This window comes from Triturus cristatus, chromosome 6, assembly GCF_964204655.1.
Source record: "Triturus cristatus chromosome 6, aTriCri1.1, whole genome shotgun sequence".
NCBI classification, from domain to species: Eukaryota; Metazoa; Chordata; class Amphibia; order Caudata; family Salamandridae; genus Triturus; species Triturus cristatus.
Genome location: NC_140589.1, coordinates 305,984,926 through 306,057,014, shown reverse-complemented (window position 1 = coordinate 306,057,014; position 72,089 = coordinate 305,984,926).

The window sequence follows — 72,089 nt, the reverse complement described above, 5'->3', positions numbered from 1 at the left end:
AAACCAGCCCAGCTATGCGGAAACACACAGGCCGGAAACCCTCCCAGTCCCTCACTGAGCACACTCAAGGCAAAACCTAGGCCCTGAATCTGGGGGCCACTGTGGAATCCTCTAACAATCCAATAAATGAGGATTCACCCCGCAAAATGGAACTAATGTTATCCTTTCTTCTTGATCCCATAATCCAAAAACTGACCCATATTGAAGCCAGGCTAGCTAACCTGGAAACAATTTTATCAAACCCCTTGCAATTACCAGTAGCGAATCCGGGGATGAGGAGTGAGATTATTTTATCCAGCAATCACCCAGGGCGTGATAGCCCTGATCAGGGTCAAACAGCCAAGGGTCAATTAAAATCCATTCAAGGCCCGCTGCTAGGTCCAAGACAGGCCCCAGTAATAAGGAGAGTGGAAGTGTAGCGCCCTTTATTTCTACGGGGGCACTTTACAAGGGCATGTCCTACCCTTACAGGGACCACCTAGTAACACAGGGACCACCTAGTAACAACATAAGTAGGGATAATGGTACACAATCAGGGAGTGGCCTCCCCCCAAATCCGATGAGAAGAAAGTCCCCTGTTCGCAAGGCTAATCTGAGTCCAGTTATAAATTTACATCTTCCCCCAGAAGTGACGCCATATACTGTGGTGCTGGCAAACGTTCCCATGCTGCCAGATAGGAACAATGAGCATTGGACTGCTCTGCGGAATAAATCCCTCCATTTCCTTAGTGCTAGGACTGGGATCAATATACATTTTCTGTACTCGGAATATAAGATGGCACACAAAATCGGCTGGGTGGGCCATTCTAGGAAGCTACTTAAAGGGGATTCTATTGTTACATCATTTAGATCCCCGGACCTCGTTCATTGAATCCTGGAAGGGCGGATAATGGGCCAGTTAGATCAGATGAGCCAACCATCCTACCCCTGGGGTACTTCTACCCGCCACCTTCTTATCCACTATCCACTAATTCATGGCATATCCCTAGGGCGAAGGAGTACACCTATGGTAACCACCCAAGATTTACCGTTCCAACTAGTAATCGCTTCGACATCTTTAACACCCTGGATGATATTGATTGACAATCACATACGAGGAACCAGTGTAGTTTGACTGGTGGGCAAGTAAGGCAGTTGGGAGATAGGGGGACAATGCATGCAAACAGGCCATATATCTTAGCAGAGGAGAAAAACCCTACAATCCCTGGGAAATATAAACTGGCTGTAACCAACGATAAGGTGTCCCTTTCAGGAGTAGTGTTTCTAACTACGGATTCTTTAAGTGTGCATTCTATCAGGGATGAGGTCAAACTTAATGGACCCACGTCTTGGGAGCAAACGTCCTCACAACCCACTCTTAACTTAAGAGCGGCAGCAGAGAAATTATGAAGCTGGCTGCTTGCCTGACACGGGTGTAGCCAGTTCCTCCTCTGCCAACATGAATATTGGGTGTAGCCTCATGTCCTGGAATATAGCTGGTTTGCGCGCCAAGATTAATAATCCCCTATGGTATGAATATATACTAAAATATGAAATTATCTGCCTACAGGAAACATGGCTGAAAGGTCCCATCCATTTGAATGACAATAGAACATTTCATACCCAAGCGAAAGGAGGATTTCATGGTAGAGCCAAAGGTGGTCTTTGTTTTTATGTATACAACAAGTTAAACTTTGTTAAAAACGAGTCTCACCTTGTGTCCCACTATTATCAATTACTAACTTTGCACTCAACTGTCTCTTATTCAATGACATAGGTTAATTTTTAATAATATTCCTCCTGACACTGCCCCCAAGGTGGTTAACACACTTTTTAAAGAGTTAAGAATTTCGTGTAATGTAAAGAGCTCTGAAAACATGCTTATTTTCTATGGGGATTTTAATTGTGCCCTGTGTCCCTTTGAGGGCGACAGGATATGTGGCTTTAACGTGGAATAAGGCTTACCTAAAACTCATTTTTGTCATCAAAGTATGGGGGAACTTTTTAATGAACTGGTGTTTAACCTAGATCTAGGTTTTGCTAATGATCTCTGTACTAGACCTGTTATGATGCCGCAGACTTTTAATGGTAGAGGTCTTAGCTCCACAATAGATTATATTTTGTTATCAAACATGTCTGCCCCTAGACTACTTACTTTTTCAGTCGACACAAACTCAGTGAGCGACCACTTTCCCTCATGCATTACAATGATTCTACCTGAGAGTAGTCAGGGAAGAAGTAAACAGGTGGCAGACGAGGCTTTGGCTAATTTAAAACTTGCCAAAACCAATGGATACACGCTTCGCTGGAACATGCTGGATCCTGAGGCAGTAAACAAATCACTTATTATAAGGTGTGGATCGGCCTTTGATACCTGTTTGAACGAACTAGCATCTCCGGAAAGTATATTGACCTCCTTCCAAGATGTAGCAGCTGCTGTACGGCAAATAATGTTTAAACAAGGGGGCAAAAAGTCTCCCCCCAGCGGTGGTTTGATTTAATTTGCACCCGCGCCCACTCACACCTGATACAGGAGCTGCACAGCACTCCAAGGAGCATCACCAATATTAGACAGGCTAGAAAGAACTATAGATCTGCTCTCAAGGAAAGGAAGAATGCCTTTAGAAAAGAAGCATGGGAGACGCTTTCAGAGGCTGCACATTCCAAAGATATTGCAGCCTTTTGGAAAGCGGTTAAGACACCATTCCTGACACTGGCTGGGGTCCAACCATCGAAGTAGCCATATCAGAGGGTCAATGGGTTGATCACTTTTCTAATATATTCAATGGTACAAGCACCGGCAACAGAAAGGATAGTGAAATCCCAGGAATTTGTACCCAGCCATTAGATCTACACTTTGATATTGATGAAGTGAGCAGGGCCCTCTCCTTAAGTGCAGGTAGGAAGGCCTCCGGCCCCGATGGGATTTCCGTGGACCTGTATAAGTCTAATGTCACTCTGTGGGTACCAATAATCACACAAATAATAAATGCAAGTTGTGAGATTGCCTTCCCACCAACCCGGGTGGAATCTACCATCGTCCCCATATTTAACAAGCATTTGCAATGCAATAGGACTCGCATTTGCAAAAGTTAGAGCTATTGGTGTTGTAAATGACAATGTCTTTTACCCATGTGTTTTGTTTTGGAGTGGAGTGTATATCTGTGGTGTGGAGTGGAATTATGTAGGTTGGATTGGAATTATGTGGGGTGGAATTGAGTGGTGTGTAGCATATTTGTGTAGTGGAGTTATGTGGTATGGTGAATAGATAGGCGTGGGAACTGCACAGAATAGAACGGAAGCTAGAGAGGGATAGGTAGTTTGTGCACTTAGTGGTGAATAGACTCCATACCAAGGAGTAGAAGGAGTGTGCGAGAAGGAAAGGGAGAGCAGGACACAAACGCATAAAGAGAGAGCGCCTGTGTACACAGAAGACACCCCAAGAAGAGGAGGAGAGAGTGGGTTTGAAGAATGCACACCTTGAAAAGGCACAGGAAAGAAATTTTGCTGGAACACATGAAGTTAACCACATGAGAGAGACAGGAAGAGTGTGAGATTGAGAGAGAGATAGAGAGAGAGCTAGAGAGAGAGAGAGAGAGAGAGAGAGAGAGAGAGAGAGAGTGGGATGGGCACTCAGAGGTGGGGAGAGGCTAGAGGTGGACCAGTACACAGAGCGAGGAGGTACAAAAAGGTAGCCTGTGTGAGCAGGCAGCATAGAGAGAAGAGAGGGAGTGTGAGGGAGGGATGAGAGGGGGCAATGGGATTATAAGAGGAGAGGGGGTAGTGGCAGTGAGAGGGGCAGTGGTTGTGTAGTAGAGAGATGACAGGGTCGGTGGAAGTGAGTGGGAAAGATGGGTTGTATTGGAATGTTTGTTGTGCAATTGTGTGTCTTGGAATTGTGTGGTATGGTGTGGCATTGTGTAGTTGAAAAATGTGGCATGGTGTGCTGTCGCATTATGTGGATAGTAATTAAATGGTATTAAGTTTTCTGGATTTATGTAGAGTCAAATTGTGTGTTATGGAGTTTATTATGTGGAATGGTATTGTGGAGAAGCATCTTGTAGAGTTGATCTATGTGGTGTGCTTTTAATTTTTTGTGGCATGATGTGGAAATTTGTGGTGTGGATTATGGGTATATGGTGTGTTGTGGAATTGTATTGTGTTTTTGAAATATGTTGTTTGGTGTGGAATTATATGGTGTGTATTGGAAATGTTTGGAGTTGAATTGTGTGGCCTGGTAATCTGTGGGGTTGAGTGAAAGTATGCTTATTAGACGTTTGTGTCATGGTGTGGAGAGCATTTATGTGGATTGTTGGAATGTGCATAGAGTGCATTTATGAGGGGTGCATTTATGAGTAGGTTTTAATTATGTGGGGTTTGATTATGCTGCAATGAGTGGTATTATGTGGAATGTAATTGTGTTGTATAGTGTAGAATTATGTGGCATTGAATTGTTGGCATTGTGTGAAATTATGTGGGATGGTTTGGAGTGGTATTATGTGGCATGGTGTGGAGTAGTAGTAGTCGTGTGGAGTAGTATTATATGGTGTGGAGTTATGTGGCATGTTGAGAAGCTGAATTTAATTTGTGCAATGCCAATAGGTCTTGCTTTTGCGAGAATTAGAGCTATTGGCGTTGTAAATGAAAATGTCTTTTACCCACGTGTCATGGAGTAAGGTGGATGTATGTGGTGAGGAGTGGAATTATGAGGGTTGGATTGGAATTGTTTGTTGGGGAATTGTGTGGTGTAGAGTGGATGTGTGTAATGGAATTATGTGGCATTGTGTGCAGTGGAATTATGTGGATAGTAATTATGTAGTTTTGAGTGGACTGGGATTATGTGTTGGAAAGACTGAAAGGGCTGGGGCATTGTTAGTAGAACGGCAAATCCAGCTTGACGTGCAACTCACTGCCACTGTAAAAGGTGAAAACTGTGGTGCCTCTTATACAAAGTAATAAAATCCATGTTACTGCGTTAGATGTACTGGAGGGGCTGGGACTGTGTCAGTGGCTTGCTTAAAGCGCAGGTCACTACCACTGTAAAATGCAAAAAATATTGTGGCTTTTAAAACTAAATATACTATACGTCTGTGCCTGCACACAGCCCACACATAAGGAGGCTTGCATAATTTGTAATCAGTAGTTGTACATAATATATTATTTAATGCAAACAGTAAATCTCTTAACACAGCTGTTTGCTACCATTCATGAACCTCAAACTGTCACAAGGCCAAGTGACACTCATAGCATGCATTGTTGAAAGCAAACGATATGACTTTAATGGACTAACACTTTGAAATTGCATTTGTACCCGACTTGATTTGTGTGTATTAGCTCCATACCTCAAAAAATGAACTCAAGCACTCGTCAAAAATACTTTCTTATCATTAGCAAGTCATGTTGTGGGCGCAGTTCTGAAAGTACTGCCATTTGTAATCAAGCCTTCCTGCTTGACACAGGCACTCTTGAAAATGAATTCCAAAATGTGCTTTTATCCTTAACGAAAAGAAACTGTTTATCTGGGGCATACAGGCACGCCTCTTTCTTCAATGACTTCAGTCAGAGATGCAATCAGGTATCCTTGTTTTCATGCTCAGTAAACATACAGTCTGAGATTGAAACTCCTTGATGCTGAGCATTCTAAGAGCGGCTGACAGAAGACAAAAGTGATATTTTTACATATCAAACCCTTTCACCAAACACCAGGGGGAAATTATGCTGTCAAACCTCACACACCATTGGAGTATTTTGTTATTTAATTGTTTATTAACTCGTTCCGTGCTCATGACGGAACCACACCGTCATGAGCCACGGTTGCCGTGTGCTCATGACGGAGTGGTTCCGTCATGCTGCGGCCGTTGGCGGCCGCGCCGCACACGCGGCGCTAATTCCCCGCCTGTGCGGGCGATTAGCGCTGTGGGCGGAGTCATGACGGAACCACTCCGTCATGAGCATAGCCCAACCGTGGCTCATGACGGAGTGGCTCCGTCATGAGCACCGTGCCACCGCGCTGCCCCCCCGCACCCCCCAGCGCTGCGGTGGAATTTCCGCCGCAGCGAATGGGTTAAGGAGTTTTGCACTGGACTACATATACCCTGCAAGAGATGTTCATACCGTAACAACTGAAGTATTTTTGTTATATTTAGCATGTACCTACCAATATCATAAAAATGCTGAAAGGAACTACGAAGGAACAATACTTCAAACTTGGGAAGTGGGGAAGTGAGTTCGGGTCCAGGCTTCGGCTCTCCCGTGATTCTGTTGTTGTTGTTATTATTTCCATTGTTATTGGCATCATCATCATCATCTATGCAGCAAGTCATGAAATAGGTGACCCCGGTGCCTTCTTTAGCGTTGGCACTCCTTTTATCTTCCTTGGTATCTGCTCTACAACAGGTTTATCTATGAGGAGCGCGGAGAGGGTGATGCAGGACTTTTGACGCCTTTATTGCGTGCAGCCGGCTGAGCTGGGTGAACTGACGTCATACCGTCACTGTGGGCCTTTAACAGATTCAGACCACATCTGTGCGCTTTACAAATACGTATCATATGAGACACCTCTGCACGCTGAGATACAGGCACTACTGGGTCCGGCTACCTTCACACCTTGGCCATCACCGCTTATGTCCATCTGTGTGTAATATTTGTAAACAGATGGAATCAGGTAAAAGGCCGGCAGCCCATGAGTCTAGGCTGGAGGCTTTTCTTTAACCTGTTAGCCAGTGCCACAGGTCCTGGGAGGCTGCACTTGACCCCTTTGCTTCAAGTCTGAGGGGCTCCTCTGACAGGGCTACAGTGGGCGCCAGTGCCAGACCCATGATGCCCCAGATATGTGGTGAACAGTCTTCTGCAAAAGAGTCCTGACATGGAGCAGTAAAAAATGCAACTTCTATAGCTAGTAACCCTCTCAGATGTGCGTGAGGAGTGTGACTTTAATTCCAAGGCAGAAAGAGATAAAACAGAGTGAAGAACTCTAAGTCAGTCAGTCAGTCAAAGAGGCTTTATTTCGATATAAATATATCTTAAAAAGCATAGCAACAGCATTTGTACAATAAAAAGATAAAAGGGAAGCAGTGCAAAGAAAGATATTTATACAGTTCATGCTACTACTAAAGCCGATGCAGAAAGAGATAAAACAGAGTGAAGAACTCTAAGTCAGTCAGTCAGTCAAAGAGGCTTTATTTCGATATAAATATATCTTAAAAAGCATAGCAACAGCATTTGTACAATAAAAAGATAAAAGGGAAGCAGTGCAAAGAAAGATATTTATACAGTTCATGCTACTACTAAAGCCGATAAATTAACTAAAAGCAGAGATTAAAAAACAGATTAAACAACAAGCAAAAGCCTAGATGACCTAATACGCCAAGCCCAGCCTAAGAACTTGGCTAAACCACAAGCAAAGAGGGGCCTTGAATCATTTTTTAATATTCGTAAGGCTTCTATGCAATGTCTGGTACCAAGTTCTCTGCAAAGCGGTTTTAACCACCTACTCCGAGGGGCTGCATAGGCGGGACATTCAAACAAGAAGTGCGGGACAGACTCAGGCCGCTTGTCACAAAACGGACAGAGGGAATTTGTTTGGAGTGGGACTTTCCACCTGGATGTTAATTCTCCTACAAGGAGTAAACCTATTCTAAATTGAAAATATAGGGCCCTGTCGTTACGATTAGAGATAACATCCAGGTAAGGTTCACAAAAATAAATTTCTTTAACCAAAAGAAAATCCAGAGTGGACCTGCACAGATTGGCATTACTGCTTCTGGTACCCGCCACCCAGCTCCAATAAATCTTTTTTAGCACAGACTTAGGTGGTGCAGTTCTATTGGACCAGGCCTCGCCAAGACCAAGGCAAACAAGGAGACGCTTAACCTCCCTCAGCCAAAAGATCTTGGACCAGCCTGTTAACCCCAGCACCTCATTAAGGCCCTCCGCATAGCTAGATAGTTCAGGTGTTCTCCATATGCGCGCCCATAAGAGGAGAGGGCAGAGCCTAGCCTGATCGCTAATTGGTTGGGTGCCCAGGTCCAAGAGCAGTGGAAGAGTTGGGGTACTATATGGAAGCCCCATAAGATCTTTATGGAATTTATTTTCTGAGCGGGACAAATGGTCGACCTTATGGACGCCCCAGAGTTCCGCCCCATAAAGAGCTGCGCTAACCCCCCTTGCCCTATATATATCAAGGACAGGAGCAATGGGTTTCAATGATGAAGCACGATGTTCCTTAAGCAAGGCACCCACCACCCTCTTGTGGGTCAGCAACATTTTTTGGTGGTGGCACCTCATGGAGTCGCAGAGGCGGATACCAAGATAGTCAAATTCTGACACTCTATCGAGGGGAACAGAGTCCAAAGATGGAGGTTTAGCCAGCCTTTTCGGGGGGTTAAGGACCAAATACTTGGTTTTAGCTGTATTAATAACTAACCCTCTGACATCACAAAAAGACTTAAAGTTGGTTAATAGACTCTGCAAACCCACCGGGGTTTTGGAAATCAGAAGGGTGTCATCCGCAAATAGAAGGGTAGGGATTCTTCTGCCAGCCAGGGTTGGTGCATCTGCAGGATATTGTAGCAGGTGCTCCACCACTCCGTTGACATACAATGAAAACAGAGTGGGGGCAAGAACACAACCCTGGCGTACCCCTCTATTTACTGGGATGCGGGGTGTTTTTTGTCCCTGATTTCCCCACCTGACCTGGGCAAAATTTTCCGAATGGAGGTTTATCAACAAGCTCAGCAAATAAGGTGGGATACCCTGTTCGCTGAGCACACTCCATAATTGGCTACGGGGAACTAGGTCAAAGGCAGTCCGTAAGTCAATAAAAGCAAGGTACAGGCTGCCTTTGCCCAGTAGAACCACCTTCCAGTATAACATTAAGAGGCGAAAAGATTGCTCTATTGTCCCTGTGCCTGATCTAAAACCAGCCTGAAAGTCCGAAAGAATGCCCTTTTCCTCTACCCATTGTAATATCCTTGCCAAAACCACTTTTCCTGCCACTTTTTGTGAGGTATCTAGCAGGCTTATTGGGCGATAATTAGCTGGGTCGTTACGACATCCTTTTTTGAAAATAGGAACGACCTCAGCGCCCTTCCAGGAGGTCGGCAGGGCGGCCCCACTGAGGCTGGCATTCAATAGTGCGGAGATGAGTTTTCCCCATTCCTCAGGATTGATGCGTAGCAAATCTCCTGGGATCCCATCCGGACCAGCAGCTTTGTTGGGCGTAAGGGAAATAATCGCCTCCACCACTTCCTTGGGTGTAAACATAATCTCATCCATAGATTGAGAATGAGCGGAAGGGTGGCGTATTCTCAAGCTTTCAACCTGATCCGGGGTCATTGAATAGAGTTGGGAAAAATGGGAGACCCACGCACTCTCGGGAACATTTCAGGTAATCAGAGTATCCACAGGTCTTTCTCTATTTCTAAGTAAATCCCAGAAACCCTTAGCATCCTTCCTAAGACTTGCAGCCTTCAGGTCACACCAAAACTGTTCTTCCCAATCTGACTTTGCCTTTAATAGTACCCTCCTATAGTTACCCCTCGCAGCACAAATTCGCACTCTAGTCTTGGATTTAACTGCCATTAAGAGATCCCGTTTGGCCATGCGGCATGCAATCGAAAACCACCCAGCAGAACCCTTCCTGTCGCCACTCTTGTTGGCCCTCTTTCCAACATTTGGGGCTATAAATAGTTCGCCAATAGCCTTTGTGGTTTGTTCAAAGATTGAAGGTACCTCTTGGACACTGAATGCGGGGGAATCTAAATAAAGTATAGTATTAGCCATCACAGATTGCACCTCCGACATCTTGGCCTCATTGTCAACAATATTTTTCCATTTCAGGCGCCTCCCGCAATTGGAGGGGCGCACTTCATGGGTTGATTTCCATACATGAGGGGTTTGGGGAGGAGACCAGCCCTTCCAAGGTTGGGACAGAGACAAGATTAGGGGATTATGGTCACTATCAATAGAAGGCCAAACCTCCATGTCCACCAGAAAAGACCACAACCGAAAATTCAACATAATGTAGTCAATTCTAGAGGAATGCCCTATTCTATTAAACGTGTGTGCCCCCCTTTGGTCCGATTTGGATCTGCCATTTGTTGCTCTAAGACCATGCTCCAGGCAAAGAGCATTGAGGTCTATTGCATTTTGGGTCCATTTTCTAATAGGCGAGATAGACAATGGAGGAATGCCTCTCCTTGCATCATCCTCACCAATGCCCAACACATCTTCCAGAGCAAGAGGTTCGAATGTGCAATTAAAATCCCCAGCTAGTAGGACATGGGAATCTGGACCACAGCGCTTTAGTTCCTCGTCGATACCAGATGGAGCTAAAATAGATAGACCACCTCTAGTACTCCTAACATAAATATTGAATATTTCAAGCAATCTTCCACCAGACGGGCATCTTACAGATAGTCTCAAGAGGTCTGGGGAATTGGTGGCTATACTTTTAATAGAGTACCGCAAGGAAGTGCTTACCCAAATTAACAGTCCTCCGGAGGGGCGCCCTTTACCTCCAATCGGTCGGACGGCTGGTGCAAAATAGGTAGTGTATCCCAGCTTATATTGTGGGTCCATGCACCAGGTTTCCTGGAACAAACAGATCGAAAAGGATTCGATGAATGTGTTCCAGTCTGGGATACTTATATTTCGGGTTAAGCCGGCAATATTCCAGCTTACGACCTTCAGGGGGTTGTTGGGAATCCCTCCATGCTCAGAAACCAAGTCTCCTATAGAGGGAGTGCAATCCGTGAAAATAACCTTATGGTCAATAGATGGTACCACAGTAGAGTAAGTTGGGAGATTTTCAACAGGCGTCTCCCCACTAAGTTGGGACAACGCCTGTGGGTAACCCCTAAGCAAAGGGGTGGGAGAAGGAAGGATAGTAATTGAAGAGTTCACCTGCAGCTCTCCAAGGGGTAAACTTTCCAATAAAAGTTCCCCAGATGGTTCAGCGTGTAACTCACATATGGGGGAAATTACCTGTCAATTACCCTTCCATAATCGACCCTGCAGGTGACCAGGGCCATTATTAACTATACTGGATTGAGAACTACAGCCACCAATATGTCTATGAACCCAACCATCCCTCATATCATGATCAGTCTGCCCTGGCAAAATTAGGGGATAAAAATAGCTGAGGTCACACGTGCCAATTGAACCCAGGCTTCCTACTAGACTATGTTCCTTTGTAGCGCCACTACATATAAAACTGGCAATCCTTGGATCTTCGAAATTCACTATAATACAAACACCAGAAATAACTTTTTCCCTGGAGCCAATCCAGCCAACTCTACGTATGTGTAGTATCCTGCCCCCCCAAAACTCGGGCAGAGGTCTATTCTCTTTGAGCCAAAATAGGGTCTTGTTAAACAGTTCATCATATGACTCATTCTTGCCGGGTCTAAGGGCGGGAACCCCAGTCAAAATGACTACATAGGGCTTACACTCAGGAGGAAGATTAATAATAGCGTTTCTCCCGCCAGGAGGGGCCTGGGCTTTTGCATTTTCTGATGGTTCCATGGTCGAAGATGTAGCAGGGCTAGTAGAATTACTCTCGCCTACGCTAGCCAGTGCCGGGGGACAAGCAGTTTTTTTGCCCAGAGTGTTGGATGTAGCTTTGGGGGATTTGGACTTCTCAGCCGGCTTAACGGAAGACAAGCCGATGACACTGGAAGTGCCATCGGCAGACGCCGTAGAGAACAAATTGTGATCACTCACCTCCAAAACTACTGGTTTATCAACTGTAGGAGCTAGATTATGTCGGACAGTAGACGTCGCCTTTTTGTCAGAGCCCCTACCCAAGCTATCATCCCTAGATTTTAACTGCATTTTTATAAAAGATTTTAATGAGAAAAAATTGTCTAGGGTTGTCTGCTCCATTTTATCCAAACGCTCGGATATCCCTCTAATTTTGTCTAATACCGGCAGAAGTAGGGCTTTCATTGTTTCCTCCATTTGATTTGCCAGGGGTGAATCTGAGGGAGGGGGCTCTAAGCTACCGACATTTTGGGTATAACAGCAAAAGTTACATTCCCCTCAACGGTGCCCTCTTCTCTATCTGCCTGCAATAAACTGGATTCCCCTCCTGTAACCTTAGTGGGGCAGCCCCTCCTAACAGCCACCCGCCTTTTGTTTTTGCCAGTTCTAGGAAATCTATTTTTCTGTAAGGTGGTAAGTTTTCTAGATTTAAGGGGGGCAGGGTGGATATCCGCCTGTACCATGATAGATTTCGGGTTTGGTATAGTTGAGGGAATGATGGGGACAGTCAAATGGGAAATAGCAGTAGCAGACTTGTTTAATACTACAACTGGTGTTACTAGGCTTTGGGCATTAAGAGCCGTATCTGACAGGTTTTCAAGCCCTTCTAAATTGGCTCTCAAAGCCGCCACCCGAGGGTGGTCCGGAGGGGAGGGGTCAAGAGGGTGCGAAGGTGGAACCATAGCATGTACTGGTGAAGATAGCTGGGCTATCGGGCCAATCGAAGATCGTCTGTCGCCAAATGGGCTTCCAGATAGCCGCCGCTCAGCCATAGATATTTCTCTGTCAATGACATTGGCCACACGGGTAATGAACTGGTCCATGGTTCCAGCCATGCCCCCCACGTTCCCCCTCAGACTTTTACCTGAGCGTGTCGACATTAGTAATAATACAGAGCCGGGCCGTGAGGCAGGACAACACAAACCCCGGTCGGGTATACAATAAGCGGCAAATATATAAATCAGGAACCAACAAGTAAGTAGAATGGGGGTTCTAGACACAAAAACGCCTTACGTAAGAAAGGCGGCTACAATAGGAAGTAATCAGTCAAACGGCACTACCCAGTCCAAAACCACCGCAGGTGGTGGGTGACGGTGCTACTCGGGCACAGTACCTGTTTAGTGTTCAGCACATCAGATCCAGCGATTTAGTGGGGTGGCCCAGCCCGGCCTCCTTCGGCCCCTGACGGCCACAGACGGTCCCGCCCTTGTCCCGGGCTTCTCCCGGTGCCGACCCGCACGCGATCCCGCGACGCGGAGGGAGCGACTGTCTTTTAAACGCCTCCGGGCGCTTTGGTGACGTCTGGGGCGCTAAGGCGCCTGGGAGCAGTAGTCTCCCCACACCGGGCCGCGAGGTGGTCTAGCGGCGGCGGTGGCGGGGAAACGCACCAGCGGAGCACCAGCAGTGCTTGAGAGAGGCAGAAAAGAGCAGGACACCAGCGACTCCCTTCACAGGTGAATGTCAGGTCTCGATGGACACACCCCCCGCTCCACCGAGGGAGCGACTGTCTTTTAAACGCCTCCGGGTGCTTTGGTGACGTCTGGGGCGCTAAGGCGCCTGGGAGCAGTAGTCTCCCCACACCGGGCCACGAGGTGGTCTAGCGGCGGCGGCGGCGGGGAAACGCACCAGCGGAGCACCAGCGGTGCTTGAGAGAGGCAGAAAAGAGCAGGACACCAGCGACTCCCTTCACAGGTGAATGTCAGGTCTCGATGGACACACCCCCCTCTAAGTAAGGGCAGCTTCCAGACTGAAAACACTGCGGAATGGATGTGAGAGCCCCCCTTCTGTCTTTCAGAATCAGGGCCCTGTTGGGGCACCAACACGCCAGGACATTCCCCACTGTGCTTCTCCAGGGGGCATACTTTTCTGTACCGTGCAGGCGCACCCCGTGAATATGCAGTGCTTTCTGGTACTGTGACAGAAACACTCCTGCAATAATGCGGTGCTATACAGTGAAGTGGATAAGAAACATTTCTGGAATAATGCGATGCATTCTAGTACCGTAGCAGAGATACTCCTAAAAAAATGTGGTGCCTTAAGGTGAAGTGGAAGAGACATTCCTGGAATAATGCGGTGCATTCTAGTACCGTGACAGAGACACTCCTAGGATAATATGGTGCTCTAAGGTGAAGTGGCAGAGAAATTCCTGGAATAGTGTGGTGCTTTCCAGTATCATGATAAAAACACCCCAGGAATAATGTGGTGCTACCCATAGCGTTGCAAATGCACTTGTGGAATAATGTGGTGCTGCCCGTAGCGTGGCAAACGCACTTGTGGAATAATGCGGTGCTACCCATAGCGTGGCAAACGCACTTGTGGAATAATGCGGTGCTACCCATAGCATGGCAGGGGCAATCCTGTAATAATGCGGTGCTACCCATAGAGTGGCAAATGCACTTGTGGAATAATGCGGTGCTATCCATAGCGTGGCAGGCACAATCCTGTAATAATGCGGTGCTTTCGGTACTGTGACAGACTCATATATACCTGATTTAAGTTACATTTTGCCATGGGAAAAAAAGGATCACTATTGGTGTTTCCGCCAAAGAACTTGGGGGCATATTATCAAGGACGGGGTTAAAAATTATCGCCAGTTTAGAGACAGAAAACTGCCGCTAAAGCGGCGATAATTGGCTTGGTAATATGCCCTTGAGAATTCCAATAGAAGTCCATATTGGAATTAAAGACGGCCATGACTTCCCACAAATAGGTAATCGCCCAGGTAATCGCCCCATTCCAGCTCTGCTATACGCGGACGATGCCATGATAATGTCTCGCACTCAGATCGGCCTACAAAAGTCCCTAAACAATTTTTATAATTTTATGAAGGATTTGGATCTTAGAATTAATATTTCAAAAACCTATATAATGAGATGTGGCTGTGGGATTCAGAAAAGTAGAAACATTTTTGTGGAGGGAAATCCGATTGCCACTACTAACAACTTGTCATATTTAGGCATTTTATTTAATCATAATGACGCCTGGGCCCAAGCAGTTGCGGCAAAAAAGCTAGCTCTAATTAGAACGACGTCTGCTTTAGCCAGTTTTGAAAAAAACTGGGACGCAAACCACCTCTGGAACTTAAAAAAATTTATAAAGCAAAATGCGTTTCTACTGTTACCTATGGGGCTGGGATTTAGGGCTTTGCAAACACAAACTCAATTCAATTAGTTGAAAATTAATTCTTAAAATATGTTCTGTCAGCATCTTCTAGTACCTCCACCTATGATACTCATGCTGAATTGGCTTTTCCTTATATATCTGACCTCATAAAAGTAAAGCCAATCCTTCTCTGGCATAGGATCTGGTCATGTGACGCGACTGCACTTAACAGGGACCTATTACAGGATAGTCTCAGGTTAGATATCCTGGGTTAAGTTTATTCAAGATTTTACAAAGATATGGGTAACCCGGTATACTTTACTAATCCTAACTCCATCACCAAGATCTCCAGGAAAAATCTCAGATAAGAGGCCCTTTCATTCCTGGAATGCCTAAGGTTATCGGGAGAAATGACTAAGCCCAGCGTTTTGCAGCACCAGATGGTTCTTACAACTTTTAGTTTGCAGCCATACTTAGTTTTTGTACTGGGTGTCTATGACAGGTTTTTATTACCAAGATTCAGATTGGGGACAATACATAGACTTGTCTCTTTCCCCACCTTTAATGACTGGGCAAGCGAGTTACAACCATGTCCATGTGACAACTCGTCGCCTCAATCGTCTTTACATATTGTTCTATTTTGTAAATTTTATCTGGAGGTTAGAAAGATCTGGATCCTACCAATTTGACAGAAATGGGGACTGAGACAATGCCGTCCTGCTTTTGTGAGGCTTCTGTTTCTAGAAAACGAACATGTTGCCTGGAGGTTATCTATGTTTTTTTTAAAAATCCTCCATCAGAGAAAGAGTATTGTTTTTTAGGACTAAGTTAACGGTCCTCTTTATGTACACTCCTTATTAATTGTAATTCGTTTTTAAATATATGATATATTTTTTATGTAACATCTATTATATGGATAATGTGTTTTTAACTCCCTGATGAAATTCCCCTGTATTATCTATGTATTTTATTTGTGCATTTTATGATTGCTGTAATTCAATAGAAATAAAGCTATGTTCTGATTCTGATTCTGACTAAAGTTCTGACCAGAAGGAACTTTTCTCTCTTGTTTCCGCACCCCACTCCATTGTAATCAGCCTGAAATCTCATAGAGGCTCTGGTCAAATACTAGTATTTCAATTAGGCTTTACTTTTTGTAGGCACTTTTTTTTGCCTCAAATCCTGAAAAATTCACATCCTCATATCTTAAGTTCTCCTTAACATATTTTTATGATCTTGGTGCCTTTTCAGTGATTATTTGTTTTTGGTTTATTCTAAATCAGAGTGAAATGAAAGCGGCTTTTCTATAGCGCATGGCTACCCGGGAGCATCCCAGCGCTGCGGGTGTATGTTTTATTGTGTTGTTTCTACTGCTTCAACTTAACCCACGCATCTCAGGGGAATTGACTGTTGCTTGTGCTATAGCTACCAGGAGGGGTAAGTTAGGTAGGCTCACCAACTCCCTAATCAATAACCCAATGTCTGACAGCAGCCATCAGAATCAGCTGGCTGCTATAAAGTGAAAAGCTGCATCTCTAAAGAATCCTTTATAGAAACTACTTATACAGCTTTCTGTCCATCGTAAAACATTTTAAATGCAGTGTTAAGCTAAGTACATGTCTACCTTGGCATATTGTGAGAAGGGTTTCCTATGCACACTATCAATGTGATCAGACTTAGAACAGTTTGCTCTTTACATAATCTTATTTGGGCTGTCTAACTCTACTTCACAAGAATTGAATTTTCTTTTACTAAGGAATCTCTGGCAATAAAGGTTACATTTCTCTGGATGTGGCATTGAGTCATAACTGCAGAGAAAGAATTAAAATCATTGCTCTACTTTGAGCTGCTAGGTTAAATGGCTTCACTAACACTAAATTAGGTTATTTTCTTAATGCAAGACTTAAAATCCCAAGACATACAGGAGGCTTAGAGTCAGGCGTCTTTCACAGTGTGATTAAAAGAGTGCAAATGTTAAGTCTCTTAGATCAGATCAGACCTAAGGGTCTTTTCCAGAATGAAACATACAGACTTAGGTGCCGATCACGATCCGGCAAAAACCGGGTACGAACCGTCGGACGGAGCATATTCTCCGTCCGACGCGTACCCGGTCGTCAAAATATACAAACATGGAATTACGATTCGCACGGGTACACCATTACCGTACGAATCGTAAAAAAGACCGACCGAACAAAAAACACCTACCAATGCGATCCGGGAAAGCGCCGACCTGACGTCGGGACGCACGCAGCCAGCCATTCACGACCCAGGAATCACGATTCGCACCGACGTCACCCCGCACGGTGAATATTTTGCGGCAGCCAAAAACTGCCGGGAAATCAGGACGACGCGAACAAGGACCACCAGTACGCGACGGACAGACGGCGACGCGAACAAGGAGGACCAGTACGTGACGGACACACAGGACGACGCCACCAAGGAGGACCCGTACGCGACAGGACGACGCGATCAAGGAGGACCCGTACGCGACAGGACGACGCGAGCAAGGAGTACCAGTACGCGACGGACAGACATGGACCCGAACCTACGAGTCATCCCTGCCCTCATAGCAGTACACCTCCTCTACAGGTTACGACGCAGACGCCGCAGAAGGTCAGAATAACTAAGGGAGGGGGGAAAGTGGGGTGGGGTGGGGGTGGCACGACCAGGGCAGGCCACAAAACAACCACATGAGTGACACACTACACATGGCCTGGACATACCTGACTCCCATGCCCTGGTCACCACGAGGGGGTGGGGGCGTGTCCTGATAAGCCAGCGACCGCCACAACGGAAGTCCGTCACCACGCGAACCGGCAACACAACCAGACAGGTACGTCCCGTACCCACGCCTGAAGAGCGTGGGTACGAGTCGGACCACGCCCACACACGTCACCCCAACAATGGCGGGACGGATCGCACCCACGTGGCAAAGGCCTGGGTACGGGCCGCACAAACATCACATAGCATGGGGACGGATATGTACGGACCCTACCCCCACCCCGTATGCAAGGAGCGTACCCCCCAGCCCAACAGTGCAAGTACGACCCGTACCCCCACCCGCGGACGTACGGAGCGTACCCCCAGCCCAACAGTGTAAGTACGACCCGTACCCCCACCCGCGGACGCACGGAGCGTACCCCCAGCCCAACAGTGTAAGTACGACCCGTACCCCCACCCGCGGACGTACGGAGCGTACCCCCAGCCCAACAGTGTAAGTACGACCCGTACCCCCACCCGCGGACGCACGGAGCGTACCCCCAGCCCAACAGTGTAAGTACGACCCGTACCCCCACCCGCGGACGTACGGAGCGTACCCCCAGCCCAACAGTGTAAGTACGACCCGTACCCCCACCCGCGGACGCACGGAGCGTACCCCCAGCCCAACAGTGTAACTACGACCCGTACCCCCACCCGCGGACGCACGGAGCGTACCCCCAGCCCAACAGTGGAAGTACGACCCGTACCCCCACCCGCGGACGCACGGAGCGTACCCCCAGCCCAACAGTGTAAGTACGACCCGTACCCCCACCCGCGGACGCACGGAGCGTACCCCCAGCCCAACAGTGTAAGTACGACCCGTACCCCCACCCGCGGACGCACGGAGCGTACCCCCAGCCCAACAGTGTAAGTACGACCCGTACCCCCACCCGCGGACGTACGGAGCGTACCCCCAGCCCAACAGTGTAAGTACGACCCGTACCCCCACCCGCGGACGCACGGAGCGTACCCCCAGCCCAACAGTGTAAGTACGACCCGTACCCCCACCCGCGGACGCACGGAGCGTACCCCCAGCCCAACAGTGTAAGTACGACCCGTACCCCCACCCGCGGACGCACGGAGCGTACCCCCAGCCCAACAGTGTAAGTACGACCCGTACCCCCACCCGCGGACGCACGGAGCGTACCCCCAGCCCAACAGTGTAAGTACGACCCGTACCCCCACCCGCGGACGTACGGAGCGTACCCCCAGCCCAACAGTGTAAGTACGACCCGTACCCCCACCCGCGGACGTACGGAGCGTACCCCCAGCCCAACAGTGTAAGTACGACCCGTACCCCCACCCGCGGACGCACGGAGCGTACCCCCAGCCCAACAGTGTAAGTACGACCCGTACCCCCACCCGCGGACGCACGGAGCGTACCCCCAGCCCAACAGTGTAAGTACGACCCGTACCCCCACCCGCGGACGTACGGAGCGTACCCCCACCACACCAGTGTCAGTAGACTCGTACCCTCACCTCTAATGCAGTGTGCGTAACCCCACCGTGTATGTGCCAAGCGCACATATCCAGAAATCGGAGGTGTGTGTGCAGACTCCACCCAGCAGTGCCCTGAGACAGGAGGGGTGGGTGCCCATCACTCCCAGCAGTGCCCAGAGACAGGAGGGGTGGGTGCCCATCACTCCCAGCAGTGCCCAGAGACAGGAGGGGTGTGTGCAGAGTCCTCCCAGCAGTGCCCTGAGACAGGAGGGGTGGGTGTGGAGTCCTCCCAGCAGTGCCCTGAGACAGGAGGGGTGGGTGCTGAGTCCTCCCAGCAGTGCCCAGAGACAGGAGGGGTGGGTGCCCATCACTCCCAGCAGTGCCCAGAGACAGGAGGGGTGTGTGCAGAGTCCTCCCAGCAGTGCCCTGAGACAGGAGGGGTGGGTGTGGAGTCCTCCCAGCAGTGCCCTGAGACAGGAGGGGTGGGTGCTGAGTCCTCCCAGCAGTGCCCTGACACAGGAGGGGTGGGTGCAGAGACCTCCCAGCAGTGCCCTGAGACAGGAGGGGTGGGTGGTGAGTCCTCCCAGCAGTGCCCAGAGACAGGAGGGGTGGGTGCAGAGTCCTCCCAGCAGTGCCCTGACACAGGAGGGGTGGGTGCCTAACACTCCCAGCAGTGCCCTGAGACAGGAGGGGTGTGTGCCTAACACTCCCAGCAGTGCCCTGAGACAGGAGGGGTGTGTGCAGAGTCCTCCCAGCAGTGCCCTGAGACAGGAGGGGTGTGTGCAGAGTCCCCCCAGCAGTGCCCTGAGACAGGAGGGGTGTGTGCAGAGTCCTCCCAGCAGTGGCCAGACACAGGAGGGGTGTGTGCAGAGTCCTCCCAGCAGTGTCCACACCCAGGAGGGGTGTAACACATGTGTGTGATGCCACAATTACCCACATCCATACTGCCTACAAGGGAACATGTCCCCATGAACTCATGTCAACTGACTCCACACACAAGTACAGTGATCACCAAGGATGCCACGATTGTTGCAGGTGGAGACATGGCCATGCATGCATGGCCAAAGTAGAAGGGCTCCGTCACACACACAGCTCATGTAGACACAGCTCTGCGCTAAACATTGGGAACACCCTGCAGGGAAGAAACTGGGTACACAGAGGAAGGAATACACCCTGGGACAATTGAACCATGCAGTAACTGCTGACATGACCTAAGGAAGTTAGCCAACACCTTGTGATGGCACACAGATCCTAGGGTGGCCCCAAAGAGCAGAACACTACTACAAATCCCACACACCCAAAGCCTTAAACACCACCCAAAACAATGTAGCAGCCCCACCAACACCAATACCACCATAGCAGGAGTGTGATAATGAAAAAAAAAATAAAGCTTTAATCAGCATGAGCACAATGTCCGTGGATCAACGGCAGTTCAAAGTCAACAAAGGCCATAGGGCAGTCAATTATTCCCAGCTGCATGGGGGACACAGTGGGATGTGTGTCCCCTACCTTGCCTGCACAGTCAAATGCCATCGTCTTCCATACTGGTGAGGGCATCAGGGGGGGGGGAAGCAACAGGCACCGCAGGGACATCAGGGCAAAGGGGCGGCGTTGTGGGTGCAGGGATGGAGGACTCAACCACAGGGGGTGTGTCATGGCCAAAGGCGGAGGCCAGGATGGCACTACACACCTTAGCAAGGTCCTCCAGGGAGTCCCCTGCACCCGAAGTGACCTCAGGCCCCAAGGAGGGGGGGGGTTCAGAGGGATGGGTTGCAGCGCCACCGGGGGAGGGTGGAGACAGGGGGGGAGACTCAACCACCCTGACCGAGGACTTCCTTGACCGCTTGCGTGGTGGCGTAACTGTGGGGCTCAGGGACAGAGCGGCCATGAAGGAGTCCTTGGGGGAGATGTGGCCAGGAGAGCTGAGGGGAGGGGATTTGGAGGGAGTGGATTGTGTGGAATGCGGACTCCCACTCTGGCTGCGTGTCACACGTTTGCCCCCCGACCCAGTGGGTGTGCCTATCTCACCCTGTGTGTGCGTGTCAGGAGGAGTGCGGTGGACCTTCCCTGCTGGTGTGGTGCCTGTGTCTGTTGTGGTGGGTGCATGCCGACGTCTGGGTGTACGTGGGACAGGCATGGAAGTGGGAAGTGTGGATGGGGCAGGGGTAGGTGGGGGGAGGTCGCGCTGCAGGAGACCCACTGCTGCAGTCAGTGTGGAGTCTAGGGACCTCAGCAAGTTGCGTTGGTCAGCCTGCAAAGAATGAATGCCCTCCAAGAATGCCTCGATGTTGCTGAGGGTTTTCCCGTGGGAATGGAGGACATTCAGGATCGCAGCCTGACCAACCTGCATTTGCCGCTGGATGTCCATAGACTCAGCATTGGCGGCAGCAGTGGAGACAGGGGCAGGGGGTGCGGTGCCTGGCAGGAAGGAGACATGCGGTGACCGGGCACGCTGGGAAGGGACACGAGCAAGTGGGAGGCGGTTGGTGGGAACTGAGGGGGCGGTGGCAGGTGTCGTTCCACTGTCAGCTGCTGGTGCAGCCTCCGCCAACCCTGAGACATCCTCCTCGGACCTGTCAGCTTCGTAGTCTGATGTGCCAGTCGACAGGTCCTCGGCCACACTATCCTCCGCCTCTGTCCCACTCGATGTGCCAGCCCCGATGTCACGGCTGCCACTGGTGCTCGGTCCCTCCGCCTGGTCCGTGTCCATGTCTCCCTCTGTGTCCCCCGACGATGCTGTGGGCAGGGTGGAGAGACAGAAATTAATCAGACACCTGTACACATCTGTCACATGAGTCCAATCTACATAGTCAACATTGCATAGCCTGAAGAGGCAGATCCCTAACATCTGCAAAACAAGGTACCGATGTAGGGCATGATACACACTTGTTTGAGCCACCATGCCACTGAAATACCATGGAGAGCATGAGACAATAGCTGATGACAGGAAACGGAGTCTGACATAGCACCCAGGCCCTGGGGACAATCCTGCACTGCCTCTGCACCACACAGCGTTTGTGTAAATACCTATGACCAGGGACAATATCCATGAACTTGAGACACATGCTGCATAGGTAATGCTGCTAACATGCCCAACATAACTCGGTCACTGCACCTTGCGTGTGTGTCCAGTAACATCACACACTGTCCAGACCCAGCAATTAGGAATCAGGATTTGACACATAGGCATTGCCCGCCCCAAGTAACCCCCACACGATGCTAATTGCTGAGACACAGGTGGCACCAACATCTCATAGTCTGGGTGATAAACACAGTGGCAGGCAAAAGGCAAGATTGGACGCAAATTAGCAAAGGTGCGGCTGTACAAATAATGAGGTACCAGTGCCCATCCTCAGATGAGTATAACAAGACACACAGGCACTGGCAACTGTGAGTATGAAGAGGGACAATCAGGTCAGGCTGCACAGTGGACACCTGTACATAATAGCACGTCTATATACATGGTGACAGGGGACAATGGCACAGAGCACAACCTACGCTGTAGACACTGAGAGTGTCCACGTTGATGATGACACAAACAACACTGAGGATAAGGTGCCCCAGGGGACAGTATTGGGCACGCAACTACATGCTACTGAATGGCTGAATGGGAATGACTGCTACACACGTCACCATCCCTGCACTATGCGTAGCGCACACTCATGCACATCATGTCACAGGCCACTACATAGGACATGCGCGCTGTAAGGCATGACACATGAGAGACCAACTCCCATGTCTGGAGCCAGCATCAGTGCCAACTGACATGGAACCCACATGCAGTGAACTTGACAGTTCACAGGCAAGGTCCCACAACCTGTTACCCACCACTACCACCCATGATGCTACAGTCATTGTTCTCGTGGACAAAGCGCCAGCCTACATTACCTTGTGAAGGAGTGACTACACACAGACCAGGGAACACATTGCAAGGAGGGGAAGGGTGGCAGGGGCGCAGCGCCACACTTGGGCAAACTGGATGGGCACAGCACCTTTAAACCCTGCCAGTGAATTAATGCCACTGTGCCCTTACAAATGCCGGTGACACACAACAAACGCACATGTACCTACCCCCTTCCGCCTGCTGCATCGCCTGTAAGCGCCTCTCCAGGTCTGGAAAGACCACCGGCAGCACACGCCTGTGGAGGTGGGTCAGACGGCGGCGGCCGCGGTTCTTGTGGCTCTCAGGTGAGTCCCCCAGCAGGAGCCGTGCAATCCTCCGCGTCCAGCACCGGATATCCTGCCAGCGTTTCCTCACCTGGGACAGGCTCCGCCTCCGACCATCCACACGCCTCACGGCACTGACGGCGGTCAGCCAGATCTGCTCCTTGGCAGAGGCGCCTACCTGTGAGGAAGTACAAGTGACACCACATCAATACACCAGCCACATGTCACAGAGAGACATATGTGAACATAATAGCTGGTTACTACATGGCATGTAATGCAGCCAACGCATTGCACCTCTGTCATAGGGACATCATCCTCTGGTGAGGGAAAAGGCAGTACGTGCCATAGTGGGTACTCAGGTGGAATGATGGCAATGTCACAATCAATGATCAAGGCTCACACTGTGCATCACACCCACCCCTCCTGTCTCAGGGCACTGCTGGGAGGACTCCACACCCACCCCTCCTGTCTCAGGGCACTGCTGTTAGTGATAGGTCCCCACCCCTCCTGTCTCAGGGCACTGCTGGGTGGACTCTGCACACACACCTCCTGTCTCAGGGCACTGCTGGGAGGACTCTGCACACACCCCTCCTGTCTCAGGGCACTGCTGGGAGACATCAGGCACCCCCCCCCTGGTACCCCCCCGACAGTACATGGCATGTGTGTCACACCGGGTCACAATGCCTGAAGACACAGTCACAACATAGGGACAGTCTGTGGCAGTGGCCTATGCACTCACCTGATACCCTGGTCGCCCATACAGCATGGGGTACTGTGGGAGGATCACATCCAGCAGAGCCATGTTCTCCTCCAGGGTGAATGGCTGTGTCCTCTCCACAGCCCTTGACATGTTTCCAGGGAATCAGTAGCAGCAGCTTGGTCGACAAATGCAAAGATGTGCAGGCAAGTAATCCCTCATGGGACCTGGCTGCCTTATATGTGGCCTTCTGCCCAGTCTCATGCACAGGAGTACAGAGTGATTGGTCACTCACATTTGCATCCTATGTTTCCACCAATCCCTTCAAACCTAGCAGTCTGTGGGTTCTCTATCGGTTTCATTCTCCTGCATGATGTCAGCCCCACAAACACATTGCAACAAAGTAGAAGAATTCCAACTGACTTCTGCTGTGCACCTTCCAGAACAAAATCGAAATTTGAACCTGGTCGCCATGACAACCAGCATGCATGTAGGCCTTAATACTTGTCCCCTATGTAATTAGGAGAATCACACACAGGTACGGTGCGTTTCCGGGCCCTAGGGCACCCCAAAAGCATGGCAACGGCCCGTACATGCATGCCTACGTTCAAAATCACTATGGGTCTGCACGCGTATGCGTACACGTAGTGGTACGGACCGTACACACGCATGTACGCTCACTATCACTATGGGTCTGCACGCGTATGCGTACACGTAGTGGTACGGACCGTACACACGCATGTACGCTCACTATCACTATGGGTCTGCACGCGTATGCGTACACGTAGTGGTACGGACCGTACAAATGCCTGTACGCTCACTATCACTATGGGTCTGTGTACCCGTAGTGATAGTGAGCGTACATGCGAGTGTACGGTCCGTACCACTACGTGTACGCATACGCGTGCAGAACCATAGTGATAGTGAGCGTACAGGCATTTGTACGGTCCGTACCACTACGTGTACGCATACGCGTGCAGAACCATAGTGATAGTGAGCGTACAGGCATTTGTACGGTCCGTACCACAACGAGTACGCATACGCGTGCAGAACCATAGTGATAGTGAGCGTACAGGCATTTGTACGGTCCGTACCACTACGTGTGCGCATACGCGTGCAGAACCATAGTGATAGTGAGCGTACAGGCATTTGTACGGTCCGTACCACAACGAGTACGCATACGCGTGCAGAACCATAGTGATAGTGAGCGTACAGGCATTTGTACGGTCCGTACCACAACGAGTACGCATACGCGTGCAGAACCATAGTGATAGTGAGCGTACAGGCATTTGTACGGTCCGTACCACAACGAGTACGCATACGCGTGCAGAACCATAGTGATAGTGAGCGTACAGGCATTTGTACGGTCCGTACCACTACGTGTGCGCATACGCGTGCAGAACCATAGTGATAGTGAGCGTACAGGCATTTGTACGGTCCGTACCACAACGAGTACGCATACGCGTGCAGACCCATAGTGAGAGGGCCGTACACTCGCATGTACGCTCACTATCACTATGGGTCTGCACGCGTATGCGTACTCGTTGTGGTACGGACCGTACAAATGCCTGTACACTCGCCATCACGATGGGTACACATACGGCAGCACTCCCACAGTGATTGGGGAACATACACAGGCCCTCTTAGCAGCAGTACGCCGGTTTGTACACATCACTGTGGTGATAGTCGACACACAGGTAGGAATAGGGCGGACATACTTGTCCATGGATGGACATACTTGTCCAGGAATGGACATCTAGGCATCGTCTGTGCATTACTACATGTGTGGGGCACAGGTGTGACAGGCTGTGATGTGGAACATGCCTCCTGAGTGGAGAAGGCACCAGATGTATGATGAGATGTGTACAGGTGTACTGTGTGAGGGTGCAATGTGTGCCAGGCATGCCCTTGACTCCTTTGACATGTGTGCATGTCGTACTGCGCACTTGGGGTGAGCGTCACTGGCATGGCACGGACACCAACACACGGAAGTGTCCCATGATGGCCGGTACAGGGGTCATGAAACCTGACTTGTCACTACCCACAGTGCACAATGTGACTATGTCATTTATGTGTCCGGGATTTACATCAGGTTGATGTTGTAGCACCCTCAAAAGCTGCAGCCGTTGCAGCAACCAACATGTGTCTGTGTGTAGATTATCATTGCACACTGTTCCGCACACCATGCCACATGTGGTATCTGATGTGAGGTGCACATGTATGCATGGGACACGGAGTAGCGTGACAAGGCCATGTCAGCAAACTCACAAGGAATGTGTGGTGAGTCATGACATGTGCACCTTCATGGCAAGGTGTGTGGGCTGGACTAGTGTAATGTCATGTGACCTGTGGCTCCAGTGTTCCGCTACCAGTCTCTGCAATCGGCATCCTACTTCTGCTGATGTGTGGGTGTATGTCACTTCTGTCTTGCGTCGGGCTGTTCACTTGCACTGGGACACAGCTATTCCCATGGCGTGGCATGGGGAGGTTCTCAATCACCGTGTGTGGCTGGGTCTTGGAAGGAGTGTCACCTTGCATCCATACGTGTCCTGGGCATGTAGCACATGCCTGACTCCCTATGTGGCATGTGTGTATTGGCAGATTTACATGTGCTCAGTAGACATGAGTTGTTCTCGTAGTGCACTCACTCTTCCTTGTCACTTCCAAATTACTGCAGAGCGCCTCCTGTTGCCCGAAGAATTCCAGACTTGGCCACCATGCAGGAGAATGACAGCATCCGGCTCTACCGCTTCACCCAACCGTTGATTCTGGAGCTGACGGCGAGACTGGCACCACACCTGCAACCGCAGCACAGGTATCCTACGGCACTGACACCCCAGCTGAAGGTAATGGCTGCCCTACATTTCCTTGCCACGGGTACCTTCCAATATACCATAGCTCATGTTGGTGGCATGTCCCAGAGCATGTTCAGCGGTGTGCTGCATGATTTCTTGGAGGCCATGTTGATTCACCTGGATGACTTCATCAAGTTCCCAACCCCTGAACAGATGACTGAGGTCAAGCGTGGATTCTATGCCCTGGGAGGGATGCCCCATGTCATTGGGTCCATAGATGGGACACATGTAGGTTTGGTACCACCACACGCACGGGAGGTGGCGTACCGCAATCGGAAGCACTACCACTCCATCAATGCCCTTGTGGTGTGTCTGTCCAACATGGTGATTTCACATGTCTGTGCTCGTTTTCCAGGATCAGCACACGATGCCTACATCATGAGGCGTAGCGGGATGCCTGATATGATGATGCAGCTGCGCAACGAACGTGCATGTGTTGTTGGTGGGTACAGTCTGTCTGTCCTGTATTCTGTTTGGCCGAGCAGCACTACCGCTTCGCCTGTTCTAACGATATCCATGTGCTTTCCATTTAGGGGACGCTGGCTATCCCAACATGCCTTGGCTGCTGACACCTCTCCGCAACCCCATCACGCCGGCCCAGCTCCGCTACAACACCGCCCATGGCCGGACAAGGCGAGTGATAGAGAGGACGTTTGGCATGCTGAAGAGCCGATTCCGGTGCCTCCACAAGACCGGCGGCGCACTCCCATATGCCCCGGCGAAGGTCTGCAAGATCTTCATGGTCTGCTGCATGCTGCACAACATGGCAGTTGAAAGAGCTGTGCCCCTCATCCTGGATCAAGATGACGAGGACCATCCACCCGTGGAGGACGAAGGGCTTGGCAATGGGGCTAGTGATGTGGAGGATGTGGAGCCGCAAGAGGACATCCGGACTCGGCTCATACGCGACTTCTTTGCTTAGTGGTGAGTACCAGGGTCTGAGTGTGCACGCATTGATCCCCGTGTGGCATCCGTTGTGATGTGTGTCTCCACCTGCATGTATGGCACGTGGGTCAGAGGTGTGTGTGGGTGTGTCACTGGAGTGATGGTGGCAGTGATGGTAGTATTTCCCCAGACATAATTGTGACATAGCATGTTGTCATACATACATGTGTCGAGTACATGCACATGCAAGTGGCTGTGCTTCTTGTGGCTGAGTTCTTGTGTGTCTCTCTTCCCCAGGTACCTGCGCATGCCGTTTGCTGGTTGCATTGTTGTGGCACTGCTATTCCTCATGGACATGGCATCGTGGGCTGACTCAGCGTTACAGGCACGGACACGTTTGGAAGTCTCCATGGGGTAAGGGATGCATCTGGGGTGTATTGGGTGTGGCAGTTGTTCACGATGTGTGCACACTGCCCCGGTCGGGGTTTGGGTCCTCTGCAGACATGTGGCATCCCCATGGGACACGACATGCAGCTGGGTACACCTGAATAGATGGGCTGCCTGGTTGTCAGTCATCAGTGATGGGATGGTGGATTGTGATGAAGGCATCAATGTGTGTGACACTGCCCTCGGACACATCCGGTTAACATTGTCTTGACATGGCGTGGGACTTCCACATCAGCGGATGTATGGTGTATGGCAGGCTCTCCGTGAGCAGCTGTGGGTATTTAGCTATTATCCGACACTTGTGTGCCAGTTCCATGGCTATCACGCATTTGTGCTGCAGAAGGGGGGTGCCAGTGTTGGAGCCACATGGTACTCCACATGATGTGTTCATGTGTACTTCAAGTTGCCTCTGCAATCCCAAACACATGACTATTAAAGGTGTCCCTATGCCTCCAAGGTGCCTCTTCTCAGTCAATGCTGGTGTGTTGGCACGGTGCATCCTGCATGTCTGGCATGGTATTCCCTGATTGTGGCTATGTGTCAATGTGTCGAGTGGCAAGATGCAAGCTGTGTGTGTGTGCTGAGACTGTGTAATGGGCATGATGTCCATGACTGTGTGGGTATTGTGACATGTGCCATCCCCATGCATCCAACGTTATCCATGACCCCATTCTCTGCATCCACCGGACTCAAGCTTGCAGGACATGGTTCTGCCACCTGTCTACACGTACCTGGGTGCCCCCTAGGACACGGGCCAGGATCCCTGACCTCTGCGCATGACTGTTGCTGTACTCAATGTGTCTGTCAGCACGGTTGTTCGGCCACCCCCTCAGCTGGTTCTGACCATCACGGGTGTGTATGGTGCTCCATGTCTGTCTTGCCTAGAAAACTGTGACCCATGTGTCCTGTGCCAGACTCAGGCCCCAGGGTGTGGATGGTTGAAGTGAACAGATGACTCAGGCATGTTTAGACTGTACAAGACACATGTTAGGTAATAATGCTACCAGCAGGCATCTACTCTTAATAGTGTGATTTATTATTGGGGGGGGGGGGCCAAGTGAGGGCCTTTCCGGGATTTGGGAATCCAAAGTTCAGTAGGGGAGTTGGTGTCCTTGCCATTGGAAATCCTCAGAGTCCATGCCACAGTCTTTGTCAACATTGGTCAGCCAGTGACCAGCAGGGCCATGTGGCAGAGAATGTCTCTTGATGCTGTGATGCTGTTGCTCCAGTGGGCCAGGTGCCAGGCCAGGTGTCCTGGGAGATGGTGATGTAGCAGCCACCCTCACGGTCCTTTCCGTGGACGACCCGGCTTCCTGCGGGGAACCTCAGCAGCAGGCCGTGACGACGTCTGGGATGCTCCGTCGGATGTTTCCTCCTCCTCCTCATGATCCCTCCCTGTGGGTGGTGATGTTCTCCGCCTTCTGGCACAGGGAGGGTCGGCCATGGTGTCGGCCATCCGACGGAGTTCAGCGTGAATCCCCTGGGACGCCGTCACTTGCTCAGCCTGTCTGTCCTCCATCCTCCGTTGGTGTAGCTGTAGACAGGCTATTAGCTCCGCATGTTGCTGGGCCTGCTGGACCTTGATCCCCTCGAGGACGGACACAACCTGGGCCATGCCCGTGGTGTCCTGCCGGTATGAGTCCAGGATGTTACGGACATGTGAAAATACCGGATCCCCAGCCAACTGGTCAGGCTCGCGCCTCCGCCGCTCTCCACTCCCACCACCCCTGCCCACTTGCGTCTGGCCTGCACTTGTGGGCACATGGGGTCTCCGGGACCCCTGAGGGGTGGCATTGGCGTTGTCGCCTGCCTCCTCCTGGGTGCCCGGGACACCGTGTCCCTCCTGGCGAGCCTGGCTGCATTGTGGTGTTGGGGCAGGGATCCTGGGTGTCTCCTGGGATGTGGCAGGAGTGGGGGTGGTGGTTGGCACGGTTGTACCTGACGCAGGTGCTGCAGGTGGTTGGACACCAGAGGGGCCAGGTCGGTCGGGGTCGTCCGCAGAGTGGTGAGAGTGGTCGCTGCCGGTGGGATCGGTCTCCTGCAGATCCGGGTCCTGTGAGTGTTCCCCCCCAGTGTTGGGGGGTGCAGCACGACGTTGACCTGTGTGTGAGAGAGACAATGTTACTTTTGATCCATGCAACATCCATGTTGCATCCGTTACAAAGTTGGCACATTTCCTCTTGGAATTAGGATCTGTCTTGCATTCCACTCACAGTGCACTTGTGCATGTGTGTGTCCCTTGGGCACCAATTTGGCCCCTTTAACTATGTGTGGCACAGTCTTACTGGCTGCGTCAAGTGTGACTGCAGTCAGCAGTGGAGTGTGCATGTGTGGCGAGCCATGCACTTGCGCCTTCCTTGTAGCACTGTACATGTGCACATGGAGTGGATCCACACACTCATATGATGCAGGTGGCTGTCCTTGTGCTCGTGTACAGGTTGTAACATGGCCCTGCGTTTTGCCATGATGAAGAGGGGGGGTTCTGGCACTGGGCACCCTTGTCTACATGCACGCAGTCCACCTGCTGACGAGCAGACATTCCCACACACCAAAGGACTGATTTGCTCTCCCTGTGTCTCCCTCCTTCTCTGTCCCCCTCTCCCTCCCTTTCTGTCCCCCTCTCCCTCCCTCTGTGTCCCCCTCTCCCTCCCTCTGTGTCCCCCTCTCCCTCCCTCTGTGTCCCCCTCTCCCTCCCTCTGTGTGTCAGCCTCCTCCCTCTGTCCATCTTCCTGTGTCTCCCTCCCTCTCTGTCCCCCTCTCCCTCCCTCTGTGTGTCAGCCTCCTCCCTCTGTCCATCTTCCTGTGTCTCCCTCCCTCTGTGTCCCCCTCTCCCTCCCTCTGTGTGTCAGCCTCCTCCCTCTGTCCATCTTCCTGTGTCTCCCTCCCTCTCTGTCCCCCTCTCCCTCCCTCTCTGTCCCCCTCTCCCTCCCTCTCTGTCCCCCTCTCCCTCCCTCTGTGTCCCCCTCTCCCTCCCTCTGTGTGTCAGCCTCCTCCCTCTGTCCATCTTCCTGCGTCTCCCTCCCTCTGTGTCCCCCTCTCCCTCCCTCTGTGTGTCAGCCTCCTCCCTCTGTCCATCTTCCTGTGTCTCCCTCCCTCTCAGTCCCCCTCTCCCTCCCTCTGTGTCCCCCTCTCCCTCCCTCCGTGTGTCACCCTCTGTCACCTTGGCCCAGCTTCCTGGGCACACACTGTTAGCAGATCTTTGAGTGGCCCTTGGCCTGTTGATGTGAGTTTGTTTCTGATCTCCAGGCACCCATTTTGTCTGCTGTGTGTCTGTGCGCTGCTGCTGTGGTGGTGTGTGCTGCCACTCTTTCACACTGTTGGCTGTTCATTAGCTGCTGGCATGTGCAAAACAGTGCCTTCACCCCCATGTGTTGATGCAAGGCATCCGCCATTTGCTGGCAAGTCATTCCTGTGTTGGGACACAGTGTTTGTCTGGCTGTGACCTAGGCCATATGGGCAGAGGGCATTGTTGTCTGCTTTGGAGTCGCACTATGTGATTCTTGGTGCCCACACTCCCGCCATCCGGGTTACCGTGTCATGTGTTGTTGTCTTCTGTGGCCTGTGACTTGACATTGTCCAGCTGGGTGCATGGGGCATGGTGGCAGCAGTGGCATGTGCCTGCTCATGGAGTGTGGTTGAGTAATGCGATGGCTTGTGGTGGTTGCGTGCCTGTTAGTAATTTTGTTTGTGGTTGCAGTTCCCCCCATGTGAGGTGCGTTGTTTGTGTACTCACCCGGGTCTCGGAGTCCTTCTACTCCTTCAACTGCCTCCACCGGCAGTATGGCCATCACCCTCTCCTCCCAGGGATGGTACTGTACGGGTCTGCGGGAGGGCCCTCCTCCGGTGGCGTTGGCCTGGTCGTGTTCCTCCTGTCTCTTGGCTCTGACCCTCCTCCGCAGATCGTACCACCTGTTCTGGCAATCCTGCTTGGTCCTCCTGGTGTCCGCAACAGCATTCACAGCATCGACGATGGTCTGCCACATGGCTGTTTTGGCTGCCTGGCTGGTGCTTCTGACCAATGTTCCAAAGATCTGTGGCTCGACTCTGAGGATTTGATCAACAAGGACCTCCAACTCTCGGTGACTGAACTTTGGATTCTTGGTAGTGGGCATGGTGAGGGGTGTGGGTGGGGATGGTGTGGGTGTGGGGGTGTGTGGATGTTGGGGGGGGGTGTGGATGGTTGTGTGTGTGTGTGAATGTGATGAGAGGGTGTTTGTGAGGGTGGTCGTGTGAAGGTGTGCAAGTGTAAGATGTGGTGTCGCTTGTAGTCTGGTTCTGTGGTGTCTGGCAGCAGTGGGTCTGTTACAAAGGCTCATGGTTTGTGTGTGTGGGCCCTTTTTATTGGTCCATGGGTGGGTGTGGCAGTGTTTGAATTTTGGGTGGGTGTGTTATAAGGAGTGGTGGTGTATTGGGCCTCTGTTTGTTTTTGACAGTTGCAGGTCAGTGATTGTGTTATTTTAGTGGTTGTTGGCCATGTTTAGTGGCTGTGTGCCTTTCGAATGGTGTATTGTTGAGTTTTTTTGTTTTGTCCTTGTTGTGTACGTGCGTTTTGAGCGTGTGTACGGTGTGTACATGGGCCATTTGGTTGTACGATTTGGTCCTTGTGTGTGGCTTTGCACGACTCGTACATGCGGTTGTGATGTTGGGGCATGGGGTGCGCTCCGTACTTAGGAGGTTGTGTTGGGGGTGCGCCAGGAACGTACTGGGGTGGGGGTACGACTGGAACGTACTAGGGTGTACATGGACGGTGGTACGACACGTACAGGGGTGGGGGGGTGTACATTGACGGTGGTACGACACGTACTGGGGTGGGGGTACGACTGGAACGTACTGGGGTGTACATGGACGGTGGTACGACACGTACAGGGGTGGGGGGGTGTACATTGACGGTGGTACGACACGTACTGGGGTGGGGGTACGACTGGAACGTACTGGGGTGTACATGGACGGTGGTACGACACGTACAGGGGTGGGGGGGTGTACATTGACGGTGGTACGACACGTACAGGGGTGGGGGGGTGTACATAGACGGTGGTACGACACGTACAGGGGTGGGGGGGTGTACATTGACGGTGGTACGACACGTACAGGGGTGGGGGGGTGTACATTGACGGTGGTACGACACGTACTGGGGTGGGGGTACGACTGGAACGTACTGGGGTGTAGGTAGACGGGGCTGTGACACGTACTGGGGTGGGGGTGTGGCTCGAACGTACTGGGGTGTAGGTACACGGGGGGTACGACACGTACTGGGGTGGGGGTGCAACTGGAACGTACTGGGGTGTACATAGACGGTGGTACGACACGTACAGGGGTGGGGGGGTGTACATGGACGGTGGTACGACACGTACTGGGGTGGGGGTACGACTGGAACGTACTGGGGTGTACATGGACGGTGGTACGACACGTACAGGGGTGGGGGGGTGTACATTGACGGTGGTACGACACGTACTGGGGTGGGGGTACGACTGGAACGTACTGGGGTGTACATGGACGGTGGTACGACACGTACAGGGGTGGGGGGGTGTACATTGACGGTGGTACGACACGTACAGGGGTGGGGGGGTGTACATTGACGGTGGTACGACACGTACAGGGGTGGGGGGGTGTACATTGACGGTGGTACGACACGTACTGGGGTGGGGGTACGACTGGAACGTACTGGGGTGTACATGGACGGTGGTACGACACGTACAGGGGTGGGGGGGTGTACATTGACGGTGGTACGACACGTACTGGGGTGGGGGTACGACTGGAACGTACTGGGGTGTACATGGACGGTGGTACGACACGTACAGGGGTGGGGGGGTGTACATTGACGGTGGTACGACACGTACAGGGGTGGGGGGGTTTACATTGACGGTGGTACGACACGTACAGGGGTGGGGGGGTGTACATTGACGGTGGTACGACACGTACAGGGGTGGGGGGTGTACATTGACGGTGGTACGACACGTACTGGGGTGGGGGTACGACTGGAACGTACTGGGGTGTACATGGGCGGTGGTACGACACGTACAGGGGTGGGGGGGTGTACATAGACGGTGGTACGACACGTACAGGGGTGGGGGGGTGTACATTGACGGTGGTACGACACGTACTGGGGTGGGGGGGTGTACATTGATGGTGGTACGACACGTACTGGGGTGGGGGTACGACTGGAACGTACTGGGGTGTACATGGACGGTGGTACGACACGTACAGGGGTGGGGGGGTGTACATTGACGGTGGTACGACACGTACAGGGGTGGGGGGGTGTACATAGACGGTGGTACGACACGTACAGGGGTGGGGGGGTGTACATTGACGGTGGTACGACACGTACAGGGGTGGGGGGGTGTACATTGACGGTGGTACGACACGTACTGGGGTGGGGGTACGACTGGAACGTACTGGGGTGTAGGTAGACGGGGCTGTGACACGTACTGGGGTGGGGGTGTGGCTCGTACGTACTGGGGTGTAGGTAGACGGGGGGTACGACACGTACTGGGGTGGGGGTGCAACTGGAACGTACTGGGGTGTACATAGACGGTGGTACGACACGTACAGGGGTGGGGGGGTTTACATGGACGGTGGTACGACACGTACTGGGGTGGGGGTACGACTGGAACGTACTGGGGTGTACATAGACGGGTGGGGGTATACATATACGGGGGGTACGTGTCGGACGTACGGGGGCTGGGGGGAGTGTTGGGCGCGTATGCGGGCACATGTCTCCATGGTTGCTATTGGTGTTCGGTGCGGACGGTGTTTTTTCCATACGGTTGTAGGCTCGGACGCACGGGATGGATCGTGATTCCTCGGTCGGACTTGGATTTTTACGTTTGTAAGGTAAATCGTCCGAGGACGTGTCGGACACGTTTTCCGACCCGAGGACGTGTGGGGAATGATTCCCGGTGCGGGTCGTATGGACTTTTTACCATGCGAATCGTGATTGCCAGTTCGTACGGCATTTGTACGATTCGTACGGTAAAAAGACCCGATACGAGTCGCACGGGGGAATTTTTTGCCGGATCGTGATCGGCACCTTAGTGATAGTCTCCTACTCCCAGAGTACTTTGCAAACATATTTGCTGGATCTTCTGTCTATTGCATGCTAAATAAAATAGCTTAGATAACGTTTTTAGTTATTCTCTTTAGGGGAACTTTGGGAATCTTGATTACCTCTATTTATCACAGCATACTGCAGTTTCTGTCACAGTCGTAAAGAGTCAGTCATGCACGTTGCTTGCTGATTTCCTGCACTACCAAATGACTGTAGACTGTTTTTGAATCCTTCCTGTGTTAGATCATGGATACAAAATTGTAATTACATGTTTGAATGGCCAGAATGACCAACCAGTAGCCTGTTTTATGAAATCTTTATCTGTTAACCAAAGAAAGTATGCAGTGGAAAATACTTTTTTTTGGACTGATGATGCTGTTTGACTCTGTTCACTGGGACCCTGCTAACACAGCTCCAATTTGTGTGCTCTGACCCCTAAAACATGTTGAATTTGGCTATAATTGCCATATTTAACTTACCTATAACTCCCTAGTATATGGTACTAAGTGTACACAGAGCTTATAAGTTAAATGTCGCTAGTGGACAGCAGCACATATTGTGCCACCACTAAAGTGACAAGGCAAAGCATAACTCCAACTGCCATCATCAGCCTGTGCAGTTTAAATTGCAAATTCAACCTATTCAAAAATAATCACGAATGACCCTCCTAAATCCTCCTTTCAAATATTAATTAGTCACCCCTAAGTTAGCCTTAAATGCTCATAAGTCAGGGTGCAAGGTATTTAAGAGTTAGACACGTAAACGTATGAAGTATAACATGTTCTTACAGTGAAAAGGCCTAAAAAGCTATTTTCTCTGCAGCTGTTCCTTTGGAAATCATTGGGAGTTATTGTTAAAATGGATTAATATTATCTCTCGCTAGGAACTTGATAAAAAGTTACTTCTTGGACTTTATATTTATTACAAATACAGTTCATTGGTAAAATTGGATTTGTAATATATATTTCACAAAAGGTGCTTTTTAAAAAGTTACCTTTAGCCTGCCTAAAGCCCTCATAAGCCAATTTGCCTGAGCTTCCAACTGTCACCCAGTAGCTGACTAGTTTCTTGATTAGATGTGAATTGGCTTTCAGATCTGAGACAAAGGGCTTATGGGGAAGTGGGTTTAGGTAGAGGGAGCCACTGTGGGATTGTTTGAGGTGGGGCACACAGGAACTGCTGCAAAAATGGGTTGGGTTACCCAGAGGAACATTTTCCCTATTGGTCAGGGAGGGGTCAGGACCCACAGACATCAATGTGGAATCCCTTGGCACCCTCTTCAGAACACCTCTGGACCTGTGGAAGACAGAAGAAAGACTGCACCTGCTATTGTGACCTGTGAGGAGAATGCAAAGGACTGGACTGGCTCCCACTTGTACACAGGTTTGGACTCCAAGGGTCAGTTGGCTGACCTCCTTTTAAGCTACAGCGATATAAAAGCAACAGAAAGCACACTTTCCTGAGAATGCCGAGCTAACCAGTCATAACTGAACCTACCCTTGACCCTGCTGGTGGCTTCTCTGGTGTGAGTCCTGCCCCCAACTGCTGTGCCTGCAGTCCTGTAACTCTTGGGTGGTTTTAGAGTGTACTACTCCTGTCTAATCCTAAAAAGCTAGTGGTAGAAATGTGATTTCTAGCTGACTGAGGTATGCTCCCAGAAAAGGCAGGAACCACCACTCAAGCCAGGGTAAGCTAGATACACACTAAAAGATAACCAGGCTTAGCTAAAGAGGCAATGTGTAAAGTATTTGTGCAACACACACACATATACAGTAACACAATGAATATACCACAAAAAGACTCTACAGATGTTAAGAAAACACAATTATTATTTGCTGAACAAAACAAGACGAAAACAACAGAAATCCAATGTATATAAGTTGAGATATTGAATTTTAAAGGAATAAATGCAGTAAAGCGCTTAGAAGCAAGTAGTGCTAAAAAAAGGTTACATTAGGTCAAGCTGGACCGGGGCAAAGTCAAAGTTTGGGCTGAACACAATGGAGCGCCAGCCCCCTACAAGACCCACGCAAGCCCCCATGAACGAAGTACCTTTCCTGATAGCAAACAGCGAGATGTGCAATCTTTTCCACCCAGTGAAGGCGGGTGCTGGAGTCGAGAGGCGTTGAACGATGCGCTGAATTCTGCTATGCAGTCCAGAGGATGCGTCGATCTTACTAAGCTGCAGTGGCAATGATACACTGTCCGATGCATCGATCTCTGGAGACAAAGTGAGGTTCCGATGCAATGTGCAAATTTTACTCCCACAACCGGATTGATGCACCGATTCTGCTAAACTCAGACAGGAGATGCGCCAAAATCAGAGTTGCAAGTATCTGGGCCACTTCCAGTGAGCCAAGTACAGGAGCAGGGGTAGAGGCTTTGATGTCCCTGAGTCTTAAGCAACAGGAGGAAAGTCAACAAGCTGTTGGAGATCACTTGGAATGAAGGCAGAGGGCAGCTAGCTCTCCTTCAGCAGAGTCAGAGAGCATCAAGCAGCAGGGTAACAAACACAAAAGCAGGCCTTCCAGATCAGCTGTCCAGCTGAGTCCTGTAAGAAGCATTGTTGCCATTTCGGTCATGCTGTACAATTCCGATCCAGTCTGGAGTCGGTCTTCAATGACAGTTAGGGCATTAGAGAGGGAACAGGGAAAGAGCTGTAGGCGAAACTCTCACGCTGTTTTCTCTTTTTTTTTCACCCAGCAAATCTTCCTGCGGGTCTCAGGCCTGCACACATCTGAGAAACAGTGATCATTTCACAGTGCCAGCTCATCCCTAGCTGGACGCCAGCATCAGGCTTCTGTCGGGGAGTGGCCGAATGCTACGCCCACCATCTTGCACACCGTCAGATCCAGCAACAGCCTCAACCACTAAGCATGACAGATGCTCTATGTGGTCTCTCCCTAAAACTAATGACAATGGGAAATCCAACATTATGGTGGATTTTTACGTCTAAGTTGTAGGACTGGGGGTGGGAATTGAGCGCAGCCAACAAGAAGTCATAACTTTGTTGCTACAGATCTTTCCAACTGGTTTTTTCATCCAAATCCTGCCCTTAAATAAATGCAAGTATTTAATATAAGTGGTTATTTTTCCCCATTCACAACGCCCCCATATTTTCAGGATAGTTGGAGAAGTCTGTTTCTCCACAATTAAAACATGTTTTGCATGTAGAGAAAAAAACTAATATTTAGAATATTAAACATAAAATTACACCATTCTGCAATATCTACACCCGCAGATTGTCTTTGCCAGCCATCATACAGGAGATAGTATACTTTGTGGAAATTTATGATTGGTGTAGATTTTCAAGGTGTACTTATCAGGAATGTATGAATGATGTTAAATGCGGGAAATTATGCACCGGTGGACCCGTACATAGAGTGGATATATACATATTTTGTTATGTATGGCTCTCACAGAGAACCTCTATTGTTTATTTCTCTTTCTAAATGCCATAAATCGCTTGCAACAGTTGATTACAAAAGTGATTGCCCACTGTTGTGATATTATAAAAGCTTTCCAGACCAGGCTGACATGCCTCCCTGAGCGCTTGTCAGCTCAGCTCTGCTTGTCTTCTTTGAATGAAATTAGAAAGCACAGCTGCATCAGACGGAAGGAAGGCAGAGAAGGTGGTGGAGGATAGTCATGGATGTGAAGTAAGGATTTTTTTTTTACTTTTGGGACAGGGATACATAACAGAAGCTATCTTATGTATGCCTCCCCTTACTCCTCTGCCACTGTATAGCAGTTTGAAGCAGGGGCAGATGATTTTGGGAGCTGTACATAACATAAAATTATAGCTGGGTAAAAAGTGAATTACTGGGATATTTTTCACCTCTGTGTTCTCATTGTCTATTTGATGTCACTCAGAATCCCTCGGTGAAAAATATATTATGGTAAACCCAACTATAATTCAAAATGTGATTGGTCAATCTGAGTAATTTTACAACTCTCAATGACAGATATCCCCCCACCAATTACATGTGCCAGTTACTAATAGCGTTCAAGAAAAATTGATTAAATGAACTATATGTTCCCACTCATGGAATAAACATTTGGGATTCATGTCGTCTAGTGTTTAAAGTTTACGCCTTTATTCAGCTTTCTGCCCCCCGCCCCCCTGATATTTGCAGACATACTCTGTGATATTTTCCTTGGTTCCATTTATGAACATGTACACTTGCCTCAACTCTTTACTCGCCATGTGTGGGTGTAGGTTCCTAGATTAACACAGTAAGCAGTTTTTCTTGTAGCTTTACCTTCACACAGTGTCAACACTGTAATCTTTCATTAGCAGATGCAGGTACCTACTTGGAAGTGTGGTAATGACTTTCAATTATGCTTGGTGTGCTATAAATTAAACAGTATGGCACTAATGAATAATAAATGAAATTCAAAAGAGTTGATAATACATTTTATGTATCATTAAAGAAATTAAAGGTTAAAGTTGGTCCAATTCATTTCAGTTTTCTGGCTACTATTCAGGGAATGGCTACAATTTATGCAGAGATCTCCCTCTTTTTTTGAGCGGAGTAAATCATGAGTTTGAGCAATCATAGAAGTGAAAGACAGCTATACAATGCATGTCACAGCAACATGATTAATGTAAGACTTGGATACATGACTAATAGACTGTTTAAATGTCACTGTTTATGCGGGTAATATGTTAATCACTTCTAGGTCGGATTTGTAAAGAAAAACAAAGCAAAGCAGTCTTTGCCAGATAGCATCCAGGACAAAAAGATATTTCTGGTGTGCAAAGTGTGAAACTGCAGTTAGCATCAGGGTAATCAGGAGTTTGCAGGGAGAAAGTGACATATAATTCATTCCTGAAGGAATGAAGTACAACCCCTTAACACAGGCTTGATTTGTTTTTGTTCTTTCTAGAGATAGTTGCAAGAGGACGAGTCCCTTGTTCTGATGCTACTTGGTATTGTTGAGCAATATAAGAATGTATATAATTTAAATAAATAAATAGTCTATCAGTGCAGGTATGTTTTTTAAAGTGAGGGCATGGCAGCAGGGCGCTCAAGCACAAGGCAGACTGAATGCTGGCCTAGAACAGCATGAGTAAGGGGGTGGGGCAGGATATTCATTACCTGAAGTAAAATCCAGGGGAGCCAACCCCCTGGCCCATCCATGCTCACAGTCAGGTGAGGTAGAATCATGTTGTTTCAGTAACAAGCCAGCTTATCTGGCCCAGTTCTCCAGGATCTGGTAGGAGGTGGTACTGAGCAGGACAAGCAAGGGAGAGTGACATACGGAGATGTAAGGGTTCAGGAAAGTTGCTGGGGGTGACGAAGGTGCGAAAGGAGGCCTGAGTAAAATGTAAATTAAACCAGTATGATTTGGGAAATTTCGTGAATTTCACATTACTTTTATGTCAAATATTCGAAATTCACCATCACACCACAATGCGTAATTACACACTATTCATGCAAAAAATGTAATGCAAATTAAGGAATTTGAGTTAAAAATGTACGGCAAACACACTGGAACAACAGTTGTTTTGTTTAAATACACCCTCGCACCAGAATTTGAGGTGAGGATTTAATTCCTGCTAAAATACAGAGTAAAATGCCGGGTTTGCATTTCATGTTTTTACACGTAATTTCGTGTAATTTTGCTGTAATCACATGAAAGCAAATTATGCAAATTTTGCACACCCCTTAGTAAGGGGTAGTTGGAGGTGGAGAGAGTCACCAATTCAACAGAATTTAAGATGTAGACAGAAGAGCGGAGGGTGAAGGGGCGATTTCCGTACACACAGGAATGTAGGCACCAAGATGGGAGAAGAATGAGAAAAAGGAACTACAGAGAGACATGTAAAAGGGGGAGGTAGAGCTAGATGGGGAAGATGGTGGGAGAATGGGCGCTGCAGAAAGAAAAGTGAATAGGGGAAGAAGTGATGCAGTGGCAGATAGAAATTGTGCTGTAGATAGAGAAGAGAGGTGGTGGGAAAGCCGCAGGCATGCACATAAAATTGAAAACTGAAGCAGACGGGTCAGTTGGATTTAGTGTCGATGAGAGAATGAATATGGCACTGCTGACGTGGAGGTGGAAAAAGAAGAGAAGCTTCATTGAAGAGACAGGCAGATTACACAGCTGAAAGACAAATATCAGAGCTGTAGGGACAGAGAAAAAAGGTAGAGGTGGGAGCTGCAGGATTAGAGGTGAGAGGTAGAAGAAAGAATTGGAAAGAATGAGATCTACCTGCATTAAGAAAAGTTCTACTCTGAAACCCAAAATGGATTAGTGCTGGATTAGTATAGTGAAATTTGAGTTAATTCGAAATCGACATGTGAGTCTGTTAGTTGGATTGAAAAGGATAATTGGGATAGAAGAGGGAAGAGTCTAGAGAGTGTTTATCGGGAGATCATGGTAGTAACATGAGATTTGGGATGAGTATTAGGAGAGATGGAGGAGGGAAAAATCTCTAGAAATGGATTAGGGTGATCATAGTAGTAAAATTAGTTTAGGGATGAGTCAAAGGAGGCATAGATGAGGGAAGAATTTAGAAGGGTTGTTTGGGAGATCATTGTACTAAAATGACATTTGGGGTGAACCAAGGAGGGATAGAGGAGGGAAGAGTCTAGAAAGGGATAGTTTGGAGATCATAGTGGGAGAATGAGGTACGGAATGAGTCAGAGAGTGGAAGCAGACAATATATTGAGAGAGGTATAGGGTGAAATATAGGGTAGTAGTAGAGTCCAAGTTTTTTGTTTTTTTACAGTAAGAGTAAAGTAATACAAATTTGAAGCCACATGCATCTAGCATTTTTAAGGTCACAATTGGCCCGATTCACAGAATCAGGCAGTTTGCGATCAGAAAAAAGATTTTTCCTATGTACCAAACCCTATTTGTGATTCGGTAACCTTTTACTGAATCGCAAATTGGGGTTTGCAATTCAGTGTTAGGAAAGGGCATCTTTAGGGCGTCCCTTCATAAGACCGAATCGCAGCATTATGTAAGAATGTTTTGTGACCGAAATGTGGTCGCAAATCATTCCCATTTTACCATCAACTTCAAGTAGGTGGTAACCCTTCGCAAATGGGAAGGGGTCCTAAAAGGCCCTTCCTTTTTGTGAATAGTTGTACAAACATTTTTTCCGAGAAGTCAGTGGTTCCACGGACCACTGCCTGTTCTTAAAAAATGAAAAGAAAACTTTTTTTTTTTTTTTTTAAATTAACTGCAACCCATTTTATGTTAAGGCAAAGGGCCTGTATTTGAAAAACATATTTTCTTTATTTAAAAGCGATCACAGAGATGGTGGTCTGCTGACCCCAGCCAGTCAACATCCCCTTGATTTTTGTGATTTCTTATAGGTCGCAAATACAGACCTACCTCATTATTATTCATGAGTTAGGTCAATTTGTGACCCCGTAGGAATTGCTAAATGAAACTCATGGAGTTGCATACATCATGAATAGCGATTACCTAATTGCTATTTGCATAGAATTAAAATTAGGTAATCACTATTCCTTGTAATGATGCATGTGGCCCATAGAAACATAAGTATATATTATTATACATATTATCAAGAAATTCACATATCTAGATACATACATATAATCAAATCAAATGTTTATATACACAGGGATATGCTGTACATTTGTGTTTGAGTATGGTGGTTATGTAGGAATGAATCAACTCTTGAGTAGACTTCCGAAGACAAGATAGTTCTCTGTGGATCTTTTGTTTGGGGTAGGGAATAAATGCCATAGTTAGTCTGCTTGAACAAAGAAATATTTGCCACCTATGTGTTTTTCTTGTATGGTGGGATTTTTAGGCAAGGTGCCGACATGGAGCGCAGGTTCCTTTATTGAATGCGTTTGGTGATTTTATTCCTGATGAAAATCGGTCCGGTTCAATCTATTGCTTTGTGGGTGATAACAAGCAGCTTGCATGTGGATCATCTGGCATCTGGTAACCAATTTAGGGCACTCAAGTCAGGGGAGATGTGGGCTTTTGGCTTTACATGTAGGAGTAGTCTAGCAGCAGAGTTCTGAATCTGTTGTAGTCTTTCCATAGTTGATAAAGATGATCCGTGGTAGAGACCATTGGTGTAATCAAGTTTAGACAGCACAAGAGAAATAGTGGCTTGGACCTTGTGTGGAAATCCCAGGTGGGGGAAGATACGTCGCAGAGTTTTCATAGTAATGATGCTTAGTCTTGCTAATTTGTCGACTTGGCCATTCATTGATAACTTGGAGTCCAATGTAATTCCAAGGTTTCTTACTTCCTTAGATATTTTAGGAGGTGGTCCCTAATCGTCTCTGTGAGCCCATCGGAACAGGAATGGAATACTAATCCCTTAAAATGACGGCGGAGTGAGGCTCTGCTCCGTCATAGGGATTATGATGTCGGTTTCGTCATAGGGATTATGATGTCGGTTTCCAACAGCCAATCCATGTCTGCCTTTCCGACATGAATTGGCTGTTGAAACTGACTTTGAGGGCCACTAGCAGGGCCTTCTTTCCCCCTAGCCCTCTGCCTATGGGCACCCCTCAACATTCCTGCATCATATGGCAGGCACCATGAGGTGCCTGCCACATGGTACAGGGATGTTTACAAACATTCATTTTCCAATGGGAGCTTCTGCTGCTGGCGTTTTCTGCCCACTGAACAAGCTGCCATTGGAAAATGGCTGTTTCTGACTGCGCTATGTGCGGTCGCATCAAAATTAGTGTGTCGGAACCGCCGACCTATGGTCGGGCAGTTCCTTCCCCGCAACGGTGTCTCCACCGCCAATGGTAATGAGGGCCCATATTGTTTACTTTTTCATTTTAATTAGTCGTTTCCTTTTCAAATATTTTCTGCTATTGGTATATATATTACCTACTGGGAGTCGCCAGTAGGTAGTTATAGTTAGGACCTATTTTCCATAGGAAATCCACAACATTCTATTTGGAATAACGTTGGCGCTGATTGACGAATCTTTGCGAAATTTTCCAAACTTTTGTCCAGCTCCGGTCCGCTCCTATCCGGAAAATTTCACAGTGATTCGTCAAGTGGGGGCTGAGAAAAAAGGGGAGTCCCAAAACACGTTTTCCCCATGCATTTTCCCATAGGACCTGTTGACCCAGCTACAGCCCGAACTGTTGAACGGAATTACACCAAATTTGGCAAAGAGGTAGTCCTCAGTTCAGACTCGTGCCTTTTGCTTAAATGGTGTACATCCGTTCAGTAGTTCCTGAGAAAATTGGAGTTAAAAAGATTGATATATCTCTGCGGAGCCTAACCACACATCTCATCGTGAGATCTGATCATCTGTCAGTACTTCATCCAAGAAGTGTTGGCAGCTATCTTGGGACCACTATACATGATAGCACCTCATTAAAAAGCATTGCAGTTAATAGAAGGTTTTAAGACTTTAGTTACATTATAAATCATTTGTTGATGGTACCATACTCATTTTAGGAATAGTGGTGTGTTCTAAGGTGATTTTACCATGTGAAAAAGCCTTCTGCTGTGATATCATGAATCATGTTTGAGAGAAAACAATTTTTTCATGCTTTTCCCACAGAGGTTTGTAAGGTGATCTAGAAGCTAAACTGAGATCATATTTTATGTAAATTCACATTATCTTTCTTAGTCATGTGAGAATGAAGTCTGACATTCTCAGTAAATCATGTATATCCAACAAGGGCAGAGACTGTCAGTTGATTCCTTTGTGTTCTACTGCAGCTTCCCAGAGTGTTCTAAAGAACAACTAGAGCGCTAACAGTCCTACTTATGACAAACGTATTGCACAGCTGAAGCCATCTTGATTGGAATAAAGTGGTAACTCTTAAAACATTTAATTTAAAAAGGAACAAAATGAGGGAGTTCATTTTGCTATAGAAGGTATGGTTAGTGCTGCAGAATGAAAAAAATGGTCACATTTTAAGTGACTTCTCAAATCCTCTTCTATTTCATTAAAAAAGTCAGACATGCAGACTGAAACATGCACTTTCAATACCAGCAGCAGACTTCCCTGGTGAGCAGTAGCTTTATTACAGTGATCTAATAAGCAACTAGAGTGCTAACATTCTGAATTTATGGCAAATGTGTGACACATCTGAATGCCATCTTGATGGAATCAAAGTAAAAAACTGAAAGTATTTCCTACTGAGGAGACTGTAGTAAATGAGGAAATTAAGAAACTTCATAACAAATAAGTCTCCCAAAATGGCCACCAGAGACAAAAGAGCCCAAATGCAGCACAAATATCTCCCAGATGTAGCCCACATGTAGCCCAATGACAGAAGTGTGCAAAACACTTATTTCTTTGTGTGTTTGCAGTTTTATATAGTGCAGACTTGTCAGGTATTGGAGTGCTTTACATGAGCATTGGTTACATCACACAAGATCAAATTAATTTTGGTTTTAAACATGGGGAGATTAAGTGATTTGACCAGAATCACAAAATGTTGAGCTGAAGCAGAAACTCCAACCTGGTTCCCCAGTTGCAAAGTCTGCAGCTCTGGAAGTAACCCCACATTCTCTCCCCTAGGTGCAACATTTAATCAAGTGGTCAACTGGATAAAAAAACATAAAGATTACAAATAATTTAAAAGTTCTCTGTCGCTATTTGAAAACTAAAAATATGTCCTCATTTTAGTTTTTTAGAGCACTAACCATAATTTTGATGCAAATAAGACCCTCTCATATATGTCATTTCTAAAGGAAATGATCTAGGTATTACAGTTTTGATTACATCAAGATGACGTCGGGGCGTTCCACACTTTTGTAATAAATATAGAATGTTAGCAATCTAGTTGTTCATTGGGATACTGTTGAGAGGCCGAGGCCAGGGGCACGGACTCTGAAAATTGAAGGCAGGTAGGAGAGTGCAGAGGCAACAATTTGACCACACTGGGCAGGCAGGAATGGCAGTGGCAGCACAACAGACTATGGACGGCAGTGGAAAGGGGGGCAGGGGCAACAAACCAACAATACAGGACTTGCAAGAGAGGCTGTGGCAATGTAATAGACCATTGTGGGCAGAAGGAAGAGGCAATGGTAGTACAACCATACATGCCAACAGACCCGATTCAGCCCGGAAACGTCCAATGTTTTAAAGCTCAAATGGGCTTTATTTTATCTGTCTCCTGTCTACAATCTCCTCTTTTTCAATGTAACTCAAAGGGGAAAATCAATACCCCAGTTTTTTTTCAAAATCTCCCTCTTACGAAGTATTCAAAATGTTCGCAAGTATGGTACATTGGATCATGGTAGGCAGGAGGAATTGGCGTAGGGACATGGACTCAGATAACAGAGGACAGGAGGGACATGGAGAGGTGCACCAAACTGACCCTACAGGGCAGGCATCAGGGTTTGCAGCAGCACAATACACCACACAGGGCATGCGGGACGGGAGTGCAGCACAACAATCCATAGAAAGCAATAGGGAGGGGACAGGAACATGCACATGGACAACAGAGAACAGAGGGGAAAGAGGCAATTGTAGCTAGCTGACCATAATGGACAGACAGGAGAGAAAGCTGCAGCATAACAGACCATAAAGGGCAGGAGGGTCGGATCAGGGGCATTACAATGGAACAGACAAGCCAGGAGGGAGGGAATAGGGGTCTGCACATGGAAACAGAGGGCTGAGGGCAAGGGGTCAGGGCAGGAGCAGCAAGATGACCAAGGAGGTCAGGCAGGATGTGCACTAGAAACAAGACACACCATGGAGAGCAACAATGAGACTATGATGGCATACACACAGACCATGGAGGGAAGGTGGGAGGGGGTCAGGGGCAGCAAGCTGACAACACAGGGAAGGTGGGAGGGGCCATGGCAGCACAGAAGACCATGCATGGCAAGTGGGAGGGTTAGTGGCAGCACAATGTCTATGATGGGCAAGAAGGAGGGTGCAGGGGCATGCACAAATGACCATTGAGGATAGAAGGGAGGGTCAAGACCTGGGCACAGACAAGAGAGTTCAGGGGAAGGGGCCTCACAACAGACCGCGCGGGGCAGGCAGGAGGAGCAGTTGCAGCACAACAGACCAGGGAGGGAAGAAGGGTGTGGCAGTAAAATGGACCATGGAGGACAGGAGGAAGGGGATAGGGGCATGGCATGTGGACAGGCAGGGTGGAGGTGGCAGGGACAGGTTTCAGTCATCTGACAATGCTAGGCAGATGGGAGTGGAGTGGCAGCTCAACAGAACACTCAGAGTAGATAGGCGTGGCAGGTCCATGGAACATGGTGGGCAAAAAGGATGGAGCAGGGGCATGCACAAAGACATCGGAGGGCAGGGGGAAGGAGAATAGGGACAGAAAGCTAAGCACAGAGGCTAAGCAGGAGGTCAATGATGGGCCATAGAATTGGGCAATGGAGGGCAGGAGGAGTGGACTGGTACATCATGCTAAATGGAGGACAGTGGCAGCACATCAGACCATGCATGGCAGGAGGGAGGAGGCTAGTTCATGGATTCAGACAACAGAGGATAGGGAGGAGGTGGATGGGCAACAAGCTAACTGTTCAGAGAAGGTGGGTATTAGGAACTTTATTGTTTTTAAAATGTGTGTCTGTGCGAGCTACTTAAAATATGAACATGTATGCAGCATAATCTCACTTTTATTCAGGAAGAAGAGGACGTTTGTGACTGTGACTCCGGGCTCACTTGGCAGAAACACCCCCTGACCCTCCACCCCCATTGCAAAATGTAATGCCTGTGAAAAGGGTAGGTGGACGCAGTGTTATATAGAACATAGTCCTGAGAGCACGATTGAAAATGAAAACTAGATATATTATATGGTATAAACTATGCACCAAAAAGTGTGATATAAGATGAACCGGGCGTGAAATATAATATGCAATACATTGTGCACAATGACAGATTCATTGGAGAGCGCAAGATAGCACAGGCACTAGCGTGTGCTATGCGATATGCTCCTTGGAGTGTAATATGCACAGGGCAGTGTTGTGTAACCTAACTAGCCTCTAAAGTTTTAATATAAAATATGTGCTGGGGAGTGTAACGTTGCATATACACTATGACAAAGATATGGATCCCAGATTGTAATATCTATGGCATAGCGCTGTGCGTTATAATATAGGCATCGAGGAAGGCACGTTAGATGGGACAATATAACCCGTGCGCAGGCAAGTGTGGCATGACATATTCACGGGGTGGTGTTACAGTGCACATGAGCTAGAATGTGTCATAGCATACGCACTAGCTGGTGGAATACAACACAGAGGTGTGTGGCATTCGGCGGGCACTGGTGCGTGTAACAAAGCATTGGGCTCAGCCAGGAGCACGCTGTGACTCTCAAGTGAGATTTGACTCCTTTCCAGAGAGTAAAATAAAAAGTATTACACATCCGGCGGTGGATGTGTGTTTTATTAACCGTGAGGGGGTTTCTTGCATAGTTTGGTCGAATTTTTGTCCAATCCCCTTTGAATGGCTTGGTGTGCGTGTGTATTAAATGTGCCCGTCAATAGCTACCCACATTTGTATAAATAAAGGACAAGGGTGTCTACTTGGAGAGTACCAACCAGCGGGGGTGCCGGGATTAGGCACGGTAGGGCGTCAGACACGTCAGAGCTTCACTAGCGGTGTAAATACATTCCACATGGATTCAGTGTATGCATAGTCGGCTTTTAATGAATATCACGCAAGTCGTCATGGTGATAGGTACATACGGTTTGTCCAGCATGTCCTAGGTGTTTCTTTAAATATATATTTTTTTAAAATAATAAAAAACAAAGGCCGGCCCTGGGGGATGGGGTCCCCGTGGAAATAAGTGGCCTGAGGAGGGGGGCAAAGCAGCCCCCCTTCTAAAGAATAAAAAAAAAAAATGCCATGACCCGGGGGTTGTGGTCCCCGGGGCCGATTAAGGCCTTGGGAGGGCCAAATTGATTTTTTTCAACAAATAAAATTAGGGTGCAGGCCCTGGGGGATGTGGTCCCCAGGGCCAATAAATTAGAAAAAGAAGGGGGGCCACACAGCCCTCCTTCTTAAAAAAATAAAATAAATTAAAGACTGGCATCGCGGCGGAGGCCACGCCCCCTCCTTGCAGCACTCTGCAAACGCGCCCCCTGGCCAGTTGTAAGTTGGGGAATTAATTCCCATTCAATACTGAGGGTCCCTGAGGGCCAACTAGCCCAACAGGTATCTCCAGTATGCGCCAGGGAGCTGCGTTACAGACAGGTGCTCTGAGGCCACGCCCTTTTTTACACCTTTATGCAACGCAGCTCTGTGGCACTTACTGGAGATACCTAGTGGGCTAGTTTGACTCTAGGGACCCTTAGGATTCAAGGGGACTTAATCTCTCAACTTAGAATGGCCACAGGGTGCGTTTACACAGTGGTGAAGGGAGGGGACGGGGCCTGAGGTGACAGGTGCAAACACGCCCTGTGGCGCGTTTTAAGTTGGGGAAATAACTCCCTTTCAATCCTGATGGACCCTGGAGACCAATTAGCCCACCATGTGCTTCCAGTAAGCGCCACTGCTCTGCGTTGCAGAGAGGTGGTGCAGGCCGTGCCCCTTTTTACACCTCTCTGCAATGGCGCTTACTGGACGTACCTAGTGGGCTATTTTGCCCCTAAGGATCCTCAGGATTCAAGGGGACTTAATCTCCCAACTTAAAAAACGGCCACAGGGCGTGTTTACACAGTGGGGAAGGGAGGGGATGGGGCCTGAGGTGACGTGTGCAAACAAGCCCGTGGCGCGTTTTAAGTTGGGGAAATAATTCCCCTTCAATCCTGAGGGACCCTGGGGGCCAACTAGCCCACCAGGTGCTTCCAGTAAGCGCCACTGCGCTGCGTTGCAGAGAGGTGGTCTAGGCCGTGCCCCTCTTTACATCTCTCTGCAACGCAGCTCTGTGGCGCTTACTGGAGGTACCTAGTTGTCTAGTTGGACCCTAGGGACCCCCAGAATTCAAGGGGACTTAATGTCCCAACTTAAAATGGCCACAGGGCGTGTTTACACAGTGGGGATGGGAGAGGACGGGGCCTGAGGTGACGTGTGCAAACACGCCCTGTGGCGCATTTTAGTTTTAATCCCCTGCCCTATTATATAGTATATACTAGGGGCTTACAGAGGAGGTCATGCTAATCACAGGGGGACCCCAACGCATAGTGTTCCCTAGTGTATGTAGGTGTTTTCACTGTATTCTGAGGGTCTTTTAACATAGCACTGGCTGTAGGACTGGTTAGTCAGACTCAGTTACCACCAGTATCCGTCTGAAAAAGTTGAGGATACAGGATGATTTTGCAACAAGGCTTCTTTCTGCTCTTCTGTTTGTTCTTTCTGCATGTTATTCTTCTTCCTGCACTTTTCTTCGTCTTTGAGGACTTCTGTTGCTTCTTTCTGCATTTCTTTTTTTCTTTCTGTGCGTTTTATCTTCTTTCTTCACATGTCCTATCTCCTTAGGCATAGTTAGAAATTAGAATTTAAACCTTTGAAATTCACTGAGGTTTCAGGCACATTATAGTTAGGAATTAGTATTTAAAAAACCTTAGAAATTCTCTGAAAAAACCATAGGTTTCAGGGACGTTATAGTTAGCTGGACTTTTCACTCATACAAAACCATTGAAATTCCCCCGTTATAGTTAGCTCAGCTAACTATAACTTGCGCGCCCGCAATGCACTGCTGATGACGTCACATATTACATCACTCATGACATGGTCAGTGACATCACTCATGACATTACTGATGACATCTCAAATGACAAAACTGATGACATCATCCTTGTGATAGAGTGGCAGACCTCCTTTCCTCCTAATATAACCTTTGATACACACATTCAAAAATAGAAATTAAAATTTTCAAAACAATGGACATACCAATACCAGTTACAACAACCTATTCAGTAATTCTAAGATCCACATACACATCCACTCATTCACCAACAGTCCTATACAGTCACTCATACATTTACTCACTCATCATATGTACTCATACACCTATATATCCTGTTACACAACACCACTCATCCATAGTTACACACACACATAGTCACTCATGCTAATAAAGAATCAAACATCCATTTACTTGCATATACAGTTATACATACACCACCACACTTACTTCTACAGAAACTTACACATACTTAGTCTTTTAAACAATCACTTATAGAAACACATACTTATTCATACAGGAACTCTTTCAATCTCTCACTCTCACATATACTCACTTATATACACCAATAGTCACATATACTAGTTTAAAAAATATGTGGTTACTCATAAAGACACTATTGAGACAGTCATTCACTCACTAACACACCCATGCACAAACTCATCCACCCATACAGTCCTGCACACATGCTGTCTTCAACACATACAAACAGTGAGTCACTCATTCATGCACCTATGCACTACGTAATACCCCCCACCGAACCATACAGACACTCATACTGATACTCAAAAAACCAACTAATAACCAATATAGACACTCATGTAGCTACTCACCAACCCATGCAGCCACTTATACACAAAGTGAGAGACTGATACAGATATTTACATATTTAAACATTACTCACTAAGCCATGAGTTCACTAAGAAACACTTAATCAGTCAGTTATACAATCAATTTTTCAAAAACAAATCATCCATTTAGACATTTATGTACCCATTTATTCTTCCATCGACCTTGGGATATACATATATAAAACATGTAGTTTTCAGAAAAACACACATTCACTGGATGATGTCATCAGTGATGTCATGAGTGATGTCATTTGAGATGTCATGAGTGATGTCATGAGTGATGTCACTGACCATGTTATGAGTGATGTAATATGTGACGTCATCAGCAGTGCATTGCGGGCGCGCGAGTTATAGTTAGCTGAACTAACTATAATGGGGGAATTTCAATGGTTTTGTATGAGTGAAAAGTCCAGCTAACTATGACTTCCCTGAAACCTATGGTTTTTTCAGTGAATTTCTTAGGTTTTTTAAATGCTAATTCCTAACTATAACGTGCCTGAAACCTATGGTTTTTTCAGTGAATATGTATATATATATATATATTATCTACTGGCGGCCGCCAGTAGATAGTTATAGTTAGGACCTATTTTCCATAGGAAATCCGCAACATTCTATTGGGAATATCTTTGGCGTTGATTGATGAATCTTTGCGAAATTCTCCAAACTTTTGGCCAGCTCCGCTCTGCTCTTACCCTGAAAGTTTTGCGGTGATCCGTGAAGCGGGGGCCGAGAAAAAAGGGGGGTCCCAAAACGCATTTTCCCCATGCAATTTCACATAGGATCTGTTGTCGCAGATACAGCCCAAACCGCTGAACGGAATGACACCAAATTTGGCAAAGAGGTAGTCCTCAGTGCGGACTCGTGCCTTTTGCATATTTGGTGTGAATCTGTTCAGTAGTTCCTGAGAAAATTAGGGTAAAAAAGTTAGTGATATCTATGGCCGCGGAGGATCCGCGGACTGTACCCGCACCGTAAGCGCACCCTCCCTGAACGGAGCGCGCACCCTCCCGATCGCGCACTGAATGATAATTGGCTGTCGAGCGTCTCTCTACATTCGAAACCAGGATCTGTTGGCGGCCATTTTCTGCCTCGGTAGAAGCGAGGCTGAAGATGGAAGGGGAATAAGTATGTAAAAGATATAAAGGGGGCAGAGTGGAAATACTCTGACCCTCTAGATCTGCTTAGGGGGTCCCAGAAGGACCCCCTGTGGCCCCACTTTTTTTTTTTTTTAAAAGAGGTGAAATGCGCGCACGGTGCTATCGCATTGGATGCACGGATTCTTTCGCGGTGGGTGCGCGGATCCACGGCAACGTTTTTTGAAAAACGGCAAGAAATCATTGGTTGTATAACAACTTTCTACACTGAAAGGTAGGGTGTATATTTTTGTTTTTTAAAGGTATGATTGTTATTGGTTAACAAAAACAGATTGTAAGGAACATTATAAATGATAAGCTGATATGTTGAAAAGTCAAGCACACTTCCTGTCTTGTGTAGGAACATTGTGTGCTGAACTTGTGACCTGTGAGCTCAGTGCAGTGTTCCATGACCTGTTTCTATGGTAACAGGCAGAAGGCAGATTGGGGGAAGGGTTGAAATGTACTTCAGTTGGAAAGGGTTGAAATGTTTAACCAATAGAAATGTGTGTTTGCTTTTGAGTTTATGTGCGAAGGATTGTGATTTGATGTTTACATGTATATGTGTGGAAAAGGAAAGGGAAACTTTTCCATTCTTTGCTTTTGCTGAGAGGTGCACAGTGCATAGATTCTGTAAAAGAAAATATGGTGAGTGATTGATATACTCCTTAATCTACAAAAGAACTTGAAAGATGAGTTATTTAATTGTGAGGGGATGTATGTAGACTATTTTGATTTTAATCAGACTAATGTATTTTTCCTGCTAAAGTGTAGGGAGTACTTTTTTTCTCTACAATGTGTGTGCATGTAGAAACCATTCTGTGATAGGCATTTGTGTTTTTCATGTGTTTGTAGACAGATAACTGTGCAGTTTTTATATTTTGGTAGAATTAGAAATCAGTCATTGTTTATGAATTATAATATATACTAAAATGTAGTACTACTTCTAGATGTGTTTTGATATAGTGCAAGGAATAGTGTTGTTTGTCTAGAATCACACAGTGAGTCTGTGTGCATTTGGGAACCAGATAGACAGATAAGTGTTGTAAAACATGTCATGTTGTCAAGTTTTAGTAGCATTAGAAGACAGTTATGGCTTATGCTTTCATTATATGAGTGAGGCATTGACAGTAAATTGCAGTTGTGAAATATGTAGATTGTGTGCAGTTCCCTTACCACTTGCACTGTAGTGAATGAGTTTTGCTAAACTCATAGGGATAGTGGTGCTTGTCTAGAATCACACTGTGAGTTAGTGTGTATTTGGGATCAGTGTTAGAGAATCATTTGGTAACATCATGTATTTGCTGACAGATAACTGTTTTAAAACCTGTCATGTTGTGAAGTTTTAGTAGGATTAGAATCCATCTTTGCTTATGCGTTGATTAAATGAGTCATGCTTTGACACTGATGTGGTGTACTTAAACATGTAGATTGTGTGCAGTACCATTAACTCTTCCAGAGTAGTGAATGAGTTTTGGTAAACTCCTAGGATAGTGTTGCTTGTCTAAAATCACACTGTGAGTCTGTGTGCATTTGGGTAAAGATTGTGAGAGAAGCATTTGGTAACATCGTGTATTTGCTGACATATACCTGTTTTAAAACCGGTCATGTTGTGAAGTTTTAGGAGCATTAGAAGCCAGTCTTTGCTTATGCTTTGATTAAATGAGTCAGGCTTTGATCCAAAAGTGCAGTCCTGAAAAATGAAGATTGTGTGCAGTTCGCTTACCACTTCCACAGTAGTGAATGATTTTTGGTAAGCTCCTAGGTATAGTGGTTGTTGTCTAGAATTACACTGTGAGTCTGTGTGCATTTGAGAAACACTGTGAGAGAAGCATTTGGTAACATCGTGTATTTGCTGACAGATAACTAATTTAAAACCTCTCATGTTGTCAAGTTTTAGTAGCATTAGAAGCTAGTCTTTGCTCATGCATTGATAAAATGAGTCAGGGTTTGACACAAAGGTGCAGTACCATGTACTATTCTGTTCACTGTGGCAGAACTGAAAATGTAAATGTTTTACCTAAGCACTGTCCTAGAAGTAGTCTGATTATTTAGTCAGTTTCTAAGTACCAAATAGATTGCTTCAAATAAAAGTGTTCTGACATACTATACACTTGTCTTTTACACCTTCAATTCCCTAGTCAGTATCCATACACTTCCAGGAAACATCCTGTCACTTCCTTTGCAGTCCTCTAGAGACCCATTCAACAGCATGTACTAATCCATTGACTGTGCCAAAACTCAAACACATATAAATTCACCTAGACACTCTCTTTCCAGTACTCTAATGATTCAGTCACTGCCTAAATATTCATGCACTGAGCCAGGTCTTAGCACATGGACTACGTCAAACCCATATCCACTATGCATGCAGTCCTCTAACCACCTACACACTTGTCTTTCACACCTTCAATTTCCCAGTTAGTGTCCGTTCACTTCCAGCAAACACCCTGTCACTGCCGTTGCACTCCTCTAGTGACCCATTCAGCATCATGTACTAATCCATTCACAGCGCCAAACCCTAATAAATTCACCCAGGCACTCTCCTTGCAGTACTCTAATCATTCAGTCAGTACCCAATACTCATCCAGTGACCCAGGCCTTAGTATATGGACTGCTTCAAACCCTTATCCTCTATGTATGCAGTCCTCTAACCACCTACACAATTATCTTTCACACCTTCAATTCCCTAGTCAGTATCCATACACTTCCAGGAAATACCCTGTCACTCTCTTTGCAGTCCTCTAGTGACCCATTCAGCACCATGTACTAATCCATTCACTGTGCTAAAACCCAAACACTTATAAATTCACCAAGATACTATGTTTGCAGTACTCTAATCATTCAGTGCCTAAGTATTCATACACTGAGCCAGGCCTTAGCACATGGACTGCTTCAAACCCCTATGCACTATGCATGCAGTCTTCTAACCCCCTAGACACTTGTCTTTCACACTTTCAATTTCCTAGTCAGTATCCATACAGTCCAGCACTTGTCACTGCCTTTGCACTCCTCTAGTGACCCATTCAGTACCAAGTATTAATCTATTCCCTGTGCGAAAAGCCTAGCACTTATAAATTCACCTAGGCACTCTCTTTGATGTACGATAATCATTCAGTTAGTACCCATGTAGTCATGCAGTGAGCCAGGCCTTAGCACATGGACTGCTTTAAATGCCTATGCAGTATGGATGCAGTCCTCTAATCACCTACACAGTTGTGTTTCACACCTTCTATTCCCTAGTTAGTATTCACACTCTTCTAGCAAACACCCTGTGAGTCACCCAGTGTGTCTCCTTATAGTACTGTAATCATTTAGTCAGTTAGCATGTAGTCTTTTAGTGAGGTAGGCTTTAGGGCATGAACTGCTTCATGTTTTAATGATCGTCACACTTGTGGTTCAGGGCTATAGTTTCATAGTCAGTTTTTACATAAAATGTGTTTGTACAGTAATGGAATAGTATAAATTTGAAAGTTATTAATATACATTTATTTGTGATTCTTTTTTACAGAACCGGAGTGTTTCTCATCTGTTTGCACACTTCTTGTGCAAGATTGTTTGGATGAAGGGTCCTTAGGTGTTTCATCATACTTGCTGTGCCGCATTAGTATTTTTTGATAGGATCTCCTCGTAACAGAACTCTTTGGCAAATCTTGCGAGTGACGAAGGTGGCATTGGTCTTTGTTTGCTCCTTGGGAAAAGTAAAAAATGTCCTCACCACTGAAGAAAAACGTTGTTGGTGTGGTGCCTTCTGAAAAACATTTTCTTCAGATTCGGTAAATATTTTAAAGCGGCAGCATTTACAGTTTTTGTAAGTTAAACGTATAAAATGTTATTAGCTGTATGCATTTTATATATCTGTGATTTCTTTCTTGTGGTATTTTGTTGAGAATACCATGTTGTTGTTTTTTTAACAATCTTTCTTATTTTCCAGGTCTGTCGTCGACATCCATTGTCCCCACAGTAGTGTTCCGCCTTGTTGTTTTTTATTATTGTTGTTACATTTTGTTTATTAGTTTATTGTTCATATATATGTTAATAAAAAAATAAAGTTTGAAAATAGTTTTTCGTTTATATATTTATTATTATAAAAAATAAAGTTTGAAAAAAACATTTATAACGTTTTTGCTTGTTCTCTTAACTGCTGTGTGACTCTTTCTTGTTCTTATTACTGTTATTTGATGGAGTCCACCATGGTGTTAAATTTTGGGGCACTTATCGCTGGAATACTGGTGATATCTGCAGTTTGCACCAACTTCTGAATACTGTGTTAGATTTATCTCAACTTTACTTCCGTTAAAGTGCTGATAATGAAATGGAGAGTAGCCGTTCCCGTGCAAAAAGACACAAGGTGCACCTTTCTGATTTATTCTAAATACTAAAATCCTGTATTGAATTGCTCTGAGGTATTGGCTGAACTTACAGTGTACACACAAAATCTACTAAGAAATCTCATTGTATTTATATTGATTGGGAATAGTGTGTCAGGTGCTGGATCTTGATGAGATACACTGCTCTGTTCGTATATTGTTCTGCACACAAAAAAAATCACAACTTTCACACCAATTGCAATGCGAAACAAATTCCGGCGATAAGACACATTAGCACCCGGGATTTTACACCTGCTTTCTGCTGGTGTTAAGCAGGACAACTACCTGCACCATGAAAGGGAACACAGCCAAGAGCCACACCAGAACACCCACAGTACCATAGAGTCAATGAGCATGATACAGGGATACCCATGAGGGCCAGAAGACTCATCTCAACAACTCCAGGACCGCCAATGCCCCCCAAACCGACATCTTAGTTAGTGTGTCCCGGTGGTCATTGTCTTAGCATGATAGGCACGAGCCCTGCAACATCACAGTGTGCTGTCACCTCAGCGTTGGCAGTGAGCCTGGATGGGTAGCTACGCACGCATCCTCCTGCATGCACAACTGGCATGTGCTGGTCTGGGGTTCACAGGTCAGTGCAGGGGTGTGTCTATCCGGCAAGGGGAACGGGGTGTCTCGGACATGTCCGTGTACAGGAAGTGCGGTAAGTGTGTCTCTGTGTTCTGGTGTGGCCTGCTACAAGAGCCGCAGCAGTTGATGTTGTAAACTGGCATGTACCACCTCCAAACGGCACTGTGATGTTGTAGTTGGAATGTAGCAGGACATGCGCAAATAGGCATTACAATGGTGTGCCGTACGAGTGCACGAGATACAACAGTGCACCGTACAAAAGTGTGGGGGCTCGTGCGAGGGAGGTGCAGCCATTTGGCAACATAACACACAGTGAACTCGACCATGTGCCACATGCTGGGCATCTCATCCATAATGACCACGGTCGCAGACATCCCACAACACCAACGACTGGCCTTTGTACACATGCTGTATGAATGCAGCGTGGTTTTCACTTCTATGCTCGTTCAGGGGTGTGATGTTGGCGGGTTGTGTGACTTGTGCTGCTTGTTGGTGTGTTTCATTTTGGCCATTGTTAGTCTATATGTGTGTTGTACTTAATTGTGCATGTGTGCCATTCTGCCCATCTACCCCCCTCCCCCCACTAGAAAATCATCCATTCACACACTTGTACACCCACTCATTCTTCCACCGGCCTTTCCCTATATATACTAAAGATATTAAAACTGTTCAGAAACACATACTCAATGGATGACGTCATCAGTGATGTCATTTGAGATGTCATCAGTGATGTCATCAGTGATGTCACTGACCATGTCATGAGTGATGTAATATGTGACGTCATCAGCAGCGCATTGCGGGGGCGCGAGTTATAGTTAGCTGAACTAATTATAACAGGGACATTTCTAGGGTTTTGTACGAGGGAAATGTCCAGCTAAATATAACGCCCCTGAAACCTATGGTTTTTTTCAGTGAATTTATATATATATATATATATATTTGTCATATTATTATATTTAATGTTTTGTAAATGATAATAGAATTTTACATTATTAGTTGTATAATACTTTTTCAACTACACATATGTTAAATAAATGTGTAAATATGTGTGTGTTTAACTTTTTTAAAGTAAGTTTATTTGTTATATTTGTTACAATATACATTAAATGCACTTAATTATTATTGAACTAATGTTAGTATTTAATATATATTATTTTTAATATTTAAATTTATATATAAATTTAAAAATCGATAATTTCTTCAACAATATCATTTAAAACTATATTTACTTTACATTTTTCTGTATTTACCTTTTTAAGTATAGGTAGTAGATATTTTTCTGTCAGTAATTTTGTATGTCAATATTTTGGACCTCGATATTTTGTCAGTGAACAAGGTCATAGATGTGATGCTTGTTTTGTAGAGAGTAATCGAGCATTTATTAGTACACAGTTTAGAGATTGTAATTTTTTTAGCAAATGTGTCATTAGTGCTTGTCCTAGCTGTATGAGCATAGCAATTGTGTTCCTTTTCTATTACGTATTCCTCATCCATCAGGCTTAGAAGGCATTTTTGTACAGTAGCCTTGTTGTGTAATAGACATGGATATGTGAAGTTGTGAAGAGTGGCATGTTGTTTATTTTGTTAGTGTCTGTTTAGGGTGGAAGGTGTATGAGTTAGGAGTGGTGGTGCAGCATGTGGGTCATGTTGTGAGATTCTGAAATGTGCAATGAATGAGTGGCTCTTAAATGAGAATTGTTGTGTTGGTGTATTTTTGTTAGGTGTAGGAGAAGAGAAATAAAGTTGTCAGTAAAGAGGGTTTAAGATGTCTAATATGTGTGTAGTCAGGGGGTGGAATGGGGTGTATGTTTCTAGTTTAAGATGCAAAGTATTATGCAATGCTGCATGTATGTGTGTTCCTTTGTTGTGCTAGTGTGTGTAATGTATTGCTTTTATGAAGTAGTAAGAGGAGATGATGATGTAGTATGTTTTCTGTGAACTATTGTTGGTGAGTGGAAGCTGAATGGTAAAGGGGATGGTGATGTGTTTTGAAAAGAGTGTATGTTATTAGTGTTGGTGTTAGATTTGAGAGCTGGAAGAAGTGTGTGGTGAAGTGGAGTGTGAGGATTGTTTTGTTGTGTTGGTGGATGAAACTATGTCGATTTGGTGGTGACAGAAAGGTGTCAGTTAGGAGCAAGTAAAGGGTAGAGCTGGTGCTTTGTACAAACAGGAAGTATGTGTATAAATGGATTAAAGTTATGTACAATGTGGCTTTGTGTTGTGTTGGTGATGTGTGGATTTGTTAGTGGTATAGGTCGGACAGAGTGGTATTTTGTGGGAGAATTAAGGTGCCATTGAATGGCAGTTGGGGTAGAAGGGTGTATATGTGTGGGTGACAGGGTTTTGTAGTGGTTTTTATGATAACTAAATGCCGTTAGGGTCAGTTTGTAGTACATGAGTCGAGTGTATTTGCTGTGAGCGTGTTAATATATTTGTGGATGGGTTAAGGTTGGTGCTGGTGAATGGAAAAAAGGGCAGCATTTCTGGCCATAAGCCCAACACAATCAGTCCAAAACAGGTCTATACAGCCAACTGACCTTGTCCTGACCTCTCTTAGCCTTGATGCCCAGGCTGAGATGCCCTGAACCCTAAGCGTAAAGAGCCCTAGTGATCGGGAGACACCGTCGGCCAATGGGAAACCTAGCCCTAACCAATCAGAACTCTAGCCCTAGGACCAATGGGAGACCAGGTCCTTGCACATAATCACAGCCCTAGTCCTAGCAACAAATCAGAACCCTAAGCCCTAGGTTCAATATTAAACCTAGCCCCAGGAATCCCAAACCTCTGTAAATGAGAGAGGTTATAGCCTCTGTGCCCTAAACAGCCCAGTAAACAAACAAACTAGATTGCCCCATCTGGCTTACTAGATGGTGACCATCCTTAATTAATTAGAGATATGCTGAAGAATATCCAGAAAGTTATATTGCATGTTAAGCTTATTGTTAGACCTGTCAGCATGAGGGTGGTCTTCCCCCAAACGATTTGCCTTCTTCTCCTCTATCTTAGCAGAATCAGTTTTTGTTGGCTCTAGGACTCTGTGCTCTTTACCAATGCTAACTTGTGCTAAAGTGTGTGTGCTCCTTTAAACATGGTAGAATTGGCTTTCAACTGGTTGGCATATTTAATTTAGTTATAAGTCCCTTGTAGAGTAGCATATCACATACCTTTATCCTGTACATTAAATGCTACTAGTGGGCCTCCAGAACGTATTGTACCATCCACTTAAGCTGCCCCTTAAAGCATATACCAGGCCTGAAATTGCAACCTGAATGCAGTTTTAAACTGCCAATCTTACTAGACAATATAACATCCTTGCCAAGTTTCAGACTTCCCTTTTATTGCATATAGGATACACAGAATGTAGTGCATAGTAATTAAAAGATTAAACATGCACTTTTAAGTCTTACATGTCCTGGTAGAGAAAGCTTTTTAGTTCATTGTTCACTACTGTGAGGCATACCTCTTTCATAGGATAACATTGGGTTGCCTTACTACATTTGATAAGTGCTAACTTTTGATTAAGGACAGGTAAGCATGTCATGTTTGGTATCGGAGAGATCCTCTTCAATGGTGAAGTTGGATTTTAAGTTACAATTTTGAAAAGGCCACTTGTAGAAATTTGCTATATTCCTGCCCTAAACTATTTGGTGTTGCAGCCTGTCCTAGGTAACATGCCTACGTATATTTGACAGTTGGACTTTGTTTATTCCTTCCAGACAGCCACACACTAGAGGGATTAAGTTGTGCCTAGATGGGCCATCAACTAGCACAGCCCTACTTGCAATTGAATAGGCTGTGATCTGCCTTCACACAAAGGATTTCTCACCCCTGCATTGATCACGCAGCCAGCTTGGAGCTAGGGCAGGGTGAGCAGGAAAATTCAAGCACTTCAATGGTAACACTCTAGAAACCTCTCCTGCTTAAAAGAAGGTATCATGTATAAAAGGGGAACCTCAGACGTATTCCTCAGTTCACATTCTGGACCTGCTGAAGGACTCTCAGAGAGTCCTTCCACAGCCTGCTGCAGAGGCCTGCTTGGTACTCCACAAGACTGCTTTGCTACACCTGGAAGGGCTGCTTTTCTGCCTAGAGCCTGCCTTGAACATGTCTGCCTGCCCTGCTACCTGAGCCCTGTTTCATCAATCGAACCCAGGAGTACCAGAGTGACTCCAAGGGCTAGTTGACTAGCCTCCTGATCAGAGCCTCGGGGTCAGGAAAGGCTCCCAACATCTTCAACCGACACGTGGACCAAACTTGAGTGAGTCCCAACCCCCCAAGTTTTGCCCAACGAACCTTGGACCTTTGGTGGTGGTGAAAAAGATATCCAGATAGCCAAAATTCCAAACTTGGGACTTTTGGCTAAAAAAAGTCCTGAAAATTCAAGAGGCCACCATGACCAACCTGGTTGTCTATTTGACTAAGGAGCATCACCATTCAGCCCGACTATGCTGCTCTCCACTGCAGCAATCCTGTTCAGTTGTCTGTCACCTAAGGGGTATTAGAAATACTGGAACTCCTGTCGGCTACAGGCTCCAACTTTGTTCCAGTGGAGATTTTCAACATCCAAAAAAGAGACTAACTTTGAACGTAGAACTCCTTCCTGCGGCTTTGTCCAGTGGCTCACCGGCAACGATGTCTCCTCCTCGTCCAATGCCTTCAGCCTTGTCCTGCTGACCTTTACCTTGCTGAAACATTTTTCACAGAAATTCTTTTAAGTCCGAAGCTCCATCGCAATCGGGTATATTTCAGGCCTCGGCATAGTTCGTGGAGTTTTGCTACTGGTATTCCTGCCGCTCGGGTAGAAATTCTACCCAAGCGGCAGCTTGCGCTTGCGAACTTACCGTTCACGATCGTGAACTTACCGTTCGCAAGCAGGGAAAAAACTCCTCTGCACATCACGAAGCAGAGTTTTCTACACTGCGCGAGCTCCATGGAGTGAGGAGTGCAGAAAACTCCGCAAACGGAGCAAAGTTCACCACCCAGGCCTAATATATTTTGTGACTTTGACCCGGCCTCGCCCAACTAAATGTTTGTCATTGGCGCTTTGTTTTTTCAAGGTCTAGTTTTCACCGTAAACTTTAAAAAATCATAACTCCAGTTCTACGGTTTGGATTTCTGTTGTTTGTTAATCAAATTATCTATCAAAATGTACTCTATGTTTGTAAATTGATGCGGGATTTTGTTTTAGTGTTGTGTTTTCACTTTATTACTGTTTGTGTGCTGCAAATATACTTTACACATTACCTGTAAATTAAGCCTGACTGCCATCGTGCCAAGCTACCAGAGGATTAAGCACAGGTTAAATTTGTGACTTTTGTGGGTCACCTTGACAGGCTGTTGCTTGACCAGGGTTAACACCCAGTCAACCGCAACCAAGTTTCCCACTCATATTAAAGCTAATAAACAAGTGTGAGCTTGCTGTAGCTGAGTCTTTCCCTCATATTATTATTTAGGAAAGCACTTTATGACATTTCTGTTATACAGATTGGTAATCCTCATCAGTTACTCCCTGAGAATCACAGATAATCCCTGATACCTGATAGATTGCTGCAGATTACTTAAAAAAGTCAATCACACTTACATGTCCATAAGCTAATTAAATATACTTGTCAGTTTAATCACCGTGTGATGTTGTTTTCCCATGTGTAAAGCAGCATGAAAATCTGGGATGTAAATTCAATCACAGGAAATATGTTTTAGTGATATACATAGAGTAAGATCATTTACTATAGATGCAGGGTCAATTTGATGTATTTGTGTAGCGCTTAACTCACTCTGGTGGGTATCCTGATGCTGAAGCAGGTGCAGTGGGGCCGAGCCATGGTTTGGGCTAAGTAAAGAGCCAGGTCTCCAGTTTCTTAGAGAATTCAAGAACTGACGTACAGGCTCTGATGTACAGGGGGCGGGTCATTCCAGCCTTTCAGAGGGAGGTAGGAAAAGGCACGACCACTGCATATGGCATTTAATGTGACAAACATATACAACATACTACATACCATCAAAACACTTAGGAAACAGTGCAGTAGTATTAGGTTTAGAAGGTTTGGAAATCTTATATGTGATATACCTTTGCATTATTTCTTAAGCACTTTTTGATTCCTGTGCAAGGTGCAGCTAACAATAGGCACTGATTGGAATTGGAATGTTTAGGTGTTGTTTGCTTTTGAGGAATAGATTATTGATAAAGCTATAGACAATTGTCAGGGCCAGAAGAATTACGTTTCTGAAGCTCCAACATTTTCTGCCTAATCTAAGTGGCTTGGACAATGGTAAGTGTCTGCACAGTATTTTGCTCAATATCAAAATTCATTTTTCATGAGTTCATATTTCACTTGTCCCTCCGAAATATGATGTTTTATACAGCTGCATCTTGTGCACTTAAAAACTGCCCAAAATGCCATTACAGTGAAAATAAATGTAGCTCAATAATATGTGCGTTTAGTGCAACTCTAAAAATAAACACACATTCACACATATTACTATATTACAGCAAAAATGATGTGTGAAAACACTGTTTCCTCACAGACTGCATGTTACAATGACTTTTCACAGGAAAACAACTCTCCTATTAATAACAATGCTGCACAAATGTAACCTGTCACAGTCTTCTTTTATTTAATTTAGTTTAAAACAGACATAGATGAAAAATGTCATTGCACAAACTATATATGCAGTAGTACAGAGTGACATTGCTTAGGGAGGGACTCCTGTGAGTCCTGACCCATCCCAGTATTCAACAATGGTAATCAATAGCATATTATAGTTTGTATATCTACATGTGTGAAAATAAATGTGCCCCAATGAAACATGTTTTGAACAATAAATGCAAATTCTGTCCTTTAATATTACAGGGCACAGTTAAAATCCCTTGCCATCACAGTAGAGCAGAATTGGAGCTGCATCCTCTGGGTTTTCTAGACTGAGATCATTTGCTAGCATGCCATTGCTTCACACCTCAGGGCTCGGCAATATGACTATGCTCTGTTATTTAAACGTTTTTTATAGCACTAGCTTGACACGCGAGTCAGAGCGCTTTACAATACGAACGAAATAGACTGGTGAAAAGGTATAAGGATACATAAACAGATCGGCATAACAATAAACATTTCAAGACAAGATACATTAGTGGAGAAAGTGATAGCTTAGGTAGGTGAAACAGTCAAATGACCACCAATCCTTGATAGTCTAGATAGTAAGGGGAGTCAACTGGGTTATCAGATCCTGGATCAGTTGGCTTTGAAGGTAAAGTATTTGTAGACGAGATGGAGTTTCAAGTCCCTTTTGAAGCAGTAGAAGGAGGAGTTGCACCTGAGTTCAATAGGGAACGTGTTCCACAACCTGGGTACGTTACCCAAAAAAGATCGGGACTGGGTGGTTTTCTTTTTCAGTTTTGGGGGGATGAGAAGAAGTGAGTTAGAGCTTCTCAGAGTTCTGGCTCTTTCTGCTTTCACGAGTTTGCTGTTTAGGTAGTTGTGGGGATGTGTGTGAAGGGTTTTGTGTGCGATGCATGCAGACTTGTAAATACATCTACCTTCAATAGGAAGCCATTTGAGGAATTTAAGGGTTGGTGTGATGTATTTAAACCATTTAACACCTGTTATGAGCTGGGCTGCCATGTGAGGACTGACCTTAGTGGGGCTAGGTGGGATTTTGGTGTCCCTGCTAGGATGGCATTCCCATAGTCCAGTCTAGAGCGGACTGGGAATTGAAGTATTGTCTTGAAATCATCCTGGGGGATTAAAGGTTTAGTTTTCTTGAGGTGTTTTACAGAGTACAGTGCACTTTTGGCAGAGTGTTTGATGTGGTCCTTCATTGACAAGTTCTTGTCCAGGGTAATACCTAGTGACTTTACCGAGTCAGAGAGGACGAGTGAGTAGTTTAGGACATCCAGGTTCTTGAGCCAGTCTTGGATTGGTAGGTGGTTAATTTTCGGAGAGAACAATTTTAGGTCAGTTTTGTCCGGGTTCCGCTTTAGGTGGTTTGAGCAAAACAAGGATTGTATCTTGGTAAATGTGTATCATTGAGGTGGCAGATGTCACTAGGAAATTTGATTTTGTAATAGAGTTACTTGTCATCTGCATATAGGTGATATTTAACTCTAGCTTGCTTCAGTATGCTTGTGAGTTTTTCCATGAAGAGACTGAAGAGGGCTGGGGAGAGGATCAAGCTTTGGGGGACACCAAGCGTGACTCATGTAGGCTTAGAGAGGCAGGAGCTGATCGGTATTGAAGGTAGGAAGTGAACCATTTTAGTACTGTGCCATTAATGCCAGACCTTCTCTTTAGGGTCTCAAGTAATACTGCATGATTTATTGTGCCACAGATAGGTCAATAAGGATGAGAAGATATGCTTCACCTTCATCTAAGGATTTGTGGATATCATTAGAGATATTGAGCATGGCGGTTTCAGTGCTACAGCCTTTTCTGAATCCCGACTGAAAGGTATCAAAGAGGTTGAAATCTTCAATATTTGTTGGGTTGTTAGATAATGCATTTTTCTAGGGTTTTAGCTAGGAACTGGAGATAGGAGAGAGGCCTGAGGTTGTTGAGATTGTTAGGATAGGTGTAATTTGTCCCTAGTTGGAGGGAGTCTGGTACGCAGCCTCAAGTTTGAGAGGAGTTAATCATTTTTGTCCAGAAGGGGGCGATGATGTGGTTTGGATTTTGTACTATTGTGGAAGAGAGGGGGCCCGTGGTGTGCAAAAATGGGCTTTCAGCTCGCAATGATATTGACGACTTCTTTTTCAGACATGGTTTTGAAGTATGACCAGTTGGCATCATTTTTCATATGGGTGGGGACCAGGTTATCCTCAGCAGGAATTAATTCTGTTTGGTCAGAGGCGAGCATAGTGGGGCAGGTTTGGAGGGGAGGTAGGTTCAGGCTTTGAAAGAAGGATTGATCAATGTTTTTGACCTTATCTGTGAAGAAGCTGGTAATTTCTTCACAGCTTTCATTGGTGGACATTAAGTCCTGCAAGGGTGGGCTGTTTTTGTCTTTTAACAATAGTGAAGAGTTCCCTTGGTCTATTCTTAGAATGGTCTAGCTGGCTGGGGAAAAAATAGGCCTTTTCTATGAAGATGTATTTTTTATATGACATGTGTGCAGTTCTGAGTAGATCGAGGTACATGGTCGAGCGGTTTTGTCTCTATGACCTTTCTGCCTGCCTGATCTGTCGTCTTTCATTATTGAGATCCTTGTTGAACCAAGAATTTGATTTGATGGACCTCAGTTGTTTCAGTTTGAGTGGAGCAACTTGATTTAACACCTTATTTATTGTTGTGTTAAATGTGCTTTGAAGTAAGCGGCTGTGTGAGTGGGGGGATGAAGCTGTAGATGGGCATGAATCTTGGATTCCAGTTCAGTGATGGGGACTTCTTTGATCTTCCCGGTCCAATGTTTAGGTTTGGCAGCCTGTGTTGGTTGGTCTCTAGCGTGTGAATCGATGTTAAACAATACGAGGTGGTGGTCGGGCCAGTCAATGGGAGAAATCAATCTAAGAGAGACCAGCTCATTTTTGATAATGACCGCATCTAGAGTGGCTCCTTTGATGTGAGTTGGTTCATTGCAAAGTTGTTTAAGGTCATTGATTTCAAGCAAGTTAGAGAGGTTCTGGACTATGGTGTCATCTGGGTTATTCCAGTGGATATTGAAGTCCCCCAGGAACACGTCTTTTTTATCAGTTAGTGAGAATCGTGTTACTAGGTCAGTTAGTTCTTCAGCGAAGTGGGCAAGCTCACCCGTTGGGTGGAAGATGGTGTGGAATTTGATGGGCGCTGAGCCTTTGACTGTAAGTTCTTCAACACCAAGGTACTCAAACATCAGGTATTCTGTATTTTTTAATGTGGCAAGTTATATACCTTCTTTGTGAATGATAGCTAGTCCGCCACCTTTTCTAATCAGTCTGTCCTGTCTGATGATGTTGTAGCCTGGAGGAGTGAGTATGTCTAGAATGGGGAAAGACTGGTCATTGAGCCAGGATTCGGTGAGGAGGGCTATATCAATATTTTCACTGAGTATAACTTCAGCAATATCTGTGGCGTGTTGTACTCCTGATCTACAGTTGAGAAGCATGCATGATATAGGACATGGATAATTATTGCTGGAATGTACTGTATGAATAGTAGTGTGTTGAGCAGGTGGTCTGTGTGAATAGACAGATACCATAAAGAATTAAGAACTCTGCCTCTAGTTGATTCTAGGACCAGTGGGTCTCTCCAAGTGCTAGTGAGGTTGGACCCCTTCTACCCTCTGAGGTCCAGTTGTGGGAAAGATCTGGACTTGTGTACACTAGCAGGATGTGAGGAACACCAAAGAGGAGGAAAGTTGGTGCATGGAGCCAGTAAAACCAGCTCCCTGCTAAATGCGCCACCTTGGAGGGATGGAAGTCTGCTCCTGGTGGCTAGAGATTACTACAAGTAGAAAAAGGAGCACAAGAACAACCGAAACAGCCCAACAAGGCCAGGGATATTAACATTTTGAGATCTTGACCTTTGATCACCAGAAGAATCCAAGTGCATGCAACTTCTGAAATTCCGCTAGGGGTGAGCAAGGCCCGGAGATTGACAAGAGCAACATAAATGATTTTTGAGCTTGGGAAGGAGGGAGCTTGGGTCCCCCTCCCTAAAGCTGCCAAGGCTCAGGGATCACAACCCCAGACTGGTTTATGCTTATGAAAAAGATGACTGGGACCCCATCTGCCGGTCCCTGTCATGCCACGCAAGGGGAAGTGCTGTCACAACCCCCTACCTCCAGACAAAAGAAGGAGCTTAGAACCCCACCCAAGGGGTCCTCGCCAAGCAACTGAAGGGGAAGTGCTATGGCACCCCCCCAAAGAAAAAAGGAAAGGGGACCAGGGCTCCATCTCCAGGCACCCAACTGCAGTGCTCATGCTCCCCATTCACTTGTCCAGAGGGGAGCAGGGTGGCCACTATGCCAGTGCAACATCCTGCCTAAGCAGAGTGGGTAGGGGAAATGTCAGTTGCTGGCTCCCACGCTGGCTGAGATGGACAGTGGCAGGGCGGGGAGCCAGCAGGGGCTGCCAGGGCTGGGCTGCCCCTATGTAATGGCAAGACAAGGTGCTCAGGTAGCTCTAGGCAACCCCACAAAACAAGGAAACAGGAAAAAACTAAAAGAAGCCACGCTGAAGCCCAGGAATGCTGCTAGAGCTGTCTTAATAGTATTTACACTCCCTCGTGGGAGCATACCATAACGCCCTGCAGTGTTTTTCTTTGCCCAAAGTTCTGCTTGATGCAGTGTTCCCAGGGTGACAGGGGCCCCCTTCAATATTGTCAATAGAGTATTGGGGCAGATGCTGGAGCGCAGCAGCCCTCCCTGAGAAGATTCAGAATATTACCCTGAAAACTATGACCTCCTTGGCATTCTGTATATTATTTCAGCACTCCCAATGCTTAAATTCTTTATTTTTCATAATGCTAATAATGATTTTTTATCAATGTTGAAATGCTTTACTAACAATACTTATTGCATTTACAAATGGCTATTATTGATTAAATTGAATGGATGGTGTTTTATAACATGTGGATCCTTTGTTTTTAAGTGGTGCACCTTAGACAAAGCCAATATGTTGGTCTTATATGTTATGGTGACAATTGATAAAGACAATAGGCTTGTTTTGTTAAAGCCGTAGCCCCTTATATTGTAAAGTCAATCTGGTATAGGCGGAGGGGAGCAGGGTTTGTGATTTTGATTGTCACGACACCGTAGGGGTCTAATATGATTACAGAATGTCATGTAAGGTATTTTTCTAATCACATTATGTATATATTTGTAAATTCATGTGCAGTCTTTAGTGTGTGTGTGTGGACTGGACAATCATTTATTGAGTGTTATTTTTGCATGCTATTGGATGATGTTACAAGCCCACACCACCTCCCTTGAGCAGGCCTTGGACTGCTCTGCTTTGCTACCCCAGTGCATCAAGCACTACAACAGGGTGCTTGGCTCCCAGTAAGGGTACATTGGAGACCTATCACTTGAACAAGTTTTACATCTTTCAAAACTTCTTACACCTACCTTGTGCTCTGTTGACCCTAATGCTACAGGGATATTGAGAGGCAGCCGACTGAAAATATATGGCAGGCAGAAGCATCACTTTCAACAGGTTTATGCATTCCAAAACGGATTATGGTAAACGTTGATGTCACTTTGGTATACTAATCTTTCTGTCTATACCATTTCACAGTTCCTCTATTGTAAGTACGAATAATCTTGATTTAGATTGATGTCTTGGTGCCGAGTCTACGCCACAATTTTGTGAGTTTCATGAGCTGGCTGTCCTTTTGTGGTCTTTTCCCACTTTCACTTTGCATCCAGAGACTTTCCCAACACTTTACCACCTGCTGTTCTGTTGCTGGGATTGCTATTACCAGGTTACTTGTAGCTATGTTTTTTAAAGTACTCCCTTCTACCAAAATCTGTGTGAGTTTTCTCATTCAAACCATGCGTATTAAACAGGGACTTGCAAAGACAATAGGTCAGGCTTGCATTGTGTGTCCTTTCTTTTTACCATTTATCTATAGGAAAATTATTTAATGTGTGATTATTCGGCATACTTTTCAGATGTAAAATAGTCTCTCATGCATTTACAATGCATATATTCTGTGGCAGGTGGAAGGACACACAAGGGAGCAAACAGCATGAGGTGAGTAAAAAATACTCCTGCGGTAGATCATAAGCCCACTCGCTGCATATTTTAAAGTGTTAGTCATAATGGCAAGGCCTACAAAAGGCTTCACACAGGGAGAGTGGACAATAATGACATGGCTCTACTGACCCTGAATTGCTTCAAGTGAGTTTTGAGTTGGCATTCAATATTTTTTCTCCTGCTGTAAATTGAGCAGAAATTCCTGGTCGTTCTTTGAGAGAGCATAAGAATGTCTATTCAGCCCAAAGGACTTTCCTGCACTTAACATGCCTTTCCTGCACTTAACATGTGTATGGCTAATAGTGTCTGGATTTTGTCCACCGAACAAATAAAAGCAACCAAATTGTTAGTGTCCCCCGTATCACCTCTATAGACTATAAATCTCCATTTGAGACACACGTGTGCATTTTTTGCACTATTAAAACAGCATAAAATGCTGGTCGTAAATTAGGGGAATATCCTACACAAAGAGCAAATTTAGGGAGAGGTAGAGGCAGTTTGCGCTCGCTATTCATGTTCTGTTGCATTGAGCACTATTTTTTAGTGCAACATGCATCCTCATACCCTTTTTGGACATGAAGAGGAATTCTTGCTATCGAACAGCACTAAACTATCTCACTTAATTCAAACATAACATCTCCGGTAATTCCGCACGATTAGGCTACACAGAATTGCACAGAATTACACCCATCCCTGGTGGCTACACCTTCCCCAGATTAACACTTCATGACACAATGGAGAGGCATAACATGAGCATTTTGGTATACTTTCAACAGAATAGCATCAGGGCCATTGATTTATGAGCCTGTTTAATAATGAATACTACTTCCTGCAATGCGATCATAAAGTCAAACTCGCAGCTTGTTCTACACTTAATTTTAACCGTGGTGCCAGGGAGCAATCTATGTGTTGCTGGTTATTTACCTCCGATCATAAAACTTGTGAAGACAGGACTGTTAATAATTGGAACTAGACTTGGAAATTCGCCCACTCCTTGCCACCTTCATTGCCTCTGACTTTTCCAAGGTAGGTGAATCGAGAGCTATTAAATTGGGTGAGAGAAACCCAACGCCTGTTACAACACTTAACAGTAATGAGAGAATTAGTCGTGTTTAAAAAAAATACAAGTTAACGAACCAACATATATGTTCTGCTTTTCATGGAATGTGATCAAGCTTCCACTTGTTAAGGGACTGAAATAATACAGAACGTGAATGCATCACTTAAATATGTATGCAGAGTTTTATCCCCTTCTCGTCCTTTGCCTCTTTTCCTGTCTGAAAAACAGTGTAAAGCCCTAGAGAGGAAACGGCAAGGCCTTCCTGGAGGAGGACAAATAAATATAAGTGTATGAATAACATAGGTGGATATTTAAGATGGAAATTGAGTATTGTCAATCAGCTTTGTCCAGGTCACCATTATGCTTTTCAGTATTCCATATTTGCAATTAAATACTCTGTAACTCTCCAAGGGGCACATTAGCAAGGACGGCGTTGAAAATTATCGCTGGTTTAGAGGCAGAAAACTGCCGCTAAAACGGCGATAATGGGCTTGATAATATGCACTGGAGAATTCCAATAGAAGTCCATGTTCACATCAGGACATGGACTTCCATTGGAATTCTCCAGGGCATATTATCAAGCCAATTATCGCCGCTTAGCGGCAGTTTTCTGCCTCTAAACCGGCGATAATTTTTAACGCCGTCCTTGATAATATGCCCCCAAGTTCCTTTGCTACCTTCACGGATACGAAATCC